The sequence below is a fragment of the Musca autumnalis genome, unplaced genomic scaffold (assembly GCF_047663935.1).
Source record: "Musca autumnalis isolate F117 unplaced genomic scaffold, ASM4766393v1 scaffold_1, whole genome shotgun sequence".
NCBI classification, from domain to species: Eukaryota; Metazoa; Arthropoda; class Insecta; order Diptera; family Muscidae; genus Musca; species Musca autumnalis.
Genome location: NW_027411644.1, coordinates 310,070,012 through 310,130,959, shown reverse-complemented (window position 1 = coordinate 310,130,959; position 60,948 = coordinate 310,070,012). Strand labels below are relative to the sequence as shown.

The window sequence follows — 60,948 nt, the reverse complement described above, 5'->3', positions numbered from 1 at the left end:
TCAACAAAGAAAACTGAAATACTTAAGGTTCAGCTGGTATGAAGTGAATGAGAATTATACTACGTTGATTATAGCAAGCGAATGGCTTCAATGCATGACTGGGGTAGATGAGTGCATTCTAATTCAGTGCTAATGTGATGGCAGGGGTAGACCGTAGCGGTTTTTGTATGTATGTGACATTTGTCACGTTACAACAGGTGCAGATAGTCTGCTCAGGTTATGGAAACACCAGACATCCTAAGAAAACGACAAAGATATCACAAATCCAATCCCAAAATATGGTATTGAGTGTATATCGTCTGCCTAGGATAAGGTAATACCTGGCAGGAACGCGTATCCGGTTATGGGAAAGTGCACATCCTATGTCCCGTCTACAAGAAGCGAGGCTTAAACCTGTGTTAAAATTATAGGGGCATACATTTGCTTTATTCCCTATGAGATAGTCTCCGTAATATTGTGTGAACGATTAAAGCCTTTAATTAATGAAATAATCTGGTAAACACCGCAATAAGTCTTGTCATGCTTTGTCGATTTAATGAGATATACCCTCAGCCTATGAGAATTTAAACATTCATCTACGGTCAGATCGAATGTATTTAGGGTATTTTCAGTATTTTGTGGCCCTCGAACAGACCCTAAACTGCACTTATGCACTTTTTGTGGGGGATGTACCCGAAGGAGAGGAGCGATATGAACCATTTTAGAAGTTGAACTAAATTTGGAAAAAATATTAGGAGATCCAAAGTTTGGACCAAATTGATTGCCCCGTTCAAGAGATGTTGTGCATACCATTCTAGTGACATTTTTTAAATATTGGGGGGAAGTACCGGAAGTTGTGGACCGAAATTGCCCATCTCCGAACTGAAACTAAGTTTGGACAAATTATCACGAAGGCCAAATTTTGCACCAAATCTGTAGATCAGTGCGAGAGTTATCGTGCTCTTCAGCAACTGCATATGGTGCCAAAGGGGGTTTTTACACCTTTCGGGCTGTTTTCTCAAGAAGTATGGACTTGCACCTGAAAAAGCTTTTACCCTTGTAATTGAGGCAGCGAATGCAAGTTGCTTCAATAAAAATAAAAGTGATTCGAGAGCAGGTCTTAAATTGAACTTATCCGAAATTTTGTGAGGGAGGTACCCTAAGGAGTGGACAAATATAGTATATCCTATAGATATATTAGGATGGACCAAATCAGTCACCCCCATCAAGTGTTATCGTGCGCATCATTTTTCCGAACATTTTTAAACTTTTAAATTAAGTGTGGACAAAATATTACATAGGCCAACATTTTGACCAAATCGGCAGATCCGTTCGAGAGTTATCTTACTCTCCAACCACTACCCACGGTTCATAGGGGTTTTTTGCACGTTGTTGCAACAAAAATCAAAGCGATTCTAGAGCAGGTCCTAAACAGAACTTTTTTTGTGTTGGAGTTACCTGAAGGATAGGACTGATTGAATCCATATTGGAATCTCATGGTAGAAATTTCAAGATGTGGAAAATATGGGCCAAATCGGTTACTCCCTTCAAGAGTTATCGTGCGCCCAAATTGTCCGAACATTTTCGAACTTTTGCGGGGGAGGTACCGCAAGGAGTGGACCGATATAACCCATCTTCGAACTTATACTAACTTTGGACAAAATATTACGAAAGCAAAATTTGGACCGAATCGGTTAATCCATTCGAGAGTATTGTGCGCACCATTATTTCTATGAGGCACATTTGCCAATATGAAAGTGTACATATATAACCTCATTAGCATAAATGCTGAGGGTATAACCACAGATAAGAACGAACATGGCACAATTACACAGGTAGTGGCATCGTAAAATTTTGAATATGTTATGTCAAAACTTTCTTTATGTTGTTGGGGAAATTACAACAAAAATATTGTTTTTGTAAACCCCCCGTTTACACATGCAAGTGACAGTTCGAAAAACACTGCCACACCAACTAACAACCTCACTGCCGACAAAATTTCATTGTCAGTAATCAATGTAAGTGCTTTGAAAGTAACATAAACTTTTTTTCCGAACGTTTAGACATGCAAGTGTCAGTTCGAAAAAATTGAACTTTCGACTATAATATGTATACACAACTGTCTGCAAGTTACTTGCATGTGTAATCCTTGGGAAAGGGATTTGACTTTTCATATTCGATCAGCTGGTGTGATACCACTACCTGGTAGTTCTGCCATGAGAACGAATGAACCTTAAAAATCCCCAAACCGAATCTCTCGTATTCGAAATGTTTTTTGTTTTCAAAAACACTAATAAACAAGTAATTAATTTCAAACAACTGCCAAAAACAATCAAATAAAAACAAAATCGACAAACATATTTTTATTTGCACTACACATCGACAAACAAACATTAATTTTTCCGCGAAACTGCCAATTCACCAAAACAAAGGAAAAGAATACTCAACAATAAAAACAACAAAAATAGAAAATAAAAACATTTTTTTTAATTTTCCAAAAAATCTCAAAATAATTCTCACCGAAGACAAGAACCGAACGAACGGCTAACGAAATTCATTTTTGGGGGCATCAGAAAGCATCGTTCGTTGCAAGTATAAAAAAATCGCATAAAATCTTATGAATCATTTGGAGAAGCGGTTAGTTTAATTTAGAACGTTGTGTTGGTAGCATTTCGCAAAGAAACGGTTTTTCGAATTTTGTGCCGGACGTGTGCGTGTGTGTGTTTTGCAACAAAAAGTCCTTATTTGGAATAAATTATAGAAAAATAATTTAAAGAAACAACAACAAAAATGGTTAAGGCTCCTGCAATTGGTATCGATTTGGGCACCACCTACTCCTGCGTTGGTGTCTGGCAGCATAACAAAGTCGAGATCATTGCCAACGATCAAGGCAATCGTACAACACCCAGTTATGTGGCCTTTAATGATACGGAACGTTTAATTGGTGATGCTGCCAAGAATCAGGTAAGAACATTACAAAAAGTGTCACTAAATCCTCCTCCGGCAGGTTGGATATGCTCAGTGCAATTTTATTTCTTCGTTATGAAATTTAGTTTGTTTTGGAGCACCTAAGTGTAAAAATCTGTTTCATTTTGCTATGCACCAAAAAAAATATTGTCACTTAATCTAGATTGATTTCAAAATGCTTTCCATATTTGGCTGCTTGGAAGAAAATAAATCAATATCAATTGTTAAACAGCGGGATATGTATACATTGAGCTTAAGATCAATGGGTGGTATTGCCTCTTTTTGTTTTTGCTTTTTTTTTTTTTTTTTTTTTTTGTGAGATCATTAAGTGGTTATAATAAGGCATTTGTGTCATGTTTCATTATTGATTCGTTAGTTTTGAAAATCAAATATATTTAGCGACAACAATTTGATGGAATTTGTGAACGACACCATTTCCCATGTGTATTGAGATGTGGATGAGATGACCGGCAATGAGATTTTTCGACATTTAACGGTTACCAAAACAACGAGAGATGTTTTGAGACCTTCGAAATGAAGAAGGATACACCATTCCATAACAACGGATGATGGCTGAATTCTTTTTTCTAGTGAAAAATAAAAAAATACAAAAAAATAAGTGTTATTGTGTTGTTGTCGGCATGAAGTTATACTTTAATTTCTCACATGGCAGTGGTTGGGTGGTGTTGCGTATGAACAACGGACGGACTATTTTATTTTATTCAAATCCCTTAATGAATATTTAGCTCCTTGGAGATCACAGTGGTTTAATTATTTACTTAGTTGGATCCCTACAGAACATTTGTACACTGCTTAGGGTACCTTCCCTGCAAAAGTTCAACGTTTTTGTTTCAGTTCAGTTGAGTGTCTGTTCGAAGATCCTTTGGAAATGTATACCGATGTTACTCCTTGTGGTCCTGTTTACAGAGATATTATGTTTTTCGTGGACAAGTCCATGCTCCCTGACATAGCGGTCCAAAACCTATAAGTTATATGGTGACCAACTGAAATGACTGAAAAGATATGACTCACAAAATAATTCCACTTCCAAAATGGACTATGCCGATGCAATCCTCCGCAACAATTTTGAGCTTTAATCCAAATATTTGTGTATATATATATATATATATATATATATATATATATATATATATATATATATATATATATATATATATATATATATATATATGGTAACATGGGGCGGCTTCGCCACTGGGGCGCCTTCGCCAGCGCCGATTTTCTTGATAATTGTAACTGCTACGGAAATGCCGTTAAAGGGAAAATTGTAAGTTTAACGAAGATCTTTCATCTCCCAAAACTTGGCATTTCTATCAAATATATGATTGCTGATGCACGCGGTTTCATATTTTTGGGGTATTGCGAAAAATATTCATGGTAAGTATATTTTGTGATATCTTGTATACCTTTTGTGATATCAAAATTATATTTTATACCGTTAATAGACAACTACTGAAGAATATAAATCCAAATAATTTGCATGATAAAAGTAATTATGAGTGTCAATATATTCATATTATGAACTATGTAGGGGGTGGGGCGGCTACGCCATGATAGGGGTGTTGTGGGTTAATGTGAGAAATATGTCAGGTTTAACTTAAATTGTTTATATTATTGATATACCACGCTATAATGTGAAGTTGAAATCAAATATTGTGCTAAAGCTATCTAATTTGGCAAAAATTTCATTTGTATGCCTAAATTCAAGGTACCTACTTCAATTAACGGCTAGAATATGTTTCATTTTGTAAATGTTAGAATCATTTTAAATTATTAAATAGAAAACATGTTCCTTTTATGCATAATGTTGATATTTGAGGAGGAAGTATGGTAAATGCCAGTTTTAGAGTCCCTTGATATATGTCCTATGTCGATGGCGAAGCTACCCCATGGGTGGGGAGGCTTCGCCACTTTTTAGACATTTTGTAAATTCTCAAAAATAATATTTTAAAAACAAAATTATAATCATTTATATATTAAAACTTATAGTCAAGATATGCTAATATTTTTACCAAAAATAATATTTGGAAAAACTTTAACGTTGTCGATATGAGAACATTTTGAACAAAAACGTGGCGAAGGCGCCCCATGTTACCATATATATCGAGCTTAATGACCGTTAATTTTTGCAAGTGAGAAAGGAAAGCCGAAGATTCGAACCCTCACAACCCCCACTTTCGTCTTTGATAGAGCCCCTTCAGACATATCGGTTGTGGAGCGGCTTCTCTCTCATCAAACTTGTCTTCTTTCAAATGCAATTTTTTTACTTTTTTTTTACAACAACAATGAGTATTTGCCCATTTAGTTGTGCTTTCATGACAAACGCTTAGCGCTGCCTTTGAAGGCAATAAGTTTGGCTCTGAAAGCCAACACGCCGTGACAACAACTTTTTTCTTGTGTTTTTCAAATACGTGGGTTCAAACCAAAGCCTGGCTCAGCTGATTTTATTTGTTTGAAAATTTTGCCTATTAGCGCGAAGATAATTTTTAATGTTATTTTAATTAGTTTATCCTTGGAATCGAGCTTAATGACGGTTTATTTTAGCAAGTGGACCCCGGACCCACTATAAATACAGATATTTAAGAAGTAAGGCTAAGGTATGGTTCCGAAACCTGGGTACTTGCGCAAGGAGATAAGGCAGTGCTTGGTGTGTTTGAGAGACAAAAATCTTCGACGGTAAATATAGACGTCGTATGAACCAAGAGCTGTATCGGCGAGCTACCACGACATCAGTATAGTTAAACGTAATCGAGATACGATTGCGTTGACTTGGTCATGTCATAAGAATGAGGGATGCAGAACCCGCGCATAAATACGGGCGGCATGGCGATTCATGCTGAACTGGAAGCCAAGGCTTCGATTTAGTCAACAAGTGGAAGACGAGTTACAGCAAATAAAAAAGTATCAGTCGGCCTTGCCTTCAGAGATTAGAGTTGTGCCAATTGAACTATATTGAACGACCTAGTTCACTACCTTGTTCATTGGACACCAGTCGTTTGTATGAACAAAATGTGTATACGTAATATCACAGTTTAGTTTGTATGACGTTACTCACACGTTTTTGAAATAGTATAGTGAAGTATGTCGTTCAATTGCCCAACTCTAACAGATACATACCGACAGCCTCTGTGAACTGAATTTTTCAATTGTTGACAATATCGAATCAAATATCGGCTACGCCGAAAACCTTTTCCATGGTAGAAATACAAGGTAGTGGTGTCATATTCAAAAATGTCGATCGACCATCACCTCTGAACGCCACACTTTCATCAATTATGGGGAAGCTAATTGACCGATTTTCAGAGAGTTCACCAATCACGGCTTCAGAGAACAACCCAATCCTTCTGATGTTCGTGTAGCGGTAAGGACGTTCCAAGACATCATCACTACTGCAGCCGCTCGCCATATCCCTGCTGGTCGAATAAGTAAGATCAAACTTCCCAGCAGAGGCGACGGGATTAGCAAATGAGCGTGATGAGCTTCGTCGAACCAACCCCAATGAACCCAAAGTCAGGGAACTGACACTGAAAGTTAACAGGTTTGTCGTTGAGCATAAAAGGAAAAAGTGGTTAAATCATATAACGAGTTGCAACATTGGACCGAAATAAGTGAATTGTGTGCAATAGTTAGGCCACTGTTTAGCGATATTACGCTGACTGATCCGAAGAGGGGCGCAAGTTATTTCAATCTACAGTTTGTCCAGCATTCCGAGAGAGACAGGGCGAACAAAAGCGTACTACGTCGTACTACATATCTTCCTGCCGATGGGAAACAACCACAATTTTTCAATGATGATTCTGCGAATGTTTCCAGGCCCTGGAAACATTGGCCCTGATCGAACGGGCCCTGATCGAACGGGGACGCAAGTTATTTCAATCGACAATTTGTGGGATTGACAGGGCAAAGAGAAGAGTACTACGTCTCATCAGATCTCATCCTGCTGAGGACAATTTACAATGGATGATGTTGCGAATGTCATCAGGAACGGTAAATTATCCAAAGCGTTGGATGGTTCGGGAGTCGAATATCTCACTAAAATTCCCAACCTGTCACTAGCCACCCACATCGTTCTCGAAGTCTGGAAAATGGGCAGGGTGGTCCCGATACTGAAGACAGGCAAGAATACCAGCAAAGATGAATCGTACAGACCGATTTCGCTTATGTCGCCCGTAGCAAAGACCCTCGAGGTTTTAGTCCTCCCAGCATTTGACAGTTATAGATTCATAGGGTGACAGGGCGAAGAGGAGTGTGCTGTCGAGGAGGTACCTGTTTGGGTGAGGGAGGGGAAAACAGGCTGAGCCCGGCTGGGATTTGAATCCTTGAAAACATATCAAAAAATGTTGTCATGGCGTGTTAGCGTTCAAAGCCAAAACTCATAACTTCAAAGGCAGAGCAAAATAAGCGTTTGTCGTGCAGAAAATACATTTCAGCGGCCAAATATCCGCGTAAATGTATAAAATACATTTGCATTTAAAAAAACGAAAAGTTCTTGGACAGAGAAGCCATTACATAGTCGATACGTCTGAAGATCTGCTTTACCACCAGTGAAACCAAGTAACTTAATTTGGTGACTATGTGGGTTCGAGTCCTTGGCTTTCCTTTTTCACATGCAAATAATTTCCGATCATCAAGCTTAACTCTAAATGAGAAAATTAATAAAAGAAATCCATAGGTTTTCTTCAACGATAGCTGAGTTACCGTTTGATGAGCAGTGGAGGGAGAAAAGATCAAGAAACTAAAACACAAGCAGTATCAGTTTTTAATATTAAATAATATGCTGGTTTATTGGTGATGATCATTTCTTTTCAAACAACAACAAAGATTACCTTGTAATCTGGAGTGGCGACAGAGACCTGTAGTAGCAACAAAGATTACCAATTGTAAACTCCGGTGTCACAGAGGCCTGTTAGTATTAACGCGAGACGATTGGTTAATACGCGACAAGTTAACTCTTCAAAGGTTGGTCGACCAGTGAACGCAGAGGTTCTTACAATCGCAGAGGATCTGAGTCGATTAATACAACTACATTTACATATTCCAATGAGAGAAAACTCAACAACCACCACTCGTTGGCATCTACGCTCTACGGTGTCCGCAGAGAGAACGTGCAGAGAAGATCCGCGATGATGTCAATCAGCATCCGTGATCGACTGAGCCCGGGAAGTTGAGTTGGAACGTATCAAACTTACACAATTTACCATGACTGATGTTTCAGATGTCATCCGAAATGTGAAACAGAATTATAATGAATTGTAATGCTAAGCAAATGACAAGTGTCCTCAATCAATCGTTAACCACCCATATTGTACCAGAAACCTGGAGAGTTGATAAGGTAGCCCCGCTACTGAAGCCAGCACAGGAGTATAGCACAGTATAGAGTATAGCACCGGTCTGCGCCCCCTCTGTCGCCAATATCGAAGAAATTTGTCGCTATAGGTCCACACCTTCGTATAGTCCCCATAGAACGATACCTGCCGATTTTCGGTGTTTTAAAGGTTTTAGCCTCATTATCACAACGAAATGACTGAAATTCAAGTGCCAAATTTCAGCCATTTCGTTGTGATAAAGAGGCTAAAACCTTTAAAACGCCGAAAATCGGCAATCGTCTTCGCTGTGGGTACAAAACTTTCACCCAGAAATTGGTCGGTATATGTCCACGCCTTCATATTGCCCCCAACAGAACGGTACCTCCCGATTTTCGGTATTTTGCCACCGAAATGGCTGACATTTGGTATTTAGTCTTCGTTAAAAGCCTTTCTGACTGAAATTCGTTGGTATAGGTCCACGTTTCGATATAGCCCCCATAGAACGATAACTCCCGATTTTCGTATTTTGAAGGTTTTACTGAAATATCGGAAATTTGGTATTTAGTCTTCTTTGAGTCTAAGGGCCTGTTCATGTATGTCGATAAGAAAATGAATGCGCAAGAAAAACTACCAAATTTGAGTGTGTTTTTCAAATTTGGTTTTTGTTTTGAAGCAAAAGCAAAGGCAATAATATTTCCAAAACTAAAGTTTGGGTGTGTTTCATACGCACACATTTTCGTTTCGAAATACATAAACAGGGGGTAAAAGCTTTCCACCAGAAATTTGTAGGTATAGATCGGCGTTTTGATATTACCCCCATGGAACGGTACCTCCCGAATTTCGGTATTTTAAGGTTAGCCACATTGTTTTACCAAACTTGCTGAAATTTGGTATTTAGTCCATATTTATAACAATTTCCTTGCGGCAATTGTCAGTTTGAAGGAGAGATAGGTGAGGCATATGGTAACACTTTGCCTCTCAACACTCTCTCTCTCTCACGGACAAACTGACAATTGCCGCAACAAAAATAACCTAATGTAAATATGGACTTAGTCTTCTTCATAAACGAAAGGAAACTAAGGGCCTGTTTATGTATGTCGATAAGAAAACGAATGCGCAAGAAAAACTACCAAATTTGAGTGTGTTTTTCAAATTTGTTTTTTGTTTTGAAGCAAAAGCAAATGAAATAATATTTCAAAAATTAAAGTTTGGGTGTCTTTCATGCGCACACATTTTCGTTTCGAAATGCACATAAACTGGGGGTAACTGTTCCAGTTTACTTCAATACAACACGTGGTGGAGGGTACAGCAAGTTCGGCCTGTATTTTTAAGGTTTATTTATTGGTGTTTGACCTTCTTTAAATAGTTAGAACATCTGAAAAACTCAAAAACATTCATGTTTTGATGATGAAAAAAAAACTCAAATCGCAAAACTTATTATGTTATCTATCGAACAGAAAAATTAAGAATTTATCTCTATCCGTTTAAAAGTTACAGAGTTTTGACCAGAGATGTTAGCACTACGGAAAAATATTTGAACCTGTTCCAAGACACCAGGGGATCTTCATGATGAGATGAGCACAACAAGATGATATACCCTCAAGAAAAGTACTTATCATTCGCGAGGGTATATGATTTGCGATGACTTAGCATTAAATAGACTAGAATGGAATAATTTTGTTTGGTCCTAGGCTCATCAGTAGAGTAAAAAGGAATAAATAATAATTTGATTTGCGATGAACAGGTGAAACCCCTTTAGACGAGCCGATATAAATCTTAAAATTAACCATGTTATCAATGATCACATACAGCATCCCTCCCAAATTCCGAATAAATTTCGAATTGCTAAAAATTCAGCGTTACAAACTTGTGGAATTCTACGCTTCAACAATAATAAACAAAATTCCAACAACTATACAACAGCTACAACACACAATTCAGTGAGAAAATGCAGACGTCATTTTCACAAATTTGTTAACAAAACTATTTTAAATTAAATTTTGGAAATCGCAATTTTTATTCCATTCATGATGTCTTGGCAAACATCGTTCAGAGAACAACAACAACGACATTATGTTTGTTTGGCTCCTCTACTAGAAACAAAAATCATAATTTCATATTGCCAATTGTTGATGTTAATTCCAAGCCATTCATCTTTGTGTCACCAACACACGTAGTCATCCTCCATCCATAGTCACAGGTCATTTGTTGGCTAATAAATAGAACGAACAACCGAACGAATGAATGAGCGGCAAGTGTATTGCTAATTTTTGGAAGCAAACATTGAAACGATTAAAATTATTGTTCACACCAAATATTTGATTTATTGACGTGTTTTTGGATTTGGAATGGATGTTTGTTGTCGTTGACGTTGTTGATAGCTAATTTTATGATACTTATTTCAGTTTCAGTTTTGACGTTGAAGTTTGTAATGCAAGATTAACATGACCTCTTGTCAATGATGACGATGATGTTGTTGGCAACTGCTGTGTGCCGGCGGCGGCATCTAGCCGGCGACTGACTTATCTAACATAGGCTTACATACTGCAACGGACTTCTATGGTCATGCGAACAACAAGATGTCATGTCGTTAGTTGTTGTTACTACTATAAATGACACAACAATTGAACAACAACGACAACAACAACTGGTTGTTGTTCCACAATCGGATTTAGTTAGCGATGATCAGATGTTATTCGTAACCAAGCAATTCATTCATTGATGACAAGACAATAACAACAAAAGATATATAAATTATAACAAAATGTCGCAAATAAGTTTTCGTAATGAGTTTAGATAGCCATAAAATTAATAAACGCAACCAAAAAGGTAATGTGGATAAGGTCCTGATTTTGTTCAGTGGAACTTTAACACACCTGACAAAATATGTTATGGGGGTTATTCTTAACGAAAATTGCTCGTGAGTTTTTTTTTTCTTTCCGCCGTATCAACTTAAGGGAGAAAGTGTAAAAAAACTCACTCGTTCAGAATAACCGAGATGTTCCCGCCCTCTTAAGAAGCTAATATGCTATCTCCTGGAAAACCTTCTTGCATGAGTCCCATTATGTGTAGTTGTAGTTTTTTAATATGTAGTTCAAAATTCTCATTACCCTCAAATACCAACTGAAATCAGACGCATCTAATAATTTTCATAATTAAGTCATTATCTATGTTTTTTTATTATTTCTACGAGATTCCAATTCTTTAATTTGTAGTGGCAATGAGTGGGTGTTAGAGTGGCGTCATCTTCCGTCCGTACATACATATTTATGTGGGAACATTCCACAGGCTTGTATACGAGTATGAAGAAGTGTTGAAAAGCATATGGGCGGAAAAATTGTTTCAGCATTGCTAATGGTGCCAGTGGAAATTTCTCTTTTTGCTTTCTTTCGATGTTTTTCCAAACAAAAATGTGTTTATGAATGTGAACTTCTGGCCAAAAATTGTCTATAAGCGTGCCACCATTAGTGCCGACTACAGATTTTCATATTTAGATGAGGAAATTTAATGGCAAAACGACCTTCAGAAAAATTATTGCTTGTTTATATTCGCTTTTTTTTCTTCTACATTTTCCTATGTGATGGATGGTTATTGATGGCTGTTTTCCTGTTTAATCTGACTGTGGCTCTATCTCCAGATGTAGGAATGTGCTTCGTTGGGTTATAACCACAAAGCAACTGGTGTTAGCTGAACAGTTTTCGCAGGGCAGTGAAAAAGCCGCATAGTGTCGTGCGGGCTGCACAATTCCAAAACTAGTTGAACCTAAATTAACTCGTATACATTTATCGAATAATTTAGTATGAATGATCATGAAGATTCGTCCTAATTCTGACCTGGTTGGAAGAGTCTTTTCCACCACACTGTGATTTGAATGGTTTTCACGGTAATCCCCGAGCAAGAACTATATAGAGAGCTAGTCATTGTGTTGCCGTACTGGAATCTTCGTTTCCTTATGCAGATGACCCACTGATGTCATGGAGAGGCTTTCTGACAAGTTAGAATGGTATTCCCTCTTGTTGCACATACATACTCACATCACACTGATGCCGCAAAGCTTACCGCAGGTCGACCTACCGATTTATATTTGATCAAAAAGATCGCAGTCCGTGTGGTGAACATGATAGCCGTAGGCTTTGTGGCGGATATTTGTATATTTATTAAGTAGACAAATGTGGCATGGTCGATCTAATAGGAGTTTCGCCTTTCACAAATATAATTAGAGAAGGAACCGGCGCCATCATCAGCATACGTAACGATCTCAAGTTGTTCTGGAGGAAAGGTAGGCGCTTAAATACACGAAAGATAAAGGTTAAACAGTTTCGGAGACATCGTCTCGCCTTGGGAAACACTCTCTTTTTCACTACGGGGCTTCGATTTCTTATTTCTGAATATAATCGATTATCCACAACGCTTCAAACTTGTCCGGAGGGTAGTCTGCTCAAAGTCCTCAAACAACGTGGAGTGCTCGACAGAACAGAGGCTTCTGACAAGTTGGGGCATTCATTCTGTGCTCATCTCCGCGATCCACGTAGTGAACAAAATAGCCGTAGGTTTTGTGGCGGATATTTGCATATTACTCGGGCGGGAAATGGTGGCAGTATCAAATAATATTTAAAGGCATGCTTGCTTCTGATAACAGAAAAAAGAAGGCCGAGTCAATGTTCGAACTAGGTTGCCCTTTTGTTGTTTACCCCAAAGATGTCAATATTACCAGATAAGAAAAGCCAATTGTGAAAAATTAACTGTAGAGGGAGTTAACCTCTGTTGCTACGATATCATAGCAACATTCTGTTAAACGAAAACTGTTATTCATTGGAATATTGACAAGAAAAACATTAAAACTCAAGTTTGACGGCATTCACTTTTGATTTTTTTATTAAATAAACAATAAAAAAAGTAAAGAAATAAATTTCAGCCACAAAACACAACGTTAATGTTTTCTGCCGCGAGAAATGGGAATCAAAAACGATTGGCATTGCTGTTATCAATTCCAGTAAGTTGGGTAGCCATCTGTAACCAAAATGTGGAACTATTATCATATGTTTTTGGAAAATGAATTTGTTCGGGTCTTTATTGCTATACGTCTTTGTTTACCCTTTTATCAGAAGCAAGCATGACAAGTAGGCGGGGCTTCTTAAGGCCTACGTACAAAAGCTGCCTTGCCTAGTTGCAACCCAGTTCGACATTTGATCGGCCTCCTTTATTCTTTCATTTTTATTATGTCGAAAATGAAGCAGGAAAGCAAGGCAACCAGGCAAAGCAGCTTATGTACGCAGGCCTTTATGAGCCTATGCCTTTAGACTTTCACAAGTGAAATTAAGGTAAGTTCCCGTAACCATTTATACGATTCTTCTTTCTAATCATCCCCATACGGAATAATCTCAATTCGGTGTGGAGGGTGTTGAATAAACAAACGGTTGAGGTTGAACAGTTCCGAAGATATTGCCCCACCTTGGGGAACCCCCTCTTTTTCACTACGGGGCCTCGACTTATTTTTCCTGAAGATAATTGGTTATCCAACGTTTTAACTTCGAAAGAGGTTTGTCTGCTCGATTTCCTCAAACAGCGTGGAGTGCTCGACTGTATAAAGGCTTTTGATCGGGCGCCACCAACACTGACCTATTGCATTGTGGGCCACTCTATACTCATCTCCGCAGTCGATGTTGTCGTAAACTTAGTTGCGGATATTTGCAAACTCTTTGCGCGAAATAGGTGGTACGATCGATCAAATTAGAGTTTAGCTATTCACAAGTGGCATTAGGAAATATAACCGACGCCAAGATCGCATAATCATCTGCAAACGAAACGATCTCAATTCGGTCTGGAGGGACTTACATACACGAAAGGTAGAGGGGAAACAGTTACGGAGATATCACCCCACTTTAGGGAGGTTCCTGTTTCACTATTAGGAATTTAACTCAATTTTTCTGAATATAAGTGCTTATCCAACGTTTCAAACTTATACGGTGGGCAGTCTGTTCAATGTCTTCAAATTGCGTGGAGTGCTCGACAGTACAAAGACTTTTAATATGTCGGGTGCCACAAACACTGCCCTACTGTACTGTAGGCCACCAATCCCGGCTTCGTTTGAGGACCAATTATTAGTACTCTATTGGGACCACGGGTACCCCTTGGCTCTCGGACCTAGACTGATAGTTGGTGTCGGCCCCCATGTGAAAGTATTGTGTTGGCTGTGGTTGCACACAAATCGCGGTAAGAGCACCAAACCAGGGTAGGAATCAGGGCTAAACACTTTAACACACAATTGGTCAATCCCACGGCGGCCGGTTCTATGCACCGGATTGACTCGGAGGAATCTTCGACCAGGGGCCGTCACCTCAACAATTATGTGTTTGTGTTCGTATATTTTTTTCACCATGGTAGCGGCAATTTATCCCGGAAAGCCTGCTCCGAGCTCTTCTGGTCCGTGCCGGGATAGAGATGAACCCCGGGCCAGTATGGATCTGTTCCGTTTACCAGATCCGCATCCACTACATGTCAACAATGGTGAGATGTAAAGGATATATGGAATGGGTGCATTTTCGTGGGTGCTCGGGCCTTAGTAGCACCCGGGATTACAGCGATAGGTATGTTGCTGCGTCAGCACATCGCCCAGTGCATCTTCTACGTCGTCGTCTGATTGTCCGTCGTCGTCGTCACCGCCACCTGTAGCTTGTGTTGTGATGGTTTTGCGGAAGGATCGCACAAGAAGCGGAGGAGGAGGACTTGCCTTCCTGATACACCAGTCTGTCCAGTACAGACCTATCTCGCTTGAGCTTGTCTCTAGTGACCCATACATGGAATGTATGGGGGTAGCAGTAAAGTGTGGTACTGCCGAGGTAGAGTTGCTTAATGTGTACATACCACCGATGAATAGCTGTACCCGGCGTTATATGTCCGATATTAGTTCGCTTTTAGCTCATCAGGAGCTTTGGCATTCCGTCCTAGGTAATGACCAGAGGGGTACAGCGCTGGCTGAGCAAATTGATAGCTCCACGTTTTGCACGGTAAATGAAGGCGCTCTTTCGAGGATTAGAAGAGACTGCCACAGCTCGCCAGATATCACCATTGTGTCTCCAGATCTGATATATGACGTATCCTGGCAATCCGTCATTTCCCTTAGCTCAGACAACCTCCCTATCATCATCTCCGTAAACAAACCACCCGATTTATTAACCTCTGAACGCCGCACTTTCATGAACCATGGGAAAGCTGATTGGCAAGGGTTCAGAGAATTTACCAATCACCGCTTCAGAGAATTGCCCACTCCCTCAGATCTTCGGGTAGCTGAGAAAACTTTCCGGGACATCATCACTGCAGCAGCCGCTCGATACATACCTGCTGGTCGAATACCCGAAATAAGACCAAATTTCCCAGCAGAGGCGACGGGACTAGCAAATGAGCGTGATGAGCTTCGTCGTACGAACCCTGAAGACCCAAGAGTTAGAGAGCTTACTCTTGAAGTCAACAGGTTAGTAGGCGAACATAAGCGGAAAAAGTGGCTAGACTTCCTGAAGCAATGCAACATTGGTGTAGGATTATGTAAATTGCTGGCAACGGTTCAATCACTCTCGAGTCCTGAAAAGAAGGATGACAGACCAGCAGTTACTCTCAACGGCGTGACAGTAACTGACCCAAAGAGGTGCGCGTGGTATTTTAACCGGCAGTTGATAGAGCGAAGAGAAGTGTGCTACGCCGTATAAGCAGAGCCCTAAGAAGAGGTACCACCACAATTTACGATGAGCGATGTTGCAGATGCCATCCAAAACGCGAAATCATCCACAGCGTAGGGCCCACACCGTATATTGATGGTAATGCTTAAGCAACTGGATGAACCTGGAGTTGAGTATTTAACAAGTGTCCTCAACCTATCGTTAGCCACCCATATCATACCAGAAGCCTGGAAAGTTAGCAGGCTGGTTCCGTTATTGAAGCCTGGCAAGGATGCCAGCAGAGGTGAATCGTACAGGCCGATTTCGCTCCTGTCGCCAGTATCAAAGATCCTAGAGGCACTACTAGTACTACAACAGCATTAGACGTCATATCCACACATATCAGTAGAGGACTAAACCAGAAAAGGCCGTGCGACCGAACAGCCATGGTGGCTCTTGACCTATCGAAGGCTTTCGATACCGTCAACCATGCCAAGCTATTCGAGGATATAGAGAAGACTAATCTCCAGCCATGTTTGAAACGTTGGGTAATCAACTATATGTGCGGACGCCAGTCGTTTGTGGAATTCAGAAACAAGAAGTACAAACCCCGTAGAGTGAAACAGGGAGTTCCCCAAGGAGGGGTGATATCTCCGGAACTGTTTAACCTCTACCTATCTGAAATTCCACACCCTCCAGACGGTATAGAGATCGTGGTGTATGCGGATGAGTGTACGATCTTGGCGTCGGGTCCTAGCATCGATGACATATGTGATAGGTTAAATATCTACATAGCTGACCTAGTGCAGTTCCCCCATATGAGGAATATGAAAATATCCGCCGCTAAATCCACTGCCACACTGTTCACCACATGGACGGCAGAAATGAGGCTTCCACTGAACATATTGATCGATGGTGCACTGATTCCGACCACTAACTACCCCAAAATACTGGGTGTAACGTTCTATAGTATGTTTAAGTCGTCCTCGCATGCTACAGCTATTTGCGATAAGATCAGAAGTAGGAACAAGTTGCTCGAGTCGCTGGCCGGCAGCACTTGGGAAGCTGACAAAGAAACCATGTCGACCACCTACAATGCAATAGGCCGAACTGTGGTAAGCTATGCGGCGCCAGCGTGGTCTGCAAAGGTTAGCACTATGCAGTGAAAGAAGATTCAAACCTGCCAGAATGCTGCCCTGAGGACTGCAACAGGGTGCCTCCTCATGACACCAGTGGACCATCTTCATGAGGAAACGAATATTTTACCGGTGCGTCCCCCTTTTTAAAGGAAGTGTGCCTATATAGCAATGGTTACTACCATTGCTCTATAGACCGTTTCTAAAGAAAACGTGCCTCTATATAGACCCTTTATGAAATAAAGGATGCTTCTATATACCCCTTTTGAAAGAAATGGTGTCTCTTTAGACCCTTTCTAAACGAAAGGGTGCCTCTTTAGACCCTTTCTAAAAGAAAGGGTTCCTCTTTAGACTCTTTCTAAAAGATGATTTTGTCTGTAGCACTCTTCTCTAATCGCGGTATGAGGACGCCAATCTACCTAAGACCTAATGCCAAACTCAATATGAGCATGTAAGTCCCCTAATACCAATTTGTTATAGACCTTCCACAACGAGCTGATGGACCGAATGACACAACTCATGATCAGTATTAGAGTTGGTTATCGACCCTCCAAAAGCGGGCTGATGTACTATTAATTGGTGTGATGGATACATCAAGCAGCTCTGCCTTGGCAGTTCCATTCCATGTACGAAACATTGCAGGAAGGCTTAATTAAGTGAGATAGGTTTGTATTGAACAGACTGATGCAACAGGAAAGCTAATCCCCCTTATCCACTTCTGGTGTAATCCAAAATCATCCTCAAAAATATCCTAAGCTCTTCCAAAGTCATCGATGCAACCACTATATCATCCAACCACTATTACAATACTTTCCGGAGCAACAAGTTTCTAAAAATGTCTCTTAAAAAAAACACTGAAACAGCGGGCCCGTTTTTAAGTCTAGACTTTAGCCTTAAGAACTCGTAAAATTCGCTCACAACTACGAAAGAAGATAGATACACTTCGTTCGTAGTTCCGAGCGGACAATACGACTTCCTAAGGCTTAAAAACTTAAGCTGATAAAAATCCCGATTTCAAGTACATGACTGTAAACTACGACTTCCCTTCAAGATGTTCCAAACAGTCTTCTATTAACTGGATCGGGTAGTTGTCCCTAACTATAATTTTATTTAGTGCCCTTTAGTCAAAATTCTAGCGTTTTTTATCAGTTTTAGATTCTACAGCTAACGATTGTTCATAGAATAATTAAAAATTTTCTCTTTTTCCCTTTCTTTCTTCTTTCCACTATTTTCCAGGTGGCAATGAATGCCAAGAATACCGTCTTTGATGCCAAACGTTTGATTGGTCGTAAATTCGATGACAGCAAAATTCAAGAGGACATGAAACACTGGCCATTCCAAGTGGTGAATGATTGTGGCAAGCCTAAAATCGAAGTCGAATTCAAAGGTGAACGTAAACGTTTTGCCCCCGAGGAAATTAGTTCCATGGTATTGACGAAAATGAAGGAAATTGCCGAAGTCTATTTGGGTGGTAAAGTAACAGATGCCGTCATTACTGTACCAGCCTATTTCAATGATTCACAACGTCAGGCCACAAAGGATGCCGGTTCCATTGCCGGCCTCAATGTTTTGCGTATTATTAATGAACCCACTGCCGCTGCCTTGGCCTATGGCTTGGACAAAAATTTGAAAGGAGAGAAAAATGTTTTGATTTTCGATTTGGGTGGTGGTACCTTTGATGTTTCCATTTTGAACATTGATGAAGGTTCCCTGTTTGAGGTTAAATCCACTGCCGGTGATACCCATTTGGGTGGTGAAGATTTCGACAATCGTTTGGTGAATTTCTTTGTGGAGGAATTCAAACGCAAGCATAAACGTGATTTGTCCAGCAATGTTAGGGCCTTGAGACGTTTGCGCACCGCCTGTGAAAGAGCAAAACGTACTTTGTCCTCGAGTTCAGAGGCCTCTTTGGAAATTGATGCCCTACATGAGGGTATTGATTTCTATTCGAAAATCACACGCGCTCGTTTTGAAGAGTTGAACATGGACTTGTTCCGTTCCACCTTGGTGCCGGTTGAAAAGGCTTTGAATGATGCCAAAATGGATAAGTCCTCCATACACGATGTGGTCTTGGTTGGTGGTTCAACACGCATTCCCAAAATCCAAAAAATGTTGCAAGACTTCTTTGGTGGCAAACAATTGAATTTGTCCATCAATCCCGATGAAGCTGTGGCCTATGGTGCTGCTGTCCAGGCTGCCATTTTAACTGGGGTTGGCAGTTCTCAAATCCAAGATGTATTGCTGGTCGATGTCACCCCCTTGTCGCTGGGTATTGAGACTGCCGGTGGTGTTATGACCAAATTGATTGAACGCAACGCCCGCATTCCATGCAAACAACAGCAGACTTTCACCACTTACAGTGACAATCAAAATGCTGTTACCATTCAAGTTTATGAAGGTGAACGTGCCATGACCAAGGACAACAACCTCTTGGGTACGTTTAATTTAACCGGCATTCCACCAGCACCCAGAGGTGTGCCGAAAATTGAGGTTACCTTCGATTTGAATGCTGATGGTATTCTGAATGTTTCGGCCAAGGATAATAGCACTGGAAAATCGGAAAAGATTACCATTACCAATGACAAGGGACGTTTGTCTAAAGCCGATATTGATAGAATGTTAGCTGAGGCAGAGAAATACAAGGATGAGGATGAAAAGCAGAGGCAAAGGGTACAGGCTCGCAACAATTTGGAATCGTATATTTTCAGTTGTAAACAGGTATGTAAGAAGAAGAGTGAATAAGATGGAAAGTAATAGACGAAATGCATACTAGAGTGGTTTCATTGAAAATAATGTCATGAAATTAGGGGTTCATAGATCGAGTTTCCCCCTGCAGTATTTTTAGGATACATTTCTGACATAACAAAAATAAAAGAATAAAGGAGGCCGAGTCAATTTCGAACTAGGTTGCCCTTTTCTTTTTTATTCTTTTATCAGAAGCAAGCAAGGCAAGCAGGCGAGGTAGCTTATGTATCCAGGTCTTAAAGGCATTTGTACTTAAGAAGATTCTTTGCTTTCTTGCTCCGCTTCATTTCTGACATAATAAAAATAAAAGAATAAAGAAGGTCGAACCAATTTCGAACTACGTTGCCCTTTTCTTCTTTATTCTCTTATGGCTAGGCTTCTTCTGTACCAAGCCCTAAAGGTAGAAACACAATGAAATACGCCGCTTTATCACGCATAGTTTCATGTAAAAGACTAAAGGCAAAGTACTACCTAATTCAAATCAATTAGACAGCATTTGAATTAGGTAGTATTTGGCCTTTAATCTTTGACATGAAATTCAGCGTGGAAAAAGCGGCGTATTTCATTCTGTTCACACCTTAAAGGCCTGGGTACATAAGTTGCCTCGCCTGCTTAGGCGTCGACAAATAAAAAGCATGGCATTCTTGCTGAAGTCATATCTGATAAAAAAAGACTAAGTTCGACCTAATAAAAAGATTTAAGAATCACATTTGAATTAGTCATTTACCAGATATGAGTTAAGCAAGAATGACATGCTTTTTATGTGTCGAGGCCTTTACCTTGCCTGCTTCTGATAAAAGAATAAAGAAGTCCGAGCCAATTTTCGAACCCTTTGCCTTTTGCTCTTTTCTTTTTTATTCTTTTATCAGAAACAAGCAAGCAAGAATGCCAGGCCATGCTAATTTCTGACCTAACAAAAATAAAAGAATAAGAAAGGCCGAGCCGATTTCGAACTAGGTTGCCCTTTTTTATTCTTTTATTTTTTTATGTCCGAAATGAAGCAAAGCAAAAAAGCCGGACGGCGAAGCTTCTTATGTATCAAGGCCTTAACGATCTGTCTTTAATGTCGACAAAACAATTCATTCCTATATTAGATGTGTCTGGTTACCCTAAAATTTGTAACAATTTGTACCAATTGTTGCTGGAAGTCGTCTGTTAACACAAAAAACCAGCAAAAGAGAGCGATTCGAGAGAGACATTTTGACAGTTCTTTCACTGAGAGCTTGCAAATTCTTGCTGGACAAATTTCTTCTAGCAAGCACTTGCAAGCTCTTCTTCTTCCTGAAAACAATCAATCAGCCGTTTTTAGTTTTTTGTTGATTTATGTTTGTGAACATTAAAAACAATTTTATTTGCTCTGTTCCAGAACCTGCAAGAAGCCACTATTTTTTAACACGATAACAGTTTTTCCTTTATGCAGTTATTGCAGTTCTGGAACAGACCAATTGTGGAAATAACATAGTCTAATTGTATTGTTTTATGGAGAACAAATTTGTAAAGTGGAAAAATACTTTTTTGTTTCATTTTCTTTTTTATTTTTAATAAAATACAACGTGTTTGCTTCCTTTGTTGGCGGACAAATTGTTCTGTTTTGGCAAGTCAGCTGATTGCTTGCTGGTTTTTGCTTTGAAGGTGTCTGTTTACTTTTTACAATTTTCTAGCAAAAGAGAATAAAAACCCCTTACTCTCTGAGAAAGTTCTTGCTGGACAATTCTTGCTGGGAAAGTAACCAGACAGACTTATTAACTCCATCCTTTAACCTTGAAAAACACAATGGGAAGTCATTTTACTATTAATATAAATTTTGGTTTATTTTAGGCCGTCGAAGAAGCTCCTGCCGATAAACTAAGTGAACCGGACAAGGCCACCGTTCGTGATAAATGCTCTTCGGAAATGTCATGGCTCGACAACAACACTTTGGCAGAGAAAGAAGAGTTTGAGGATCATTTGAAGGATTGCCAACGTGTTTGCGGTCCAATTATGACCAAAATGCATGGTGGTGGTTCTGCTGGTGCTGGCGCCCAAAGTGCTCAGGGTGGACGTGGTGGTCCAACTGTTGAAGAAGTTGATTAAATACAACGCTTGATTTTATAATTCCTTATTTTTGTTTAGATATTGTATCCAACATATTATTTTTTTATATATAAATAAATTAAATTTTTAACAAAATATTGTTTTATGTGAAATTTTTATATATAAATAGTATTCTTACATACTCACTTATTGTACTTATGTTCGCATAATACACTGGCGCCATATAAGCTGTGTTCCTTTACTTACCTGAGGTTACCATTTTTACCATTTTTAACCCGCAAAGCGTTCCTTAACCCCAAAAAGTGGTAAAACTGGCAGCAATTTTTAAGAGAGTGAGAGAGGAGAGAGAGCACATATGCCTTTCTATTCTACCACAGGCTACCAGACAAATTTCTGCAGGTAAAAATGGTAGAACTGATATTTCGACTTTTGTTTGACGAAAAAATGGACGAAAAACAGAAGAAAAAGTCGAACGCTAACAAAACTAAATTAAAAACTATGAAATAAAAGACGAAAATTGATTGTTTTTATGTTTCTTTTTGACATTGCTACCAGATCTACCATTTTTCCGTTCCTTTACTTTTCTGGTAAAAATGTTCATGAGAGAGCAACTTTGAGCAATTATGACACTTTTCTCTTTTACCACTTTTACCATTAAAAAAGTAAAGAAACAAAGCTATAGTTTATCACAGACCGACCTATCGCGTTATCTTTGTCTGCGCTCAAGTGCTGCCGGCTAGGGACTTGAGGATATTGGTCCTACATTTCACCTCGTCGCAGATAGATGTGGCATACACAGATGGCAATAACGAGCTCTCGAATATTAGGCCTAGAACCTTGAGAAAATTAGTGGTCAGGTTTCTGTTACCATCTACCAGGACATTCAACACTGTGTTTATGTCTGTAATCCATTCGGTGAACAGGATGGCGGTACATTTGCATATTCCTACAGCCGACTAAGTGTGTAAGATCGCTCAAATAAGAGTTCAGCCTTTCACAAATAACATTAGAGTAGATACTCGACGCCAAGATGGTCCGCATAAGTGACGATTTCAATATCATTTGGAGTGGCTATAATACAGAAAATGCAGATGTTAAACAGATTCAGAGATATTCCCCATATTGAGGAATTCCCAGTTTCACTTTACGGGGATTCGTCTTACTTTTCCTGAATATAATTGATTATCCAACATTTTAAACTGAGGCAGAGGATGTCCTCAAACAGCGTGGAGGGCTCTCCAGTAAAAAGATGTTTAATATGTTGGGCGCCACCAACACTGACCTACTGCACGGTGGGCCACCAATCCCGGGTCCGTTTGAGGTCCAACTGGTAGTAAGTCTTTTGGGATAACGGGTAAAAATTGGTCCTCAGGCCCAAAATGATAGTTGGTGTTGCCAACCATGTGGAAGTATTGTCGTGGCTGTGGTTGCAACTAAATAGAGTATTCGGATTGAAGGTGAAGTTGTATTGTCAACAGGTTGTCTGAGCCATAGAAAGACAGGAGATCTAGATGACCAAGCACTTAAACAAACAATTGGTACCTCACAACGGTCGCTTGTAATCAGCCCAGTGTGAACATCTTTGAGTTTGACCGGAAAATATACACGTTAAACACGACATAATGGCACATATGTCGTGTTAAACGTCGACTAAAGAAATATTTGTGATCTCCACACAGAGCGCCACTTACGAAACACGAAGAAGTAGAGCCTCAAGGGTGTTAGCTACTAGCGACAAAAGAGAAATCGGTGTGTACGATTCTCTTTTGCTGCCATCCTTGTCTGGCATCTGTAGCGGGACCATCCTGCTCATTTTCTACACTCAACTCAGACTCAACAACCGGCTCCTCCAGCTGTTCCAACATTACCATGAAGATGCTTTGGTTGAATTAGCGTTCCAAAAGGCATTTGCAACGTTATCCAATGTGGAGATTCCACATCGGCAGGCACATATCGGCAGGCACATATCTAATACGACGTAGAACTCTTCACTAGCGGTGTTCTCGACACAATGTCGATTAAAATAACTTACATACCTCTTCGAAAAAGACAGTGTAACGTCTGAGGTCCTATCTTACTTCGTCCAGGTTTGAGAGAGACTTAACAGTTGTCCACAATTTACTTATTTCGGCTCCAATATTAGAAGTCGTCAGATGATCTAGTCTCTTTTTGTGCTTGTGTTCACCGAACAATCTATTCACTTCCTGTGTCAGCTCCCTAACTCTGAGGTCACTGTGGTTGGCACAATGATGCTTATCACGCTCATTTGCTAGTCCCGCTCCCTCTTTTGGGAAATTTCAGGTATTCTACCGAATTCGAAACAATCGACAAGAAATGTTACTACAATGAATGTATACTAATCGTGCCACCGTTTACTTTCCATTCATGTTTTGCAGTTTTTTTTTTTAATATTTGGTTTGTCTTTTTACGTACTGAACTTTACTGAACATTTTTTCTTCAGTAAAGTTTTGACAATTGTATAATTGAAATGTTGCTAAACATTACTGAAGAAACAATGTTCAGTAAAGTTCAGTACGTAAAAGGACAAACCTATTGTTGTTTTTCATAAATTTGCCTGTCATAATTAATTTATTTCGATAAATACTCTCATTTGTTAGAGATGGGACATATTTTATAGTCGTTCGGAGAGTAATTTAAATTGAACAATGTAGAAAAATCGTTCTTCGCTCTCAGAATTGTGTATGGAAAATGAAGTAATTAATATATAATTTGGGCTAGAACAACGAATAGAGAGCGAATTACCGTCAGTATGAACAAGGCATTAGAAATCATACTCATTTATTTAAGCTGAACTTCCCTGTAGGGACTGTGGCCGATTTAAAGCTCACATAAATTTAGCTTTTTTTAAACATAAGTGGCATTTTATCGATTATTTTCCCTTATGCCAACTGACTAATTTTACAAGGCGATGAGCGCCTGAGTAGTCAGTATTGTCCAACACCAGATAACTTTTCGACTGATAATAAACTAACTTTTTTTTGCCTATTTGTAGTCAGTTTTAAACATAATGTGGAAAAAAACAATTTTTGTTTCTGTGTGTTTTTTTTATTTTTGACTTTTCATATTCTCTCTCTCTCTCTCTTTGTCTCTCTCTCTCTTTTTTGTTAGCGAGAAGAAGAGGCAAATTTGTATATTTCCTTTGTGTATCCTTTTTAATTCCAGAATAATATGAGTAATATGTACGAATATGTTCAGTCCATCAACACTGTATTCAATAACTGGATGCTGCATTTATACGAAGTATATTAGGAAAAAGCAAGTGCGAATTATTTATACATTTGTGCCTTATTTTTTCGACAAACACAAATACTTTGCAGAAGGTAAATGTTTCTGTGGTTCATCTCTAGATAACTTTTCAGCCAATCATTTTATCATATAATAAATAATTCCGTTACATCTACCCAACATACCAAATAAAAATAAAAAGTAATAGGACTTGAGAATAATATTATAAAAATAGAAAATTCACAATAAATTTTTAACAATGCTTGAAAAACTATTACATGCACAATGTTTTCTTAAGTCTGCCTGAAAAGTATTTTGTTAATTGACATTTGTTTGATAAAATAGTTTTTGTAGAAACTTTTTTTGTGATCTTTTAGTTTTTATGTAATTAAATGTATATCCGCGTTGTGTTAACAGATAAATATCCGCGTTGTGCTAAAATATAATTGCAATGCCAAAAAATATAAAAAGTGTTGAAAGACAAAAAAGTCTTCTTCATTGGTTGAATTCTTAAAAACAAAAAAATTACGAATCCGAAGAAGTTTTCAGGATTGGTGACATAAATAGCGGTTGTGGTGAAAGTAGAAGTGAATGCGAACAACGTGAAAGTGATGAAAATTTGAATAATTATATAATTGACATTCATACATATGTTCCCATACACATCCCCTAATAGACACGGGAGATTTATCTCATATCAATCAGTGCACGCCGCTTCATATTGACTTAATTATATGGGCCCAACTTGTTATCGCTGAATCCGAACCGGGTGTTTTACGACACCACTTGTATAAACGTTTTTCATGGTTGATCAGGAAATGTCGTCTACGTTACGCTGAGGGATATTTTGCCACTGTTGGAGAGTATGATGTTTTTGCCCGACCTGAGAATCGAAACCGTGCATACAGAGTGCAAGGCGCACAACTATTGTACAAGAACGCCTATATAAAGTATGTTCAATTTACAAAATTAACTGAAAAAATTATCACTAAATTTCTACTTTTTATAGATGCCGCAACTCCAACACATTCATTCAAGACGGTTCGCGAAAAATCGTATAAAGATGCGAAACAATTATAAAACCAAAAAAGCGTAACTGTAAATATAATCATTTTAATTATATCATAGAGAGAAAACTTAAATCACTAATCAACTTAATTTAAATTAAAAAATAACAATGATAAAATACACTACACACATTGTTAATTTATAACTAACTCTCAAAATATGAACTGAATTTATAAAATTTTAATAAAAAATTAAAAAAATTATATATGTAAGCTTGTTTTACTATTAAAAGGGTAAGCTTAAGATAATATTAATTGCATAAGCTTGTTCTACAATTACAAGGGTAAGCTTATAAACAAGGGTTCCGTTTCGATTTTTCTACAATTATGACATAAGCTTTTAACAACTGATTTCTCAAGTCTTTTATAAGCTTAAGGCTTATGTTGGTAAGCTTATTATAATATAATTCTCAAGCTTTTTTGGTATGTTGGGTAGTGTTTTGAACTACTGTACAAACTGGTCCTTTTCTCTTGATTCTGCGGAAGCGTCACTAGGTTTATTCTGCCCTTAAGGTATCTCAGCACACTTTCGTGTATTATAAGACATATTTCCAAGGCTGAAACGTACTGTTTCTTTAATTCTTTCGACTCGCTACGCACCATTGGCGATAAGTGTTTAAACAAAGTCTGTTAAACAAAGTCTGTATGTAATGTATATCCAGATCATTGAAACACTACTACAATACGATTTCCAGAACTACGTATATGGGTGGATATTGTAAAATGACTGGTTTTGGGGGTCGAAAACAGCAAAGTGCGAAAATGGGTTTAAATAACTATTTCGGCGTATACTGTTGTATAAGAAAATACCCACGGTAATGAGCACATGGTAATAATGGAAACACGACTATTTTTGGATTTAAATGTGCAAATCTTAAAATTGTTTTATAAAATATAAAGTAATTTAATACAGACTAAAAAAATTAACATACCTATACCATCAATTTGGAAATTATTATATAAATAACGGAAAAAATACTCACGACGGGAATGAAAAAAATTCAGGAACATGCACAAAAAACACTGACTACATTTTTCACTTATGTCGACAAGTGAGCAAAGGCTATAGTCGGGACGGGGCCGACCATGTGATACCCTACACCACTACCCCTGTGCATAAACTTTTCACTGGTAAACATTTCTTTTAGGGAATATAATCCGACTACCACCAAAAATAATATGCCTCTTTCTCTCTGGGACCCCCATAAGCAACCAAAATTTCGTGACCATCCGATCAAAATTAAGACCTGTAGCTTGATTGCAAAAAATGGAAGAATTGGATGCATTACCGACTATTGTGGTATCTCCCTTGTTTGACCACCTTCGCCAACCTGCTTTACACCAATGTAAAGGTAATATTTTCTTCTTCCATTGACAGGCTTTGCCGTTGGAATACCCCTACTAGAAGCTTCTATATTCACAAAGAATAAAACTTTGAATTTGTCTCCAAATGAGTTTTTCCCCATTCCGACCCCTAAATATTATCCGACTATCACCAAAATCAATAGGCTTCTTCCTCTGTGTGGCCCCCATCTACCCCAAAAATTTCGTCACTATCCGATCAAAATTCCAACTTGTAGCGTGATTACAAAAAATGGAAATATTGGGTATATTACTGAATTTTGCAATATCTCGGTTTGCTCACTTACGCCAACATACTTTGCATCAATATAAACGAGATCTTTTCTTCTTCCATTGACGGGTATTCCTTTTGGAATACTCCAACCAGAAGCGGAGATATTCGCATAAAAAACGTTGACTTTTCTCCACATAAGCTTTTCGCTTAGTCCGACTCCTGAATATTATCCGACCATCACCAAATAAATAGGCTTCGTCCTCTGTGGGACCCGCATCAACTCCCAAAAAATTCGTGACGATCCAATCAAAATTGCGACCTGTAGCGTGATTACAAAAAAATCGGAAAATGGGATGCATTATCGACTATTGCGATATCTCTGTTGTTTGACCACCTACGACAACCTGCTTTACATCCTTGTAAAGGTGATATTGTCTACTTTCCTCTTAAAGAAACAGAGATATTGGCTTTGAAATAAAACGTTGACCTTTCTCCAAATAAGTGTTTGCCCATTCCGACCCCTGAATATTATCCGACCATTATCAAAATCAATATGCTTCTTTTTCTTTGGGACCCCCATTAACCCCCAAAATTTCGTGACGATCCGATAAAAATTGCGACCTGTAGCGTGATTACAAAAAAAATCGGAAAATGGGATGCATTTTCGACTATTGCCATTTCTCTGCTATTTGACCACCTACGACAACCTACTTTACATCGTTGTAAAGGTGATATTTTCTACTTTCCTTGCCAGGTTTTGCTTTTGATATACCTCTTAAAGAAACAGAGATATTGGCTTTAAAATAAAATGTTGACTTTTCTCCAAATAAGTGTTTGCCCAGTCCGACCCCTAATTATTATCCGACCATCACCAAAATCAATAGCCTTCTTCATCTATGAGACCCCCATTAACCCTCAAATCTTCGTGACGATCCGATCAAAATTGCGACCTGTAGCGTGATTTCGAAAAAAATAGAAAAATGGGATGTATTACCGACTATTGCGATATCTCCGTTATTTGGATACCAACACCGACCTAGTTTGCATCATTGTAAAGAGGGGATCTTCTACTTTCAGAGTCAGACTTTGCTTTTGGAAAGTTTTCAACCAAAGCTGTGATATTCGTCAATATAATTAAAATCGCAAAAATGAAAATTGGGGTTTTATTTTCTTCTATTGTGATATCTTCGTTGTTTGATCACCTACGAGCACCTGCTTAACATCATTAGAAAGGTGATATTTTCTACTTTCATTGCCAGGTTTTGCTTTTGGTATACCCCATATAGAAGCTGAGATATTCACTTTGGAAAAAAACGTTGTCATTTTATCCGCCTAAGTTTTTTGCCCTTTCCGACCCCTAAATATTATCCGACCATCACCAAAATCAATAGGCTTCTTCCCCTCCATGACCCCTATCAACGTGCAAAATTTCGTGACGATCCGATCAAAATTGCGACCTGTAGCGTGATTACAAGGTTTAGATGGACAGACGGACGGACGGACGGACTGACGGACGGACACACATAGCCAGATCGACTCAGCTCGTCGAGACATTCATTTCGGTATATATAAGTATGGGTCTGCGACCATTATTTCGATGCGTTACAAACTTTTTGGCCAAAACCAACTTATAATACCCTCCCCACATAGTGGTGTAGGGTATAACAAGTGAGCAAAGGCCATAGTCGGGACGGGGCCGACCATGTGATACCCTACACCACTACCCCTGTGCATAAGCTTTTCACTGGTAAACATTTCTTTAAGGGAATATAAACCGACTACCACCAACAATAATATGCCTCTTTGTCTCTAGGACCCCATAAGCAACCAAAATTTCGTGACCATCCGATCAGAATTACGACCTGTAGCTTGATTGCAAAAAAATGGAAGAATTGGATGCATTACCGACTATTGTGGTATCTCCCTTGTTTGACCACCTTCGCCAACCTGGTTTACACCAATGTTAAGGTAATATTTTCTTCTTCCATTGACAGGCTTTGTCGTTGGAATACCCCTACTAGAAGCCAATATATTCACAAAGAATAAAACTTTAAATTTGTCTCCAAATGAGTTTTTGCCCATTCCGACACTTGAATATTATCCGACCATCATCAAAATCAGTAGGCTTCTTCCTCTGTGGGACCCCCATTAACCCCTAAACTTTCGTGACGATCCGATCAAAATTGCGACCTGTGGCGTGATTACAAAAAAATCGGAAATGAGATGCATTATCGACTATTGCCATATCTCTGCTATTTGACCACCTATGACAACCTAATTTACATCGTTGTAAAGGTGATATTTTCTACTTTCCTTGCCAGATTTTGCTTTTGATATACCTCTTAAAGAAACAGAGATATTGGCTTTGAAATAAAACGTTGAGCTTTCTCCAAATAAGTGTTTGCCCATTCCGACCCCTGAATATTATCCGACCATCATCAAAATCAATAGGCTTCTTTCTTTTTGGGACCCCCAATTAACCCCCAAAATTTCGTGACCATCCGATCAAAATTGCGACCTGTAGGGTGATTACAAAAAAATCGGAAAATGGGATGCATTATCGGCTATTGCCATATCTTTGCTATTTGACCACCTACGACAACCTGCTTTACACCGTTGTAAAGCTGATATTTTCTACTTTCCTTTCCAGGTTTTGCTTTTGATATACCTCTTAAAGAAACAGAGATATTGGCTTTGAAATAAAATGTTGACTTTTCTCCAAATAAGTGTTTGCCCATTCCGACCCCTAAATATTATCTGACCATCACCAAAATCAATATGCTTCTTCATCTGTGAGACCCTCATTAACCCTGAAATTTTCGTGACGATTCGATCAAAATTGCGACCTGTAGCGTGATTTACCGACTATTGCGATATCTCCGTTATTTGGTTACCTACGCCGACCTAGTATGCATCATTGTAAAGACGGGATCTTCTACTTTCATAGTCGGGCTTTGCTTTTTGAAATTTTTCAACCAAAGCTGTGATATTTGTTAATATAATTAAAATCGCAAAAATGAAAATTGGGGTTTTATTTGCTACTATTGCGATATCTTCGTTGTTTGATCACCTACGAGCACCTACTTTACATCATTAGAAAGGTGATATTTTCTGCTTTCATTGTCAGGTTTTGCTTTTGGTATACCCCATATAGAAGCTGAGATATTGGTTTTGGAAAAAAACTTTGTCTTTTTATCCACCTAAGTTTTTTGCACTTTCCGACCACTAAATACTATCCGACCATCACCAAAATCAATAGGCTTCTTCCCCTCCGGGACCCCCATGAACATACAAAATTTCGTGACGATCCGATCAAAATTGCGGCCTGTAGCGTGATTACAAGGTTTAGATGGACAGACGGACAGACGGACAGACGGACGGACGGACGGACGGACTGACGGACGGACACACATAGCCAGATCGACTCAGCTCGTCGAGACATTCATTTTGATATATATATATGTATGGGTCTAAGACCATTATTTCGATGCGTTACAAACTTTTTGGCCAAAACCAACTTATAATACCCTCCCCACATAGTGGTGTAGGGTATAATTATCTTTAAAACTAATGGGAATTGTCGTTACATTGACATATTGCATATAAACAAAAAACCGGTTTAAAGCATTTTTTCTTAATAAATAAAACATTGGCCCACGGGAATGACAAAAATAGGGACACGACTAAAATGCTCCAATCTCATAATTTAAATAAAAAAAAAAATAAAATTCTATTTATAAAATTAAAGTAGACCTTGTTCACTCTTCTAGAATAACTCGGCTCAATTCATTTATATATGTATAGTCCAAAAACACACATTTGCAGATTATAACTTGCGCTAGTGTGAGTGGAAACGTAAACAATGCGTTAACCGAACGAATGTGTTTACAGTGTACGTGCGTGTCGTATGCCCGCGGGCATAGGAAAGTTGTTGTTGGTGGCCATCACTGATATAGACTACATATATGGTGTTTGATGCTATTTGTGCAGACGGGTTCTTTTGCTCTCGATTCTTAGGAAGCGTCACTAGGTTTATTCTAAAGTTTCTCAGCACACTTTCGTATATAATATTGTCTTTAAATCCTCTTCTTGAAAACGTGGAGTTAGACATTCGTACGCAGAGTTCCATTCATAGCTAGGATGGTTGTAGAGATAATCTGATTAGACAGAAACTCGTTTTATAACAAAATAAAACGAATTAGGCCCAGACATTTTTGCATATCGTGCATATTTCGACATATTTGCATAAAATGAGCACATGCAAGTATTTGTGGCCTGAATATCCCTCCAAATGGCTGTAATTTGGTATCAAGTCTTCCTTAGGGGAAAAACCTTTCCACCTGAAATTTGTTGGTATAGGCTCACATCTTTAAATAGCCCCATAGAACGGTACCTCCCGATTTGCGGTATTTTGAATGTTGTGGCCTCAATATCCCTCCGAAATGGCTGAAATTTGGTATTAAGTCTTCCTTGGGGGGTACAAAACTTTCCACCTAAAGTTTGTTTGATTTGGTTTGAGACCTTCATATAGCCCCCATAGAACGATACCTCCAGATTTTCGGTATATGGAAGGTTGTGGCTGTGGTTATACATTTTTCTATTGTATATCAGAATTATGGGCAATTTTTTTAAGTCACTGTAAGCAGTTATATCATTGAAAATAAACTTTAGAATCACATGAGATATCCAAACTGACGTAACATTTAATTCTTTAATGCTGAGCAAGGCACATTTATATGAGGTAGAAGTGACAATCAGCGGCCCGATTATTCAATATTTTCTTTGACATTAAATTTTCAATAACAACAATGTTGTTTTTGTAAATTTGTTAGTTGTTGTAATTCATGCATATACCTTATATAAATATGCCTTGATTCTGAGAATCATAAAAATGTCGTAAATGCTTTTCTCAATGATATAATTTTTTAACAAAAAAATAAAAAATGTTCAAAGTGATTTTTACATATTTGAATCGAATAAACGTTATTTGGGTAACGTAGGGGGTGGAAGATACCAAGGAACGGTCCTGACCGGTTTTAACATGGCAAAGCCCAGGATTTATCTTGGTCCCTCTTTCATCTCAAGTGGACACTGACCTCCCCGTGGTGTCACCTGGGGAACTGTCTTTAACACCCGTTAAAGGCAGTGAGCTAACATGTGCCGTGCGTTCACCCATAAGAACGTTTAAAACTTGGGTTTGGGCGTCGGGCTAGTAACCCTCCCCTAGAAAAAACAGCCTACTATGAAAAAACGAAAGAAAAGAAAAACAAACCCCTCTAAAGTTGACGAACCCCGCAAACGTTTTAAGGACCATGATATGCGAATCTGCACCTGGAATGTTCGCACTCTTTATAGAGAAGGTGCAGTCTTCGCATTGGCAGACGTACTTAAAAAGTACAAGGCCGATATTACTGCCATACAGGAAATACGATGGATTGGGAAAGGCGTCACAACAACACCTAAAGGTGACGCACTGTATTATAGCTGCCATGACGTAAAGCATGAGTTTGGTTGCGGATTCGTAGTTAGTCGGAGACTAAAACATCTGGTATCCAGCTTCACTTGCTGCAATTCGAATAAAAGCTAAATTCTTCAACATCAGCTTTATTTGCGCTCATGATCCCACTGAATAAAAGGACGAACAGACCAAAGATATATTTTACGAGCGCTTAGAAGAAACATATGACCGTTGCCCTGCCCATGACATTAAAATCATTCTAGGCGATTTTAATGCCAAAATTGGAAAGGAGAATATCTTTGGCCCAACAGTCGGGAAATTCAGTCTCCACAATGAAACATCTGACAATGGTATGAGGCTGATAGACTTTGCAGCTGCAAAAAACATGGTAGTTAGCAGTACCAGATTTAATCATCTCGATATTCATAAGGGAACATGGCTGTCTCCAGATCAAAGAACAAGTAATCAAATTGATCATGTTGTGATAGATGGAAGACATTCATCCAGCGTGTTGGATGTACGATCGTTCCGAGGCGCAAACATTGATTCGGACCACTACCTTGTTGCAGCAAAGGTACGTACCTGTCTAAACGTTGCAAATAAATCACGTACAGACACAACGCGGAAGTTGGACATCGATAGGCTGCAAACACAACAGATAGCCACAGCATATTCCACTCAACTAGCCCAGTTGCTTAACGGGAGCACTCCTTGTCCCGATAACATAACAACACAATGGCAACATATTGCCCACTCCATGCAAACAGCCGCAAAATCAGTACTTGGATTCCAGAGACCTCCACAAAGGAATTCATGGTATGACCAGGAATGTCGTGCTGCTACCGAAGAGAAAAATGCGGCATATAGAGCTACTTTACAATCAGTAGCAACGCGTAGCGCACGAGAGAGATACCGGGAGAAGAGGAGAGAAGAGAAACGTCTTTTCCGCAAGAAAAAGAGAGGAATGGAAAAGCGGGAGTGTGAAAAAATCGAGATGTACAGGAGCCAGAATGAAGTCCGAAAATTTTACCACAAACAGATGGCTTTACCATCAAACAGATGGCTTTGGTACAGGCAAATCCTCCTGTAGTAATCTAGTAACAGATACAGATAGCGTGCTCAGGATATGGAAGGAACATTTCTCCAATCTGCTGGTATCCAATAGTAGCGAAGACGATGATGCCACAGATCCAATCCCAGAAGATGGTATAGAATGTATACCGCCCGGCCAAGATGAGGTAAAAACAGCAATCAACCGGCTGAAGAATGATAAAGCAGCAGGAGCCGATGGCTTATCAGCCGAGCTGTTTAAAACCGCAGGCGTTGCGCTGATAAGGTGTATGCATCAGCTAGTTAGCACCATCTGGCAGGAAGAACGCGTACCCGACGATTGGAATCTGAGCATCCTATGTCCCGTCCACAAGAAAGGAGATAAGACTCCAACTATAGGGGCAGTCAGGGATATTGTGCGAACGACTAAAGCCAATGGTCAACGAAATAATTGGACCATACCAATGTGGCTTTAGACCTGGCAAGTCCACCATTGACCAGATATTTACCCTGCGGCAAATCCTAGAGAAGACCCAAGAGATGCAGATCGACACATATCACCTTTTTGTCGATTATAAAGTAGCATTCGACAGTCCACTCCGATCAAAGGTATTCCATGCAATGTCTGAATTTGGTATCCCCGCAAAGCTCATTCGGCTTTGTAAGATGCCTTTAACTGATACTAGGTCCTCAGTTAAAATTGGAAGGAACCTCTCCGAAGAATTTTGTACCAAAAGAGGTTTCAGACAAGGAGACAGCCTTTCGTGAGTCCTATTCAACATTTTGCTGGAAAAGGTAATACGAGATGCAAATGTCAAAAGAAATGACACAATTTACACCAATAGCCACATGTTACTTGCTTATGCTGATGACATAGACATTATGGGACGATCAGTAACTAAAGTAACTGATACCTTTAGGAAGGTCGAAGCAGAATCTGCGAAAGTGGGTCTGGCGGTAAACGGCGAAAAGACCAAATTGATGGTGTCGACGCGCAAAGCGTCCATAGAGCTCGGACCAACTGTGGAAGTTGGTACCTACAATTTTGAGGTAGTTAAAGGCCTCGTCTACCTCGGCACTGCCATAAACACAACAAACAACATCAGTTGTGAAATAAGAAGAATTGTATTGGCCAACAGATGCTATACAAAGACATGAATATAGTTAAACGTATCGAGATGCAACGATTGCGTTGGCTAGGCCATATCATGAGAATGAGCGATGATGAACCCGCTAAAAAGGCGTATGAATACATGCCACATGGCGGTTCACGCAGAATCGGCAGGCCTAAGCTTCGATGGAGCATACAAGTGGATGAAGAAATGAAAAGGCGCGGTATTCTAAAAAGTCAAGCGAAAAACAGAGAGGAATGGAGATCTTTTCTTAGTTCGGTCTATGGAACAAATGTTCTGTAATGGCCAACTAAGTAAGTAAGTAAACGTTATTTTAGTTACTAGTACGCTTGAGTATATTCATTTGTGCAACAGAAAATAGTATCTGAAAAAAAATTTCATTTTTTCAAGAAACTATTGCTCTGTTCCAGAACCTGCAAGAAGCTACTATTTTTTACTACGATAACATTTTTTCCTTTATGTTATCGAAAAAATAGTAACAATTAGTAGATTCTTGCAGTACTGGAACAGACCATATTTTTGAGAAAAATATCGAAAATTCATAACCCTAGTATTCACCTTGCTGTAAAATCACTTATTTTTTTTTAAATCTACTATTTCGTAAATATTTATTTCATGTTGTTAAGGTAGGCCATATTAATGTCTGCTCATACCGATGTTATTGCTTAAATATTTTCTCATTCTGGCATTGACCTTTATACAAAATAAAATTCAAATAATTTTAAATACTTCACTATTTCTATTGAACTTGTATGCTTCTTACTACGAGTTTAGTTTATTAGAAACCTCGAAACTGTGTACAATACTTTTTTTCGGTGATAATTGGAATGACAACATTTAGTAAATTTTTTAGTGAACATGTTGAACAACAGACCTGTCAAAGTCTACTTTTACACACTGGAAGTTGTTCTGAATATTTCCTCAAAAATTTGCCTTTTTATGTTGCATCGACAATGAAATATTTTTTCCCTATATGTTTTGTAAGTGTGAAGATAAAAAATATTGGCCGATTATATCCAAATAATTTTTTTCGTTTTGCCTTATTAAGGCGAAGACAATTTTTAGAGTGATATTTGAATTATTTTTCTATTTTTATTTATGTAAATAGATTATGTTTTATGTAGACTTATTTTCCTTATAGGCATCACTCCTCATCAACATACGGAAATTGGATAAGAAGAAATTTCGCAATTGTCTAAAATATTATTTATATTGTTGTTTAACCGGCGGATCCATTGGTATGGTTACAATTATCTTAGTTTGTTTAATGCGGTACGTATTACAAGATTTCACACATTGCAATGCAGATTATTATGAAAAAATATTAATTTAAATTTCAGAAATATCCGTGGACGCTTTGGTTTGTATAGTTTAGTTTATCTGCCTTCATTGTTGGCTGGCTTTATAATTAATTTTGCCTCAGGACGGACTCAAAATCTATGTACAACAGCTTTGATACAGAGTGTAAGTATGGCTTAATATACATATTACTTAATGAAATGTATTCTTTTGACTGCGTTAATTAGAATTCCAAAAGTGTGCACTACTATGGCTTGTGTCTCTACAAAGTATGATAAGATATGTAAATAATTGTTTCACAAACAGTCGGGTGAACAATTTTTTGAAGTTGTTGTAAAAATAAGTGAGATAATAATTGAAATGGGTGCCACCGTGGTGCAATGGTATGCACACCCGCCTTGCACGCTGAAGGTCGTGGGATTGATTCCCCGGCCAGTCAACATCAAAATTGTCAGTGGTGGCAAAATACCCCTCAGTAATGTTGGCGACATTTCCTGAGTATTTCAGCCATGTAAAACTTCTCTACAAAGTGGTGTCATAAGACACGCCGTTCGGACTCGGAAACGGAAAACAAAAAGAAATTGACGATGTTCATTCATAATTTTACAACTGTTTTTGCAGTTATCTGGACGCCTACGTCACACAGTCAAGTTTTGGTTTTTTGCCAATCAATACATGTCATGTGTAAACGCAGGGCTATTTTCATTTCATACAATTGGTCTGTTCCAGAACTGCAAGAAAATTTGAATGAAAAGTATCAATAAAAGTTGACAATACTGTTGCTATCGGTAGGACTTAGCGACGACTTTAGTTTGGTAGTTAATTTGGTAGTTAATTACCAAAATTTTAAGGATTTTAATTTTACCGATTTTTGTAGGTAACATCAAAAATGAGTGTTAGAATTCCACTACAGGTTGTAGCACGGGACCTAAGAGTAATTTCACTGAAATTTTAATATGAGGGCCAAAGCTATAGCTATAGGTTTGGCCATGAAAGTAAAATAAAACGGTCTGCTTGTTTCATACGAATATTGCAACAAAGCAAAATTGCAGAAACATGAAAGCGTGTACACTAGTTTCTTGAAATTATGTGTTTTTCCCAAAAAAATGCAAAATTGCATGTCAAAATTTCATTGAAATTACTCTAGGGTGGACCGGGACCAGCTATACGGCAATAGTTTCATGAAATTTGGCGTTCATAGATCGAGTTCTTCTCTACAGCAATTTCAATGATACAATCAAGGCCTATAGAAGGTCGGCCATTCAGAGTTCTGTTAACAACATTGAACAACAAACATAATAGAGTTTACATTATTGTTATTTTAGTTTCTTTGTATTTTAAATCACAATAATGTTTTTGACATCAAACATAATAATCAGCTGGGCTTTTGGCCGACCTTATGTAGGCCTTGGGTACAAAAATACAGGTACTACACCAACAGTTGATTACCATCCTAGTTGTCAAAATGCATTATTGTGAATCAAATCACATACAAAACGTAAACAAACAATTGACCGTATAATATGTTTACATTTACGAATTCGAGTGGATTTCAACTGTCAATTCCTTTGCGTACGTCAAATTAAAACTCATGTGAAATCCATTGGATTTCATTTGACAGTTTAAATCGAGTGGATTTCGTAAATGTAAACCCAGCATTAAGCCCATGGTAGAACAAGAAAAGATAACAGCAATACCCAGCTGACTGAACTGGGCTGTAATGTTAGTGTCAAATTCCATACGACATTTTATATATTTTGCTCTGTTCCAGAACCTGCAAGAATCTACTAATTTTTAATACGATAGCAATTTTCACTTTATGTTATCGAAGAAAATAGTACAAATTAGTAGATTCTTGCAGTTCTGGAACAGACCATTTATTTCTATGTTCGATGTATATTATGTGCCGTTTCCACGGTACGTCGTTCGTTCTCTATTCGTTGTTCGACCCTCAAATACGAATAAATTATTTGATTCCCCATACAAAATTCTGAGAACGAACGACGATTTTTCTACGTTGTTCAAGTAGAAATACTCTCCGAATAACGTTAAAATATGTCCCATCTCTAACAAATGAGAGCATTTATCGAATATTTGCATATTTTTTATTAATAAAGATACGAAAATTCTGATTGGACCAAAATTAGTTTTGAAGAAAACTGAATGAAATGACAGGCTCATATTTTTTTCTTTTTTGCATATTTTGCATATGCACAAAATATGCAAAAAATATGCATTTATTTTTTTTTTTTTGGACAAAGATCATGAAATTAAATTTGGAAAGTCATCAAAAAGTGTTCTAAATTAATGCTTGGTTTACATTTACGAAATCCACTCGATTTCAACTGTCAATTCTATAGCTCAAACGTCAAATGAAATCTCATCTGGATTTCATTTGACGTTTAACCTATGGATTTGACAGTTGAAATCGAGTGGATTTCGTAAATGTAAACTTAGCATAAGTTTATTGCCGTTAAATGTCGATTTCTTAGCAGATTATCATGTTATTAATTATTATTTCGCCACAGCAATAAATCTGGACTAAAGGACTTAGAAAATTTCCTATAACCCAGCCTTCTTATTACAACATAAGTTGCTTTCTAATACAAATTTGTTCAAAAACTCAATCAGAAAAGTCAAAATGTACATATCCAAATATGTTGATAGTTTCTGCTCGGCCAAGATTGTCTGACAGAATAACAAATGAGCTAGAAATAAAGACTAAGAAAATATTGAATATTACATTAAATCTTTCATATTTTACTAAAAACATATAACATACAAAAAACATATACAGGGCCATCATGAATATTTCCCTCTGAATTTTCAACACGGAAAATAATTTAAAAAAATGAAATTCTTTTAAAATCAATATTTGTGAAAAGTTGAAAACTACTAGATTATGGCGTATTCTAGTCAAATCGATAAATAATTGTTGAAATTGGGGAAAGGAAACAAATTCTGAACGGAATTTTTATTCATGATTGCACTGATAACTATATTTTAATACCCTAAGGGTATTATGTCTTAGTGAATGAGTTTGCAACATGAAAAATGAAACGAAATAGACCCACAGTTCCTTATGATGATCTGCATAGATTCGCACTTATCCATCTGGCCATGTCTTTTGAAAACAAAGCACAGGTCACATTTATAGACCAATTCGCATATCGCGATCCCTATTTTGGTAAGAATCGATTCAGATTTGGATATTGCTCCCATATATACAGTACATTCGCAATAATCCCTACACCACAGGTTTCGGCGGTGTCCGAATTATCAAATTGTTCGGATTAACGAATTGTAAGGAAAATAAATTATTTTATATGATTAAATCACTCGTGGAAGTTATATAATAATACTTTTTTAAATTGTAATTGCTAATACCGAACACTTAAATGAAAGTGCTCTACGTGTAAAAAATAGTGAGATTTACTCGACAATCCGGACATTTTTATTGGTATTGCCCGTATTTGTTCCAGAAAAAGCCAATCAGATTGTGAAAGTAGTGCTAGAAATATGACGTTTTTAAAGTTTACATCAGGATGTAAGCAAAGCAAAAGACAGATTTGGATTTTCATCGTTTTGTAAATTAATATTCCTTGAAATCTTTGCCTTTTAGGTGTATAGTGCATTTGGCAACATTAATGACAATATTGCGGCGAATATTTGTATACCCTCCACCATAGTATGGAGGGTATATTAAGTTTGTCATTCCGTTTGTAACACATCGAACTAATCATTTGCGACCCTATAAAGTATATATATTCTTGATCAGGATAAAATTCTAAGACGATCTAGCCATGTCCGTCTGTCCGTCTGTCCGTCTGTTGTAATCACTCTAGCGTCCGCAATAATTGAGATAGAGTGCTGAAATTTTGCACTCGAGGGTCTTTTTTCCATAGGCAGGTCAAGTTCGAAGATGGGCTATATCGGTCCACTCTTTGGTATAGCCCCCATATAACGGTACCTCCGGATTTGAGGTATTTTGACGTTCTTCGCCACATTTGCAAACCGAATTAGCTATAATTTGGCACTTAGGGTTCCTAGTGATCAACAAACTTATATCCCAAACGATATGGACATAGGTCCATGTTTTGGTATAGTCCCCATATAACGGCGCCTCCCGATTTTCGGTATTTTGAGGTTTTTAGCCACAATTTTTAACCGAACTATCTGCAATTTGACATTTGAGGTTCTCAGTAGTCATGAAACATCTCCACGAAACATCGTCAACATAGGTCCATGTTTTGGTATAGCCCCCATATATCGGTACCTCCCGATTTTCGGTATTTTGAGAATTTTAGCTACAATTTTTAACCGAACTACCTGTAATTTGCCATTTGAGGTTCTCAGTGGTCATGAAATATCTCCGCCAAACATCGTCAACATAGGTCCATGTTTTGGTATAGCCCCCATATAGCGGTACCTCCCGATTTTCGGTATTTTGAGAATTTTAGCTACAATTTGTAATCGAACTATCTGCAATTTGTCATTTGAGGTTCTCAGTGGTCAAGAAACATCTCCACCAAACATTGCCAATATAGGTCCATGTTTTGGTATGGCCCCCTTATAACCGTACCTCTCGATTTTCGGTATTTTGAGCATTTTAGTTACAATTTTTACCCGACTAGCTGTAATTTGACATTTGAGGTTCCCAGTGGTCATGAAACATCTCCACTAAACATCGTCAACATAGGTCAATGTTTTGGTATAGCCCCCATATATCGGTACCTCCCGATTTTCGGTATTTTGAGAATTTTAGCTACAATTTTTAACCGAACTAGCTGTAATTTGCCATTTGAGGTTCTCAGCGGTCATGAAACATCTCCACCAAACATCGTCAACATAGGTCCATGTCTTGGTATAGTCCCCATATAACGGTACCTCCCGATTTTCGGTATTTTGAGAACTTTAGCTGAAATTTTAAAGCGAACTAGCTGTAATGATCGGTATTTTGAGAATTTTAGCTACAATTTTGTTTATTCAAAAATAATAGTCAATATAGGTCCATGTTTTGGTATATCCCCCCATATAACTGTACCTTCCGATGTTCGGGAATTTTCAGTGGTCACGAAATTTCTTCACTAAATTCGTCAACATGGGTCCATTTTTGAGGGTATACATTGTTTTGATGAAACTACCCTCAATTTGACTCTTGTAGTTCCCTGCAGCTATAAAACTTTTCCGCCAAAAAATTTAAAGATAGGTTGACACTTTATAGCCCCGTACGTGGTACCTTTCACCTAGCTGAACACATTTTTTTAGATTAGATAACACTGCGCAACAAAATTGAGGTGAAAGTCTGGGGCACGGAAAATTCCTTTTGGGGAAGAAAGGCCTTGGTGAGTATATTTTGAACCCCGGAGGACAGATCGCCGTGAGTCGAACTTCCGCGTTATGGCGTGATGAAATTTTTGTTAGAGATCCTGTGGGCCATCAGGAATTAGCGTTATATCTCTGTTCACTGTTGCTTAAGTGCTCTACAAAAACAACAAACAAAGATATAATGCTTATTCATGATGGCTTACAGTGTCTCTTGCAACAACTTCATCACGATATAACGCGGAAGTTCGACTCACGGCGCATCTGTCCTTCGGGGTTTTTAATATACACACACCAAGGGCTTTCATCTCCAAAAGGAATTATCTCTGCCTCAACATTTGTGTTCACAGTGTTATTTAAGCAATAGTGGGAGGCAGTAGGATTCTATCCATTGTCGAAAAGTTGTTCCACCTAAAATTGTATAAGGACCCTAATTATTCCATTTTAATTAAGGCTATTTTATGGTGGAGGGTATAAAAAGTTCGGCCCGGCCGAACTTAACGACTTTTTACTTGTTTTTAATATATTTATTTATATCCTATACAACAAGACTAATGTGTCATGAAAGGTTTGTCCTTGTACTCGATAATTATTACTAAATGTTGCTGAAACAATTTTTTATCAACTTCTCCATTAAACAACTGTCAAAATTCGAAGCATTGGTAATAATTAGTGCAAGTACAATCGAGTACACGGACAGGTATAACACTTCCGTTACACATGCCAGTGAATTGCTGCCAATTGAGTACATGTATTATACTCGAAAATGCCGAAAAAGTGTTCGACTGGCATGCAGTTTTCTTGTGTGTTTACACATGCCAGTGCAAGACTATGTTTACATTTACGAAATCCACTCGATTTCATCTGTCAATTCCTTTGTGTATACGTCAAATGAAAACTCATCTGAAATCGATTGGATTTCATTTGACGTTTGAGCAATGGAACTGACATTTGAAATCGAGTGGATTTCGTAAATGTAAACATAGTGCAAGTTCAATTTCAAAATTATTTTAAGCCGCATTAATACACAAAAGTGCATTGTATTTCAGATTTAAAACACAATTCACAACATATTTTATTACTTTTTATTTTATTTCGTTTTAAAAAGATTGTTTTCAATCATAAACATAATGAATCTGGTATTGCCGCCGTTTCAATATTGTATAATCCCAGAGGAGAAATTATTTATCAACCTATTGGCCTGTTCCCGTACTTTATAAAGTTGTAAAAGTCGTAAAAGTTGTAAAAGTCGTAAACGATTTTCATATAAATTTTGTGTACGGGAACGCAAAATGTGTAAAAGTGGTAAAAATTGTAAAAAGTTTTTAGTTCTGGAACAGAGCTTATATATGCATGAAAAACATCAAAATTATGTCTTTACTAACCACTAATATATTGCAGCTACCAAGACGTATTATTTGTGTTTGCTAATCTTTTTGAAAATATGCATTAAATCTTTGCATTTTTAAAAGAAACAAAAATGTACATGGATTAAAAAATAGTCTCGGCAACCCTTTTTTTATTTTCTACATATCATTGGCAGCCAGCTCAAAATTTTGCTGACATGAAAAATCTAGTGCCAGTGGAGTCGACAATTCAAAAAATGTGTAAAATATTGTGTATGTATTGAATTTTTCGAACTGTCACTGGCATGTGTAAAGGTTGGGTAAATTAAACAATTGTGTATACAAAAGGGTTATGACTTTTCGACTGTGTTATCAAAATTGTTTTCCTGTAGCAGGAATGAATGAACTATATTTTTTAAGCATTCCAAATGCTTTTCTAGCAGAAACATGTGAGTGGTTTTGCATTTTAAAGACAATTCCACGGTTTTTGACTTATTTTACCACTACCACGCTATTGTGTGGTTTTTCTAAGTGATGTCATTGTGGACTAGTCATTGGGAATTCTTCATTTTGCTTATTATTCATCGTGGATGGGTATAACAATAATGCATTACTTTTCGCCGAGGAGTGAACATTTCCCAATTCTGCATTAGGCGGTTGTATGCTTACAATATAGATCGATATTATTAAATTATGTATTTTTAGTGCATTCAACTAAAACCACGTCATCAATATTAAAGCGGCAGTTAGAGCATTTTTCCAAAGAAGCTTTTTACCACAAAGAACAAAAATTACCAATTTATGCCTGTATATACTGAATAAAGGATTAAACACTATAAAATATATTCAAATCTAATATGTGGATATTCAAAACGTATACTTCTAATTATAGTTATATTCCAGAATAGTCTCAATAACATAGTAATCTGCAAAAAACTATGTTAAACGGCAAAAAACTTAATGTAGAACGCTTTTTTGATGATTTTCCAAATTTAATTGACGATTTTCATCAAAAAAACACTTGCATATTAATATATTTTTTGCATATTTTCCATATGTTTTGCATATATTTTGCATATTTTTTGCATATTTTTTGCATGTTTTTGATATGACCCCAAATATCGAACAATTGAACCTCAAAACGCCTAGATCCAAAATTTGAGTCCAATCGGATAAGAAATAAAAAACATGCTAAAATCCGATGTCTAATTATGACAGACGAAATACAAAATTTAAAATGTAGGGCTTTTTTAGAAAAAATTCAAAACATAAATGAAATGTAAACGGTTCAACGATTAGTATACATTCAAAGCATAGCAAATTTTCTAGTCTCTTTCATTGCAGTTACATTTTTTGCCCATTGTTTCAAATTCGCGTACAAATCTAGAAAAAAAAGTCAAATACCTGCCTGAAAGTATAGCTGTGTTCCAGAACTAAAAAGTTTTTACAATTTTTACGACTTTTACACATTTTACTCGAAAAAGCGTTCCCGTACACAAAAAAGTTGTAAAATGTTCACTTCTCTTTAAACAAAAATGGCGCTGAATGACGCTCTCTTTAAAGCGCCCCATACACTATCAAATTTTGATGTCAACATTTGTAGTAGTATGTGTACATTTTTCAAAATATGAGAATGTATGTGTGTATTTTATGGATTGAGGAAAATCAAAATAGTTTTGATTTTCAAAATGAAACCCAATCAATCCGATGAATAGGGTTTATTTTCAAAATTGTCAGAAAGAAATTTTGAAAAAAGAAAACATTGTGTTTGGAAAGAAATAAAAAAAATTTAAGTTCATTCGTTTTTTAGAGGACAATTTGAAGATTTCGGTTGCAGATTGAAGGCTGATTGAATGCTTTGCTACACACTTATCAAGCACACACGTACAGAAGGAGTTCATCGGATGGACAAGCCAATTTGATAGTCTATGACCCGCTTAAAAACTTTTTACACGACAAATTTGGGCGAGTAAAAAAATAGTAATATGGTTGCCGGCGTCTGATTGGCTGATACGCCGACTTTGACATTTGTTCCAGTTTTTTTGACGTATTTTCCATTTTTTCCGTTCCCGAACTATTTCAAAAAACTTGTGTGTAAGAACAAATGTTTTGCAGTTCTCTCTTTTACGAGTTTTACCATTAAAAAGTACGGGAACGAAGCTTATGTATACACAAATGTTGTTTTGACATGTCTCTCTCTCTCATTAATTTTGAAAATAGAAAAATATAAAAATGTACAGAAAATACTAAAATTTTCAGAATTAATGGAAAATATGAATGAAAAGTGTGCAATTAAATGTAAAATATACATTCGCAGGAAAGGTTAGTGTTTTACTGTTGATTTAACATATGTTACACGTGTTATGTGTTCAAATTCTTTTGAAATCGAGGAAGCAAAAAGTAAGGAGAAATAAATTATGTTTCTCTGAATTACGAATGGTGTCGTGGAAACGGGTTAATTCGTGTACGTATTTCGAGAGGCGAACAACGTACTTCAAACGCTCGTGTGAACATGACATTAGGATTATATTTTCTGAATGGCCGACCTTCTATAGGCCTTGTGTTTAGGGCTTTATCATGGCACAATAATACAGGTACAACGCCAAAAACAGCTGATCTTCATACCAGTTGTCAAAATGCGTTATTGTGAATAAAATCACATACAAAATGTTAACAAGCAATTAACAGTAATGCATTATTAGCTCCGTTCCTTTACGTGCAAGAATCTTCAAGTATTACCACTTTTTACTCGAAAAGAGTTCCTTTACTTCAGACACCATACAATTAATATGGAAGCAGTTTACAACTTTTACTACTTTTGCCGGTTTTACCATTTTCAAAAGTAAAGGAACAGACCAATTGTGAGCAAACTTGACGTTTGACATGATTTGATGTAACACCTTCTAATTCCACCATGATCAAATCATACCAAACGTCAAAATTGTTCACAATAACGCACTGCTGTGAATTGCTAGTTTACCTTTTGTATGTGATTTTATTCACAATAATGCATTTTAACAACTAGTGTCATAATCAGCTGTTTTTCCCGTTGTACCCATGGTATAAGTAAATAGGTAGATTTAAATGAAAAAAATCTATAGAAACCTTGTTTTCCTTGAATTCCTAACACTTCAAAATAAAAGCAACAAGTGGGTTTGTTTACAATGCATTTTTTGAACATTTTATAAAAACTCCAAAAAATAAATGAAGAGTTAAGTTTTCTCCACATAATCGAGTTGTGAATATGATAAACTGATTGTTTCAATGCAAATCTCACCAATTTCTTCCATACAAATGGTCTAAAAACAATTTTAAAAATCATTGAATTCGATTGTTTTTAAAATTGTTTTGCATATTATTCAAACACCACACACACATACACAGTTTGTTTATATTGTTTTGAAGTTTTAGGCATACTCGAATGAAAAAATTTAAATTGACATACAGCTTTGGCTAACATTTCCTGTATTATAGCTCATTTAGACTAGCCATAAATCTTCGACTGGTTTTAATAAATCCAGTACAAATCTCATTGCATTTAGATATACATTTTGGAGGATTTAAATGGCAGTCAGCTGATTTTTGTTCATAGCACAATTACCAAGGTAGATGCATCAGCCCATCTGAACTAATGTGAAACATCAAAAGACGACATAAAAACACCTGAAGGCGGAGAGGTTTCTTATGTATCGAGGACTTTACATCCATATCTTCAACAATCGTACTTCACAACGTCCTTATAACCGGATTTTTTTTTAAATAAACTTATCTTCTTTAAAAAAGAAGACTTGAATTGATATTTTAGCCCTAAAAACACGCACTTCATAATTTTTATTATGTTGTTTATGAAATTAGCACTTCTTCACAGCATTGCACCTGAAGGCGGCGAGGTTTCTTATGTATCGAGGACTTTACATCCATATCTTCAACAATCGTACTTCACAACGTCCTTATAACCGGATTTTTTTTTTAATAATCTTATCTTCCTTAAAAAAGAAGATTTGAATTGATATTTTAGCCCCAAAAACACGCACTTCATACTTTTTATTATTTTGTTTATGAAATTGACACTTCTACACAGCATTGCAGAAATTTTAAGAATAATGAGTTTACAACTTCTTACAATAAACCATTCATAATTTTTTATAAAATTCTCTCGTTATTTTAGGTGGAAAATAACCTGAATTAAAAATTTTAATAAAGTGCAAAACGATCCAAAAATATTCAAAGGAATTTTGAGGCAATTTAGCGTTTTCATGAAAATTAAAATTTAGATAATGTGAAACGCAAATGGCCTCAGACAATAAGCGACGTGTAATTTATTTCGCATTTATTCTTGCATTTTTACATATGTTTTGAGGCAGTTTTTTTCAAATGCAATTTTTCCCCACAAAAATATGCAACAATACCCCATATATTTTTTTGGGTCATTTTGCACTTTGAATTTGGTTGATTTTTTTAGGGCCCACTATTCGCAGAGCCCTTCACCTTTTAATTTCATTTTTCTCTTTCAGAATGTGGAAAGTTTCTTTCGAATGCGTAACAATTTTCTCAATCGTGCCATTCATGACTCGAAAATGCTACAAACTAGCATTTTTATGATTTGCAGTGCCATTATAATGCAGGGCAAACATTTATACCAAACAAAAGGTTTTTGGCTTTTGCAACCAAATCCCAAAGTAAAGGAATTAGAAAATAATGAAACTGGCAGATGTCAATTTCATTCCAAGATATGTTGCCGACAACATTTAATCGAAGGTTTGCGTAAATATTTCGCCATGGGGTTGGCCTTAGATCTAATCGGCACACTGGTTCGAAAAGTTGAGCCCAGCAAGAGAGGACATTCGGTTGTTTTAGCTAAATTAAAACATTTTCGAATAGGAACAGTGTTGCTATTTCCAGCCTATGTGGGTATTTATAGGGTAAGTTAAATCATCTAAATATATGTATACCGCCATAGTAACATTTTTATAAATTTGATATTTGTTTATATCTTAAACAGCTCACCCATTGTCTACTGAATCGTTGTGTTGTATACAATGAAGACCATCTCCATTGTTTCGCAGCTTTCGTAGCGGGCATCTGTTATCCGCTCTACCCTCAACCGAGTCTATTCAGCTATGCTTTGCTCCACTCTACACGTACCCTCTGGAGTATTTTGGAAATTAAAAACTTAAAAACGCAAAATGAATTTTTGAAATACTTACTTAAGTTGCCATTTGCATGTATATTTTTCCCCTTTGCCTTGGCAAATACTGCCCATTGGGTATGTTTAAATCCGAAGTATGCTAGTGGGTTGGGATCCACCATTTTAAATGGTATAACCAATAAGTAGTAAGTAGTACATATTTTAATTGTGTTTTTTTAATTACAATTTGTAATCAATTTGTTTTTTGTTTTAATTCCAGTGCTAATCACCTTCAAACTGTTATTAAAAATTTGCAATAAAACACAATTTAAAGCTCTGTTCCAGAACTAAAAAGTTTTTACAATTTTTACCACTTTTACCCATTTTGCGTTCCCGTACACAAAATTTATATGAAAATCTTTTACGACTTTTACCACTTTAAAAAGTACCGAAACAGGCCATAAATTGTATCTGAAATATATTTATACTAAGCTAACACAAAGTTTACATTGGAACTTTGTGCATGGTTATACGCAATGGAATTGACATTTAAAAACCAGTGGATTTATTAAATCCGGTTATATGTAAACGTACTATAAGACATAATTCATACAAGCTGTGTTCCTTTACTTACCTGAGGTTACCATTTTTACCATTTGTTACCATTCTTAACCTGCAAAGCGTTCTTTAACCCCAAATAGTGGTAAAACTGGCAGCAATTTTTAAGAGAGTGGGAGAGGAGAGAGATCTCATATGCCTTTCTCTTCTAGCACAGGGTACCAGACAAATTTCTGCAGGTAAAAAATGGCAGAACTGATTTTTCGACTTTTGTTTGACGATTATTTCACAATGAAGAAGAAAATGGACGAAAAACAGAAGAAAAAGTCGAACACTGACAAAACTAAATTAAAAACTGTGAAATAAAAGACGAAAATTGATTTTTTATGTTTCTTTTTGACATTGCAGCCAGATCTACCATTTTTCCGTTCCTTTACTTTTCTGGTAAAAATGTTCATGAGAGAGCAATTTTGTGAAATTTTGACACTTTTCTCTTTTACCACTATTACCATTAAAAAAGTACAGGAACAAAGCTTATATACATGCGCCAGAAAATGTGTACCTTAAAGCTGGGTACACATTGTCAGTTTTGAATGACAGCTTTGTTGTTGATCGCTAGCCGTTCATTTTTGTCATTCATCATGCAACCACAAAATATTTTGTGGTTGCTGGACGGTTGGACAGTTATCGATAATTGCAAATAATCTTCATTCAAAACTGACAATGTGTACTGTATTTAAAGATCCAAACCCAGTCACAAATTGATTGCCTTGAATAACAATGCATAAATATTGGGGTTATTCTGAACGAAAATTCCCCGCGAGTTTTGTCTTTCCACTGTTTCTACTTAAAGAAGAAAGCAAGAAAACCCACGGGGAATGTAGGTTAAGAATAACCTCCATTAAAAAATGCATTGCTATACTGCATTTAAGTCGGTGGAGCTCAAAATATTTTGTACATTAGTCTCTCTGAGCGAGTCTTTCCTTTGCTAAACCACGACAGATGAGAATAAGGAGAAAATATATCACGTTAACGTATATGGATGATCTTGGCTGATTTAAGTGTATTTATAAAAATCCTAGAGAATAGAAATTGTCTTTAATTCTCCTCTCTTGGTTCACGTGGTGGCTATACTTTATAGCAACCCAGCAAACCAAAATCGGAAAAAACATCAGAGTTCGGACCGAATTCGGTCCGAAAGTCGGATGAAACGTCCGAGTTCGGATCCGAATTCGGTCCGAACTCTGACCGAAAGTCATATGGCGTGGTTGACGTGTTCTCTGACCGAAATTCGCATGAAAATCGGATGTTTTAGCCGACTTTCGGACCGAATTCGGTCCGAACTCTGATGAACTATCGTATAAATTTCTGATTTATTTACCGACTTTCGGACAGCTATCGGTCCGAATTCGTAGGTAAAATCTTATGAAATTCGAAAGTGTTTTAGTTAAGAAATATCCAAATCCTATAAAAGTTTATCTACTATAAACATATTAAAGGTTTTAATATCATCTTATGCTGTGTTAAATGCGGAAAACAAACTGTGGAGAACAACAAATTCGTCAACACGATCTGTGGAAATACATGTCTTCACATGCAAAAAATGTTCATACACATAAAAGTGTTAAGAAACTTAACTTTGGCCATATACAAATATAAAACATAGTGTTGAAGTTTGACGAAGAAAATCTTTACTTTCATTAACTTCACAAAAATAAAGAAATATGTATGCAACCGATCACTATGAATAACATTTAAACACTATCATGCATCAACACGCATAACAAAAATAAACCAAATTTGTTCTCCGATACAGAAATTAAAACCCGTGCACTCAATTTTTCTTCGTACTGCATCAATGTCGGCACATCAACAATTACACATTTACAATGTGCGAGCGAAACATGTACAATTCTTTTCTCTCTGCTTATTTACACTTAATTTTGCCAAAGCAGCACAAGAGAAAATAGAAAAATTTCCTTCAGAGAGGGAGAGAGAGGACAGAAAAAGTTCGTCAGACTAGTCGGACAGAGTTCGGACCGAAGTCGGTCAGACGCCTCGGAAAAACCTTCCGACTTTGAGCAGACGCGTCGGACGTCCGACATTGTGTTTGCTGGGAAGGCTGTTCAAAGTGCGCACTTAGCCTGTCGGTGTATGTCAATTTGCTCACACACACAATTTAAAAAGGAGCTTTTGTTATTGTTTTGAATATTTTCAAAATTACCAATCAGTCTCTATTGAACATTGAATGAGGAAGGTTATGTTTTCGATTTTGTCTATGAATTTATCATGGTACAATAATACAGGTAGCATTATCATGCCAGCTGATGGTAACATAATGTGTCAACTGCATTGAATTGATGTCAAATTTTGACATCTTATGTTGCCAACAATTGCCGATGCGGCTACCTGTGTATTTGTACCATGGAATTTATATGCGTACACTGAAAAAATGAATGAAGATACTGAATACGAATTTTTATTTGCGAAAATTATTACGGCAAATTAGAGTGTTTGGTTTGTCTGCGCACTTTGGCGCAACAAATTCTTCTACTTTAAATTTTAAAACATAAAATAAAAAAAACTTTTTTTTTTTAAACCAAGACAATAACAAAATGTATTTATATGTGTGTGAGCAGGCCTAGTCTAAAACCATTATTCCCATGCGGCACATTTAGCCTGTATGAAAGTGTATATACCCTCGTTAGCATAAATGCTGAGGGTATAAAAATTGATATTTTTCAATTCTTGAACAACAACAACATGCGTTCTAGCAATATATGTACCCTAATAACTCGATTTATAGAAATTCTAAATATATTCAGATTATTATACCCTCAGCATTTATGCTAACGAGGATATACACACTTTCATACGGGCAAAATGTGCCACATGGAAATAATGGTTTTAGACCCCAAGTATGTTTGGACGAAATGTGTTTCAGACAATTTGGAGTCGATTGAGCAATGTCCGTCCGTCTGTCTGGCTGGCTGGAGCGCACGATAACTCTCGAAGGGATAAACCGATTCGGTTCAAATGTTGGTTTTCGTAATATTTTACCCAAACTTACTTTAAGTTCGAAGATGGGCTATATCGGTCCACTCCAAGGAAGTAACCGATTTGATCCATACTTTGCCCATCGTGATATAGATCAGATTCAAATATGGACTATATTTGTCGACTCCTTCCGGTACCTCCCACACAAAATTTCGAATAAGTTCACTTTAAGACCTGATATCGAATCACTTAGATTTTTGTTGAAGCAACTTGCATTCGCAGCCTCAATTACGATGGTAAAAGATTTTTTAGGGGCAAGCAAACAGCCCGAAGAGTGTAAAAACCCCCTATGACACCATATGTTGTGGCTGGATATCCACTTCAATAACGGAAAATTTGTTCAAAACTTTTGATCTTTAATCCTAATCAACATTTTTGTCGGTTCAAACGCCCAACAATTTTAAAACCCCCTAAACGTATGTATTTTGGGAAAAAACTGTTTCAATATGTACACGCTGAGGGTATATCTCTGTTGGCAAAGCCGACTGATACTTTTTTACTTGTTTTTTAGGAAATTCTAAATATATTCAGATTTTGGAAAAAAATTAGTTTATATACCCACTACGAAAGCTGGTAAAGGGTAATTACTTTGGGGCCCTCCACCAAACAATGGAGAGAGGTTCGTCGACGGAATATTTTTTTTTCTAGATAGGGCACCAAAGTAATTACCCTTTAGCAGCTTTCGTAGTGGGTATATTAAATAATGTTTCCAAAATCTGAATATATTTTGAATTTCCTAAAAGACATAGGCTACATGGACATTCGATGCCCTATTCAGAACAAAATATTTCATCGACGAACCCCTACACATTGTTTGGTGGGTGACAACCCTTTAGCAGCTTTCGTAGTGGGTATATAAAATAATTTGTTTGCAAAATCTGAATATATTTAGAATTTCTTGAAAGACATGGGCTTCATGGACATTCTATGTTCTATCCAGAAAAAATAAATACTTACAGTTTCCTTTAATTCAGTTAAATATTGTTCAAATATTATAAAGATATTAATAGTTTCATTCTTAAATTAAATTTTGTAATTAAATTCCAATTTAAATTTAGCCCTAGAAGTGATCTATAAATGAACATGCGCAGAAATTTAGCACTGATATTTGGCTAGTTTTTTAGAAAAGATGGTCCAAAGTTGTTCTTTTAATTTTGTGTGTAATAATCTTTTCAAATTTCAATCGACAACTTAAAACGCGTTTTTCTCGAAACTTGATTTTTTGAGATGTTTCGATCTTTGAGTAAATGGGCGATATGTATTACGCACTGGGTATTACCATCCATATGCTCAAGTATGCTTTCCCATTCCTACTTAAAGGACATTTTGTTTGTAGACAAATAGTTGCGCTGCATGTCCGTTTTCCGAAATTTCTATATACCTGCGCCAGAAAATGCGATCGCTTACAGAGTCTTTATTGCTCCACTTTGATGTTTGTTATTCGTACCGCTATATTCCTGTGTTCGCAACCCAGTCACAAATTGATTATCTTGAATATCAATGCATAGATATTGAAGGTTATTCTGAACGAAAATTCACCGCGAGTTTTGCCTTTCCGCTGTTTCTACATAAAGAAGAAAGCAAGAAAACCTACGGGGAATGTAGGTTCAGAATAACCTCAATTAAAAATGCGTTGTATTTACATATAAAAATCCAGGAGAATACAAATTGTCTTTAATTCTCCTCTCTTACACTCTTGTTTTACAATGAAAAATTTACATAAATTCCCAGTTCGTGTATATGAGAGTGTTGCCAGTATTTTTCGGTCTCTCATCCCCAATTTAAAAATAATTTTTTCCCAAAAATCCCCAAATTTTATCGAATTTCCCCAAAATAAATCCCCTCATACGCATTATGAAAAACCAACGAGAATATATTTATTTGAAATAATACATATTTGTACAGTGGAATTCAATTCACAGACAAGTATATGTTTCGCATTACTCTTAAAAAGAAACAAACATAAAAGAAAATGCAAATAAAAAGCCTCTTTACTAAAAAGTAGTTCAAAGTTGTACAAATGAAATCCATTTCATATGCTAGCATTTTTAAACATTTTAGTTCTACTACTCCATGGCCACAATATTGCATAGCACAGCTAAGTTTCCATTAGTTTCAGAGATATAGCATTTATCTGAGCAAAAGCAGTCGTTTTAGCCCGTTCTAGATGAGGCTATAAAATCCTAACCATAAAATCCAAACTAACAACAAATAACCCAACTACGATTTTTGTAGCCTCAATGTTTACTTTCAGAAAATGTCTACTAGAAGTTGTTTGAATCAGCAGTACAGTATTTCCCGGATATAAGCACTGTGGAAAATGCAAGCAAAGCAGTGCATATAATCGGGGGATTGATATATCGAAATCCCGTTTATAAGCACAATTAGTGCTTATATACAAATCCCGCTTATAAGCACTATCGGTGCATATATAAAAATCCCCCATATACAAATTCTCATTAAAATTGCAATTTATTCGTTTTTAATCAACCAAAAAAGAAAACCATTTCATTCATAAGAAAACATCCCTTTGTCTTTGTTTAGTACTAGGTTCGGATATCAATAGAAGTTATTTATATTTAAAGAGAGAAGAATCTTAATTACTTTTATTCTTAAAAAAGTAAAAAAGCGTTAAGTTGGTCCGGGCTCATGGTTCGGCCCGGACCAACTTAACGTTTTTTTAATATTATATTCTGAAATAATATAGAATAATTAGTTTTCTTGCTGTTACGAAAGTACAAATATCCACAATTTCAGGCGGAGAAGACTTTTGACCACTGAGAAATTCAAATACCTAAGTTTAGCTAATTCGGCAGCTAAAAATTTGAAAATGCTTGAAATCGGGCGGTAACGTTATTTGGGGCTATACCAAAGCATATGCTTTTGGATAGATAAGTTTTTTGACGACTAGGAACCATAAATGTCAAATTATAGCTAATTCGGTCTGAAAATGTAGATGAAAACCTCAAAATACCTGAAATCAAACTGCAAACAAAAGACTCATCTTTCCGAAATTTCAGTATTCTATCTCTATTTTTTTGGATGCTGTCGTGATCAGGGTTTCGGAGTCGGAGTCGACCAATTTTGATGGAGTCGGAGTCTGAGTCGAAAAAAATAACTCGACTCCGACTCCGGGCAAAATTTTTTCACGTTATAGAAATATAACATTAAATTTGGAACAATAATGTTTTTAAATCATTATTTACTTTAAAAGAAATCTATAAGAAACTATATATGTATATGCAAATTATATATTATACTAAGTGAAAGGACAATTCACAGGATATTTATTACCCTTTGAAGTGTGGTCTATTCATCTCTATTTTGTTGATCCGATTGATTCGTTACATTTTTGCAAATATGAAAAAAATTACAAGATAAATCGGCCAGATTATGAAAGTGGACCGATAAAAAGAAGACACGTGTATCGGCGTTTTGAAAGTTTACGTCGAGAAGTAACCTAGATAGGCGTGGCAAGTTCCGCCCATTTCTACAGGTTTTGAAATATTCGAAATCAGATTCCTTTGAATCCTTGCATTTCAGGTATAAAGTGTCTTTGGCAATATTACGGACAACAATGCGGGGTATCTTTTAATGGAAAAAATTAACCCTCATGCTAGTCAATAAAGGGGTCTTTTTGGTCCATTTTTTCAGAAAAAGTCCTTTAAAATGAGATCGTATCGGATCAAAATATTCTACAAAATTATTTGTCATAAAATTTTACTATAGGTCCCCGAATACACCAAAACTCTAAATCGTACCTAAACGCCAGGAATCTGCCAAAAGCAAAATCACGTTTTAGGGTTAATGTTGTACTTTATCTGAGTTTATTAAGTTTTGTCCCACTAAACTTCATTCCAGATAGAAGACGTCAAAGACAAAAATATTCTCCATCAAATTTTAATATAAGTCGCCGAATAAATGAAATATGTATTTACAATATATATCAAGAAAATATATACATAAATGTTGCCAACAAAACACCCAAATATTTTTTGAATAAATTAGTTTTGTTCTTCTTTCGGGTTGATGCATGAAAGTAACATGAAATTTAGTTGTAGACGAAAGTTGTTAAAAGAAGAAATATTCTACACAAAATTTCACTATAAGTCCCAGAAGAAACTATATATCTAAGTAAAATATTCAGACAATTCAGACAATTTTATCAGAGCAGAAGTAGCTGTCATCATTATAGTATTTAGGACCATGCCAAAATCATGGATGTTAGGACACGTAGGTCAGATATATATTCACTGGACAATAGCCGTAGACTATCCCCGAATTTTCACATACAATATCAGGAACCTACGACTTATCCTGATGACTTTATATTAGTTTATAGTACTGAAATACGTAATTTTAAAATGTCCGATCTGAATTGTCAATATTTTCCCTATATATATTCATCATAGATTTTTCAAAAACATTTGGGATCGAGCACACATAATCTTCTGAAAGAATTTATAATGAAAAAACATCAATAAAATATATTTTGTGACCGCAGATAACGAAAATGTGAATAAAAACGGTAGAATATGGTCCTAAATCATATATAAAAAGCGAAAGCTTTGTGAGATGTTAAATAGTATAGCTACAAATTTCTTTTGTTCAGAGACTCATAATGAAATTTGATTTGGAATATTTCTTCTTTTGACACAATCCCCAAAAAGTGGAGTATATTAGGACATTTTGACTCAGTATGGAATAAATTTTAATTAAGAGTCTAAAAGTTTAACAAATAATTTCTACCAATAATGTCTAATTTTGTAACGTCATTTTCTTAACAAAGTATTTTACTTAGATATATAGTTTCTTCTGGGACTTATAGTGAAATTTTGTGTAGAATATTTCTTCTTTTAAAAACTTTCGTCTAAAACTAAATTTCGTGTTACTTTCACGCATCAACCCGAAAAAAGAACAAAACAAATTTTTTCAAAAAATACATATTTGGGTGTTTTGTTGGCAACATTGATGTATATATTTTCTTGATATATATTGTAAATACATATTTCATTTATTCGGCGACTTATATTGAAATTTGATGGAGAATATTTTTGTCTTTGACGTCTTCTATCTAGAATGAAGATTAGTGGGACAAAACTTAATAAACTCAGATAAAGTACAACATTAACCTTAAAACGTGATTTTGCTTTTGGCAGATTCCTGGCGTTTAGGTACGATTTAGAGTTTTGGTGTATCCGGGACCTATAGTAAAATTTTATGACAAATAATTTTTTAGAATATTTTGATCTGATACGATCTCATTTTAAAGGACTTTTTAAACGTTTTTGAAAAAATTGACCAAAAAGACCCCTTTATTGACTCGCATGAGGGTTAATTTTTTCCATAAAAAGATACCCCGCATTGTTGTCCGTAAAATGCAAGGATTCCTTGGAATGATGATGTAGAATATTTCAAAACCTCTAGAAATGGGCGGAACTTGTCACGCCTATTTAGGTTACTTCTCGACGTAAACTTTCAAAACGCCGATACACGTGTTTTCTTTTTTTCGGTCCTCTTTCATAATCTGTGCGGGGTTTATTGTAATTTTAAAAAAGTTCAATTTTGTTGTACAGTGTTATTGAGAAAATAGTTTTATATCTCTGTTTGGATATATTGTTTCATCATTTTTACATGACATGTTTTCAGTTAAATGGAATGAGGAATCTTTCTGTCAAATATGCTGTCCTTCTAGCTCAGTTCTTCCATGTCCTTTTTGTTCTTGAACTCAAAAAGTAAAACAAAATTAAATTTTCTACAAAAATATTCCACCGAAAATTATATGTAGGTTTCCCATATCCAAGAAATCGACATTGTCACGTTTTCATTGTCCTTTATCTATTTTACCCGTTACTTTCTCAAAAAAGCCGTATATTTATGTATTTCGGTAAATTCGGAGATATGTATTGATATGTTCGAATGCATTCGACGAATGCCTTTTCTAAGGAATATGTAAGGAAAAACTAAGACATTATAGTACGTTTATATAAGTTAACACATAATATGTTGTTTTACCTAATAAAACTAAAGCTCAGCAACAATAAAGTTGCATACTCTGTTAAACTCAATTCCAATTAAACTACATTGCAGACATTCATCTGCCCCAAATATTAAATTCCAATTAATTATTTTAATAAATCAGAAAATACACTTCCGTTGCAAAAGCAGCCAACTCAATGAAACTGCTTTGCAGAACATTTCGTCTGTCCGATTTCAATAAACCCAAGAAATGCAATTTCCGGTCAACCAATGCAACGCTCGACGCGTGCAGACAAATTTAATAGAATTTGGTAACAACAAATTATTAAAAGCTAAGTGACATGATTTCATGGAAAATCATAATGTCAAATAAGCAAATATTTGTAATCTAGTTTATGATTGTAACACAACATTAACTTCACTCTTTTACCAACTGTCAGTGAATAAAGTCGTCTTAAATCAACAAACGGTTTTTTTAATTCGGGAGCGGCGAAACTTTTGATAAGTGTCACTTAAGTTCAATTTTGATAATTGAACTCCGGTTTTAAAAGGGTCCGCGTTCCTTTTTTCGACAAAGTAACGCGTACAAGATCTAGAAGATCTTAATTAGGATCTAGACGATCTTAATTTTTTTTCAGACCTAAGCTCTCGTAGGTCTAACTGGCGCCCGAGCAAAATTAAAAAAAAAGTGTGAAGAAAGAGGCCCCCGAGTACTTAAGGAAAGGGACGCGTTGAACGCAAGCCGCTTCACCAGTGAAAATAAATGATAGTGAACATTAAAAAAAAAAAAACATCTAATAATTAGAAAAAAAACTTTGAAAAAGCAAAACCTTCACTAAAAAGTACAAAAAGTGCAAAAAAAGTGAACACTTAAAAAAAACATCTAATAAATAAACACATTGAAAAAAAAGCAAAGCCTTTATTAAAAAGTAAAAATAAAAAAAGTGCAAAAAAGTAAATGTTTTAAAGAACAAAAACATTGAAAACAAAAACCTAAACTAAAAAGTAAAAAGTGTGAAAAGTGGAAACAAATCTAAAGTGCCACAATAATCGAAATATTAAAAAAGCCGAGACATTGAAGCGAGGCAGTGCCACAATAAGCCAACTATTAAAAAGTGAAAAGAAATCTAATAAGCCGAGATATTAAAACGAGGCAGTGCCACAATAAGCCAAATATTGAAGGAAGGGAAGAAATCTAAGAAGCCGAGATATTGAAGCGAAACCCACTATATACCCACAGTCCCAAGATGACAACTTTGCTGTTATTATCGTAAGATATAATTACTATTTACAATAATAGATATAGAAATAGAAACCATATATATTTGAATTAATACAATCTCAAGTCCTCTCTGAAAATATAAGAAAAAGAAAATAGTCGATTCATCTTAAAATAAACAATAAAAATCTCTGTGAAATATCCTAAATTTGTACTTGGCAAAATTAGCTTCTTATTAAGATGGCAAATCCCAATAATTTAGTGCGACCACCCATCCTAAATGTCCCCCCCCCAAATCCTTCACATCCCCCAACACAACCTAACAGGAACGAAGGACAAATAAATTTGACAGACCTTAAAAATCTTATTCTCGAAATTGTTAATAACCAGATACAGGCTGCGTTAAACCCGCACGCCATTCATACAAGCACGGTATACCAATCTATCGACGCGGAACATTTAGGCAATATAGGAGATTTAGACAAAATCCCTGACATTGTTAAATGTCTAAGGGAATTCTCGGGAAAACCAGGAGAGTTCAACTCCTGGAGAAAAAGTGTGGAAAGAATTTTAAAAATCTATGAAAATCTGAAAGGTACTCCGAAATACTATGGTATTTTGAACATAATTAGGAATATAATTGTAGGTAATGCAGACATAGCACTAGAGTCGTACAACACTCCTTTAGATTGGCCAGCAATTTCCAAGTGCCTTACCTTACACTACGCCGACAAACGAGATGTATCAACGTTAGAATACCAAATGACAGGTCTAATTCAAGGAAACTCAACGGTTCAAGAATTTTATCAGCCAGTTTATTCACATTTATCTTTGATACTAAACAAACTAGGAGGATTAGAGGCTGGAAATGAGGTTAGTAGAGAGAGATTAGTAGACTTAGACTAACACAAACTTATCGAAACAAAGCCCTCGATACATTTGTAAGAGGATTAAATGGGGATCTACCAAGATTGCTAGGAATGAGAGAACCTGCGGATTTACCCCAGGCTCTTCATTTGTGCCTCAAACTGGAAAACCAGAAATTCCGCACTAATCATGCCCAAAATCAAAATATTCAGCCAATTAAAAAAAGCCATCATCAAACATCTCCGACCCAGAAATATAATTTTCAAAAGAACAAACAAGAGTTCCACCCAAGCATAGCCTACATACCTAACCCACATAATCTTCCTAAAATGAACAATAATTACAATATTGGTACACCAAGTTTCGGCCACCCGAAACAGCCTCCACCACGCCCAACGGCACCAAAGCCAGCGGAACCAATGGATGTCGATCGTAGTATTCGTTCACAGCAAATCAATTATTCAAATAGACCACATCAACATCAATTCCTAGGTAAAAGACCCCTTAATCCATCGTCAAACCATAACGTTAGTCCACCGAAGGCACAACGAACATTCCATATAAATACAGATACACCAGATACGTTCGAGCCCGACAACATTAGTTATGAGGATTATTTTACAGAACAAGAAACGTCACAAAATTACGACCAAGATCAGGAAAACTATTCCTATGACCCTTATTCTGAAAGTAATATACCAGACAATGAAACAGATTTGGAGCGTGATGACATTCATTTTTTAGAATGACAAGCTCTTCGCTTCCATATTTTGAATGTCGAACGGAGAGCGGAAAAATCT

General features: G+C 36.7%; 2 protein-coding genes across 2 annotated transcripts; both read left to right on the top strand.

Moving 5' to 3' along the window:
• Window positions 1-2,249: 2,249 nt before the first annotated feature.
• On the top strand, window positions 2,250-21,975 carry Hsc70-2 (Heat shock protein 70 cognate 2). The gene is made up of 3 exons (XM_073962211.1): window positions 2,250-2,943; window positions 18,298-19,779; window positions 21,625-21,975. Exons 1-3 carry the CDS (start codon window positions 2,770-2,772, stop codon window positions 21,877-21,879), a joined length of 1,911 nt encoding a protein of 636 aa, XP_073818312.1. The 5' UTR covers window positions 2,250-2,769; the 3' UTR covers window positions 21,880-21,975.
• Window positions 21,976-36,163: 14,188 nt separating this feature from the next.
• Window positions 36,164-48,813, top strand: LOC141389945 (uncharacterized). Its single transcript, XM_073962226.1, has 6 exons — window positions 36,164-36,350; window positions 36,512-36,642; window positions 36,711-36,834; window positions 47,855-48,262; window positions 48,343-48,674; window positions 48,749-48,813. Exons 1-6 carry the CDS (start codon window positions 36,198-36,200, stop codon window positions 48,786-48,788), a joined length of 1,188 nt encoding a protein of 395 aa, XP_073818327.1. The 5' UTR covers window positions 36,164-36,197; the 3' UTR covers window positions 48,789-48,813.
• The last annotated feature ends 12,135 nt before the right edge of the window (window positions 48,814-60,948 follow it).

Bases quoted from the DNA above. Each gene is read 5' to 3' on its own strand.
- Hsc70-2 (XM_073962211.1), top strand. From the start codon at position 2,770: ATGGTTAAGGCTCCTGCAATTGGTATCGATTTGGGCACCACCTACTCC. The intron at 2,944-18,297 runs GTAAGAACATTA...ACTATTTTCCAG, and splicing joins GTGATGCTGCCAAGAATCAG to GTGGCAATGAATGCCAAGAA. The intron at 19,780-21,624 runs GTATGTAAGAAG...GGTTTATTTTAG, and splicing joins ATATTTTCAGTTGTAAACAG to GCCGTCGAAGAAGCTCCTGC.
- LOC141389945 (XM_073962226.1), top strand. From the start codon at position 36,198: ATGACAACATTTAGTAAATTTTTTAGTGAACATGTTGAACAACAGACC. The intron at 36,643-36,710 runs GTACGTATTACA...TTTAAATTTCAG, and splicing joins ATCTTAGTTTGTTTAATGCG to AAATATCCGTGGACGCTTTG. The intron at 48,675-48,748 runs GTAAGTAGTACA...TTTTAATTCCAG, and splicing joins AATGGTATAACCAATAAGTA to TGCTAATCACCTTCAAACTG.